At 37.9% G+C, this 60,948-nt stretch overlaps 1 protein-coding gene across 1 annotated transcript; it reads right to left on the bottom strand.

Annotated features, from left to right (window-relative positions):
• Positions 1 to 2,882: 2,882 nt before the first annotated feature.
• On the bottom strand, positions 2,883 to 49,154 carry C2H1orf141 (chromosome 2 C1orf141 homolog). Its single transcript, XM_087449235.1, is given in 10 exon segments — positions 2,883 to 3,525; positions 3,527 to 3,960; positions 5,948 to 6,137; positions 7,646 to 7,715; positions 13,996 to 14,140; positions 18,820 to 18,887; positions 25,648 to 25,760; positions 41,063 to 41,220; positions 44,783 to 44,874; positions 48,673 to 49,154. Coding segments are annotated over 9 exon segments (1,404 nt in total). The 5' UTR covers positions 44,858 to 44,874; positions 48,673 to 49,154; the 3' UTR covers positions 2,883 to 3,374.
• Positions 49,155 to 60,948: the final 11,794 nt, after the last annotated feature.

Raw genomic sequence — 60,948 nt, 5'->3', positions numbered from 1 at the left:
ACGATTTTTGAAGATGGTTTTATGAGACATTAGTCTGCCGTCTTCACAATCATGCTGGCTAATCGAATTAAAACTTCCTTTCTCCATCCCTAACTCATTGTGACTAATTGGCTTAGATCACGGTGAGCAGAGTGAGCCCATTGCTCGGTATCAAACATTTGGGGAAAGCACATTGGGAAAAATATGTTGGAGTTTGAAGGGGCTAAAAAATAATGCCCATCTCCCCCACCCAAATTTGGAAGCGATTGAGAGAGAGATGCAGCAGGAAGGCTGATTTCAATCCTAACACTGTTCACACTGGGGAGCACGGCTTAGGTTTGAGAGCTGACAGGACTTGTGTGGACTGTGTTCTGCCTCCCTGTCTCTGGGTATGAGATTGCCCACCCAACGGAACGTTTGAGTCTGCAGAATGCACACCTTTATCACATTTACTGCTGCTCCCTCTGATTTGAGGCAAAGAGGGAAGAAAATAATCAATTCCCTAGTGCTTACTGTCTTTTAATATATTAGTCCAAGCCAGTCAAGAAACTTGGGCTAATTGCTATCACCTATAATGAGGCTTCTCACTCCTTCTCAGGGGGGAAAATGGAGCAATGGATGGAGAGTGAGACCATGGGTGTTACCAAAGAGAAGTCCCTCTCTCCACAGGGAAACAAGAGGAGTGGGGAAATAAGTGTCCTTCCCTAACTTTCCCTTACCTTTTGAACTTAATCATTAAGTTATGGTCAATCAAGGGTGTGTCTAGCACTCTCTGGAGAGGAGATTAGCAGCTACCGGGGAAGTCCTGCTCCTACCTTTACAAGGTTGCGCCAACACTGTGGATTTTTGGATTATCCTAGGAATGTTGGTCAATAGTTTAATTCTGATCTGGAAGGCTCTAAAATATACATTCATCATTATGTTAATTAAATTAACTCCAAGACCATGATGTGTTAAGATAAAAATTTCATTTCTTATTTCCCATCTCAAATTATAGCCAGTCCATTGCCCAGTATAATTCATCAGAGGTACTGTTATGAGTTAACATACTCTAATAATAAAATGCTAACAACGTAGAGATGCGCACTTTTGAATATAAAACTTCTCCCTCTATAAAATTGCTTGTGAGAAATTAAATTCAAAGATTAAAGTCCCAAAGAGATTGAAGTAGTCAGACCTTGTTGTGGAAACAATTCCATTGTCTTAATGACTTACAACATCAAAAAGTTATTTCTTGATCATGTTACATGAGGGCTGTGTGTTGGCTGAGGCTCTTCGGGGCTTTGCAGGATTCACCCGGCCTTGGTTCCGAATGTCTTCTCATACTGGCACCCAGGTTCCAGGAGTGGCCACTACCTGAGGCCTGCTGTTCTCGTGGTGGAGGACAGGAGCAAGAGGGGCAAAGCTAAGCCATGCGAGTCACGTCTGCTCACATTCTACTGGTTACAGTCAGTCACATGACCAAGCCCAAGTCAGTGGGGCAGGGAAATACGCTCCAACTCTGCAGAAGCATGGCAAAGGCAGGGATGAAATGGGTAATTGGGAAGAAACCGGAAATATTGTAAACAAGTGCTCAAAAATTTTGCCCTTAGAATTAAAGTCTCCAACCTCCACTTCTACCCCATCCTTCTCACCTTCTCTTCTGCCAAGTCTCTCTGACTTCTGCATTCTTCTGCTTTTAATGGATCATGTGATTACATTGGGTCCGCCAATAATTCAGAATAATCTCCATAGTTTAAGGTCAGATGGTTAGTAACCTTAAATCCATCAGCAAAGTCTTTTCACAGCAGTATCCAGATTAGTGTTTGATTGAATAACAAGGGGCAGGAATCTTGGGGAGACATCTTTGGAATTCTGCTTACCACACTGGCTTTAATAATAAAGTGAGAAAAATTATTTATGAACTCATCTAGTCCTGGTGCATGTCACTGTCTTCTAGGAAATTGGTCTATTCAAAATATCCATTCCTAAGGGTCAATTTTGATCATTTCCTTTTGATAGTAAATCACCCACCTTTTTCTAGACTTTCAAATTTGTTGGCATAAATTTGCATGTAGTATTTCTTATGATTCTTTTATTCTCTCCTATTTCTATGGTTGTTTCTTTTCTCATTCATAATCTTATACTCCTTTTTTGCTCCTTTCCCTTAAATCAGGCTTGAGAAGGGTTTATCCATTTTAGTGTATTTTAAAAACAAACACACAAAACAATAACTTTTGCTTTTCTTTATCCTTTAATACTATATTTTCATTTCTACTTAAGTATTTTTAATTTCCTATTCATAATATCTTTTGGTTTATTTTATACTTTTTCTATTTTCCCAAGACAAAAACCTTGGGATCCTTTTCATTAAGAAGGAGAAGAAGAGGAGGAGGAGGAGGTGGAGTGAGAGAAGGGGAAGGAGGAGGAAGAGGAGGAGAAGGAGGAAGAGAAGAAGAAAAGGAAGAGGAAGAAGGAGAAGGAGGAAGAGTCTGGAGTGGAAATGGGAACCTAAACAAGTCCACCTCCTCACATTTGAAAGTTTCCAAAACACCCCCAAGGACTTCCCCTGACTGAAATGCTTCTAATTAAACCTACTTCCTTTCAAGTACTAACAGTTAGGATTTTAAAAAATCCTTAAACAAACAGATTACAAATGAACTTTTGAAATGCAACTTGTTTCTAAATTGACTTCTGCCTTTATGCCATTTGGGTCAATGAGAAGTTGATGAGAAACAGTAAAATAGCAATATAATAATATACCTAAAATGTTCTATACTTTATAGGACTTGATATCAAAATTATTTAGCTTATTAAGGATAAGTTATTTTAAATTATTTAACAATTCAGAAAAAAGTCAAAGTTGTACTTGGAAAAGGCATTATAATAGTAATAAAGTTCCAACATCTACTAACAAAAAGCTATTTCAAATTTTACAAAGAATTTTTAATTGCATGAGTTGCTAATGTAACACAATTTTCCAATGATTATCCAAAATACAGATATACAATGGTACATTCGTCTTATTTGATATTCAATTATAGAGCAAGGTATTGATGTTATTTGGCTTCCAATAGCGAATTTCCAGACTCAGTCTATGCCAGTCTTGGTCCCAAACCAGACTTTACTGTAGGAATGCTGATCATCAAGGAATCTAATTGAGATAATAAAAATTCATGAGCTAGTTCTTCTTGTTGATAATTATTTCCTGATTTTGTCCTCTTATTTACTAAAAATTTTGGCTTCTCTTGAACAGACCACTGTTGTTTTGTAACTCCAATTTCTATGCTTTGCTTTCTTATACCATCCATTAGAACATTACTATTTAGATAAGAATTTCTTCTATAATCTTGGAACTCCGTTATTTGCTTCTTGCTCCCCAAGTATTGCTGTATAAACAATATTTTGTGAGGTGTTTAATTTTCATTTGGCAAGTTTAACAGATCGTCCAATGGTGTTACATTATTTACTCTATGGACTTTGAGTTTATTTTTTAAAGGCTTTGAGCAATATTTGACAGGTAAGGCACTAAATTTGCTCACTGGTTTCACTGTAGAAAACACTTTCAAATTTGCCAGTTTTAGCATTCATTTCTTGAATAACAGTTCTATCAAGGAAACCCACAAATCTTTTTGTTAGACTGGAAAAAGTTTGTGAGAAATCATAGAGTTTATTCCAAGATATGTTTTCTAATGTCTGCTTACTAGTTTTCTTCCTTGATTTATCGTCTGCAACTCTATGGCCCACGTCAAAAGGTGCTGCTTGTATATCTTTCCTCCTTGCTGTAGGCATAGTTCTTTTAGGTTTAGAAGGAGTAACAGATTGATAACTAATTAAAGATTTGAGGAGTTCACGATTTCTTTCTGAAACAAAATTTGCTCTTTTATATGGGTACATGTTTCCATTTTCCATAGGGTGGGGAGGAAGCCTATTTTTTGTCAAAAGTAACATTTGTACATATCCAGTCTCATGGAAAATTATGGGATTTGTGTCATTTTGTTCCTGTGGATTAGAGAAAAGAGTATTTAGTTATCAGTCTATAGAGGCAAGAAGGCTACATGTATTTTAAAACATGAAAATAAAATGATAAAAGATTCTAAAAATGACTACATAGAAGTTTTTAATGTGAAAAATAATGGTATTCAAACAAACAAAAAAGATATACTCGTATGTGACACACTTCCTTCTCTTCTTAATATTCTATTGAGATGTTAGAGGCAAAATCTGAGCTTTTGGCCTCCTAAAATCCTTTTTGAAATAAAGTGGATATAAAGAAAGAAATATATTTGTTAAATATTTGAGGTGTTGTCATTGGGAAATAGGAGAGTTGGTAGAATGGAACATTGTTCCGGCATTTCTTAGGTTTCCACGTCCAGAAATAAGAAGCATACCAAAAAATGAATTGAGTCAAAGACCATAAGAGACATAACTGATTACAAACCAAAATTCAAAGTCTGGATATCCTAATAAATAATTCAGAAAATATAAAATTATCATTACAATGATTATATTTATTATTGTACCCCAACACTTAGCACATAAAAGGTGCTCAATATATATTTGTAGCCAAATATAGCCAAAGTAATAGATTGAGTTAAAAATAGACTACTCTTATCACAGTAGTAGAAAATCTGTATGTATGAGTTACTCACTAAACTCTTTCCCATGTTTCCATTATAGGGCAAAAGGATTAATTCCAAAGAAACTAGTCAAATATGCATATTACCAATTAGTTTGCAAACTTTAAGTCAATGATTGCTACTTTTCCTTTAGAAATATAAGTAATAAAATAAGAAACTAAGATCATCTAATTGTGTATTAGTGTACTTAGTGTGAAAGTTATATTAATGCCTATGATTACGGAAAAGATGACAAAAGATCTAGTTTTGCAGTCTGCTGGTGATGCCAATGTTATCTACTTAGCCAGAGTACTGGAGGTTTGTCACATTTTTGGTCTGTCCAACCCCTTCTGGAATTTTCCAACTTACTAGTCTATGTCCCCTCAGGGGGAGGTATCAGCCTCCCTTGCGGTTAGGGCATAGGCATGTGACCGAAGCTCTGCCAATCAGATACAGGCTCTGCCTGTGAAAGTCTTCAGTTCAGAAAAAGCAAGTGAAAAAGCAGGCATTGTGAAAACTATTCTAGTGAGGATGGTAGTAGATATACCTAGCTTTGAAGGGCAGCAGTGGCAAAGGTCTTAGAAATAGTGCCCCCAGCCCAGAATCAGAGTTGTAAACTGTTATCTGCTAGAACAGCATGGGCCCCAGGGGAGCAGTCTGGGGCTGTAATTGTGTAACTCTGACTGGATAGCTTACCAGCCAGATTGTCTCTCCAGCCTTCGTGGAGACTCTGTGAGCTACCAAATGGCCTTTACTAAACGTATTTTCTGGTTGAAATAGCTAAAATAGATTGATAGATAAGTGAAATATGATCTAGTCATTTAAAAAATTTTTTTATTTTATATTTCTTTTATAATCAAGAAAATTTGAAAAAGCCTTCTTCATAAAGAAAAACAAAATTTTCAGCTGGTGCAAAGGACTCCCCATTTTTGGGGTGGTGATTCTAAAAAGAAAATTAGGAATTTGTGTTGTTGGGGGCCGGCCTGGTGGAGTAGTGACTAAGTTTGCATGCTCCGCTTTGGTGGCCCGGGGTTCGCAGGTTCAGATCCCAGGCGCAGACCTACGCACCACTTAGCAAGCCATGCTGTGGCAAGTGTGCCACATATAAAAAAAAAGTAGAGGAAGATGGGCACAGATATTAGCCCAGGGCCACTATTCCTCAGCAAAAAGAGGAGGATTGGCAATAGATGTTAGCTCAGGGCTAATCTTCCTCACCAGAAAAAAAAAAAGAATTTGTGTTGTTGTCACTTGGGAATGTGAAACCAAGAGGTAGGAAGCACTTATCAAAGATTCTGGTCACTAGAGTATAAGACTTCCACAAGTAGTAATAATACACATATTTACTGAAGAGTAGTAGATATTCTTATTACCATGTGAGAAGTTACTGTCTTTGCTGGACTAATGTTGATTATCTTGGCATTTGGCTTTTGCAATTCATCCTCAAAGCACAAGGGGAGCAAGCTTTTCTTTCTTACTAAATAGTGCTCACTTAATTGATAATTTCTGACGGATTTATTTTCTTCTGTACTAGAATCGTTCATCTGCGGAGGAGATTTTCTTCTGAAAATGAACACGAATTCAGCGTAAATATTTATAGGGCTGATTTCAGCTTGTCAGTTCTTGTCTTCCTCCCCCATTCCTCACAGTCACTGCCAATATCTCCCCCAAACCCTCTGCCACAGACTTTCAACCTGGCAAGACCATCCCTTCCCGCCTGGTTTGTGGGGGAAACAGCAAAAGCAGAGAGGGAAGCAAGACTGTAATATGTGTGCCTGTGTGGTTTTTGAGTGGGGAGGAGGTGTATTATGTAGAAAGAGAACACCAAAAGCAGAGAGGAATTTAGCACAGCCTTCATTGAGATGCTGGGAGACAAATGCTTTGCAGGGCATCTTCTTGCCAACGTAGTGTGGCCCCAACTTTGTTAACAGGATGGAATGGTGTGGTTAGGCAGAGAGAGGATATAGTTCTCATTCCAGATCTCCCTTGGCTCACATGTGACATGGATACTGAGTTTAGGCTTGTTAAGGGGCTTGCCATTGCAAAGTATGAGGGAACCCACAGTAAAGGCTTGGCATGGGTGATGGACACTCGAAGGACAGATGAAAGACATGACAGAGACTCAGAGAGGTCTATCATACTAATGAGAGTTGAGAGTGGACCCTATCTAAGTTCAGAGAGAATAGACCATAAGTTCATGAACCACCAACGTCAGCAGCCACAGAACATCTAGGAATGAGAGCAGCAGTACAGGGCATTGACCAGGATCCTTGGTCAAGTACTTTTTCCTCAATCATGAAGTCCAGTGAGCCCCTCACTCATACACTCAGTTACCATCTTAGAAAGAAATAGAAAGACTGAGTTCAACCTAAAGAGGCTATACAGTATTGCTCCAGACAAGTCTTAAAACACACTGGACTAATATGATTTTTTTCATTACACAGAATTTGAGGGTCTCATGAGAAAGATCACATCCATGTTGTAGTGAAATTAAATTTGTGTCTCTACCACAAAAACACAATTGTGTTTTCTCCCTTCATTTTTCTACGTCTTTCTCTCCATTTGACTGTAAACTTGTAGCAGATAGAACATGTGCTTATGGTCTGAATGTGATGCTGTCTAGCTTCTTGGATGGGCCATTGGGTTTAGTACCTAAATGGTGATTTAGTAGCCTAAATGGTAATAAGAAGCCAGAATAAATTCATTCTGGTCTACTAGAAAATAAAAGCAGAACTCTTCCTATTAGAAACATCATTGATGGGCCGGCTCTGTGGCTTAGCGGTTAAGTGCGCGCGCTCTGATGCTGGCGGCCCGGGTTCGGATCCCGGGAGCGCCCGGAGGCACCACTTCTCCGTCCAACGCGAGGCCGAGTCCCGCGTACAGCAACTAGAAGGATGTGAACCTATGACATACAACTATCTACTGGGGCTTTGGGGGGAAAAGCTGAATAAATAAAATCTTAAAAAAAATAAAAAATAAAAATAAAGAAACAGTTGAATTGCTTTCTGGAAAAAAAAAAAAAGAAACATCATTGAACAGAATAAAATATAAAAAATTTAAAAATATATTACCTTTTATTTACATAATCTTCTAAGTGACCAACCAAATCAAATGATTCCCTAGGTGTTTTTTCAGTTTGAGCTGAAATTATAAAAGATTTTCATAAAAGACACACATATATTATGGCATTTAGAAAATCCCTTGCATAAAATATTTTACAATGTAAAATAACATATGGAAAGCACATGGTATAGTGCCTGATCTGTAGTAGCTACCTAGTAAAAACTTCTTAAGTGAACAAGATAGAACTGGAAAAGACTGAGATCAAGGATCTAAAGTTTGGCTGAGACAGATCAAACATAACACTGGTCTTGGAGATTTTTATAGAATAAAGGCATTCCCAAATTTTCATAAATCTCCAATATATAAAGCCATTATTGGCCAGTAGAAAGCCTCAGATGTTTAAACGCTGTTTGCACGGAGGGAGGTTAGTTAGCAGATGCCAAACAGATCTTGCCACCTGGCTTTAAGAAAGTGTCCAAAGTCAAACTCTTCCAAATACGCCTGGAGGCCACTCCAGCATTTCTCTACTTTCTTAATAGTGTTCCTGGACACACATGTCTCTAGTAATGAATTCAGCTTTCTCCTTGTCCTCAAGTAGTTAGTATCCTAGTGCAGAGCTTCCAAATCTTTTCCACATCATGGCAAACATTTTAATTAATATTCTTTGTACGGTACACTGGGATAAACACTTGTGTACACCTGTAGCCAGGCTACAGGTACAGTGTACACAGGGCCAACCCAGCAGTCTTGAAGGCTGAAGGATCAATATTTCAGCACACCTATAACCCCCTCCAAGCACAACAGGTGACCACAGTGTACTGGTTGGGAAGCTCTGTTCTAGACGGAGGAAATAGTCAATAAACAAGCAAATCAACCAACATGCAAATATTTAAAATAATTTCAACCACTTGTAAGTATTATGGAAAAATATAAACATGGTACTTCACCTAGGATGGCTATAGACAGTCTCTCTCAGGAGGGGATATTTGAGTTGAAATCTGAGAAAGAGAAGGAGGCAGCCAGGTGAAGAGCTGGGGGAACAGCCCACTAGGCAGAGGAAACAGCAAGTGTAAAGCCGTCGGCGTGAACCCAGCTTGGAATGCTGAAGGAACTGCTGGAGTGCAGGGAATGACAGGGAGAATGGGGTAAGAAGAGATGAACAGGCAGTAGGAGCCAAGTCATATAGGGTCACATAAGCCATAGTGAAGAGTTAGAACATTATTCTGGTTATAATAGAGATCAATTGGAGAGTTTTAAATGGAATAATAAAGTAGTTTGATTTATTCTTTAGAAAAGTCACTCTGCTTGTTCAGAGATGAACAGTCTGTGGAGGTAGTGTGGATGCCAAGAGTAGTAATGGAGTAATCAATTAAGATTGTTGCTGTGGTCTAGATAAGACATGTTGGTGGATTAGACAAGGATTGTAGCGGAGCAGGTAGTGGGCTTCAGGTCATATTTTGGAGGTAGTTCCAACTGTACTGACTGGTGGATTGGATATGGAATATAAGGGAAAAAAAGAAATCAAAGATGATTTCTAGATTTTTGGCCTCAGCAATTGGGTAGATGCCATTTACAGAAACAGGAAAGGCAAGTGGGAGAAAGACAGGCCCACTGCTTGAAACAGAGGCTGGGTTGAGATTCCCTGTCTTGTGAGAAAGACTGGAAATCCATCCTTCCCACTGCCAACTGGGACCCAGGAACTAAGTCAAACCACACCAAGCCGTGATGACTGGATCTGCCATATTCCCAATATTTCCCCGGCAGAGGAGCCCCATTAACAACTCTAAAATATGGTTTGGCCTGAAGGCCATGAGGTCTGAGTGGCAGCAACTGCAAAACTTCTAGAAAGGAAGGAGTAAAGTGAAGCGAATAAGTGTTGAGTGAGGAGAGAACCTTCTAAAATTCTAAACCACATTGAAAAATATAAATCTAAGAAAGACAGTCAACAAGGTCAAGAAATAGAATATAAATTCAGCAATAAAATTAAATAGAAGAGGGGCTGGCCCCATGGCCTAGTGGTTAAGTTTGGCGTGCTCCACTTTGGTGGCTTGGGTTCGGTTCCCAGGCACGGACATACACCACTTGTCTGTGGCCATCCTGTGGCAGCAACCCACATACAAAATAGAGGAAGATTGGCAACAGATGTTAGCTCAGGGCAAATCTTCCTCAGCAAAAAAAAAAAAAAAAAAAAAAAAATTAAATAAAAGAATCTAAAAACAGCTTTAAAAATCTTACCATATCTCAATTCTCTTGTGTATATTAGCATTCTGTCATAGTTTAATTGACAGTGTGATTGGTAACATCTTAGATTTGATAAGATATGGTATGTTTAGGAACTTCAAAGACATAAATGAAAAACTATTCATATGAAAAAAGCAAGATATTGTGAGATAAAAACAGGCTGAAGTGAAAAAAAAAAAAAGAACAAGTCAATATAAAAAAACCTGAAAATCTTGGAAATAAATAATATAATTCTAGTTTACACAACCAAAGGGAGAATTAATGAAGTGGAAGAAAACACCAAGGAACTCACTAAGAATGCATAGAGAGATAAATAAAAAATATGAAAGAACAGCTATAAGACATGAAAGATAGATTGAAAGACTTCAACATTTGTCTAATAGTTCTGGAAGAAGAAAATAGAGGAAATGGTGCAGAATCTATATTTGAAGAGATGATAGCCAATAATTCTAACTAACAGAAGTGTATTTCACAAATTGAGGATGAGAGATAAGAATAAATCTACACCAAGATGAATTGTACTAAAAATGCAGATCATAAAGAATGAAAATTCCTGAAACTAACAGAAAGTAAAGGAATGGCATTAATTGTCATTCCACAAAGAGATGACAATTAGACCAAAAGCAGAATTCTAATCTATAATTGATTCCAGAAGATAATGAAGCTATATCTTTAAAGTGCTGAGGGAAAATAATTTGCAACCTAAAAATCAATATCAACTAAACTGTCATTCAACAGTGACGCAAAATAAAGATGCTTTCAGATACACAAAGATCAAAAAGAGTTAAGAACCAACAGATTATCATTGAAAGAACTAATAAAGGATGTCACTCAGGAAAAATAAAAGCGAACACAGATGGCAGGATACAGGAAACAATGATGAGCACAGAATTTAAAAACTAATCTTAGTTTGTATTTTAAATGAAATATTATTAATATTTTCTGCATTTATACAAGCCATTTTCTCATTACTTTAGATTACTAATTAAATTATTTTCTGTAGATTATTTTATATACAATAGATTATTTTAATTTATTACATTTTTGTTGTTTTAGACTTTCGTATTGTTAGTCTTTTGTTTTCTTTTTAACTTACTTTACTAATGTACAATTTACATACAATAAATGCACTCATTTTAAATGTACAGTTGGATGAATTTTGACAATATATATATTCATGTAAGCATCACCATGATACTCACCAAGATGTTGAGTATTTCCATTATCCCAAGATAGTTTTCCCATGCCCCCTTTGAGTCAGTTCATTCAATTTGTTCTGTTCTCTCCTTCAAACACACTGGCTATCTTGGTGTTGGATATCTGTTTTCTTCCCTCAATATACTGTCTTGTCTAATCTAGTCATATTTTTGTGCCTTTACATTGCCTTCTACGTGACTTTCCTAAACCCGCTCTGCAGATCTTTGATTTGGTTTACTCCAATATTTATTCCACTCTTCACTACTTTTAACATAACTTTAAGTTCTGCATTAGCATTTCCTGTTTCCTTAAAAATGTTTTTAGCTCTGATAGCACCATTTCATCCTTGACAATTACCTTTTATATTTTCAAATCTTATTTCATAGAATCCTTATTTTCTTTAATTTCTTGAGCACATAAAATGATTATTGTCTAAATTTTCTCCTGTTTTATGGGGTACAAATTCTGTCAAAACATGACCATCAGCTATCTTTTAAATTATTTCCTTTTTTTTGCTACAGAATCTTTGATAGGTCTCATGTTTTGCTTTTGTTTTTCTACCTACTCACCTTTGAATCAGGACACTTAAATCTCGGCTTGATATTAGTCCAAAAATAACAGGGGTGAATTTTCTATGGATGCTCTCCTGTTTACGTGGGTACTGTTAAATTCTCCCCTTAGAAATTAACCTGTAATGCAGATGTTGTTACCTTACCTGCCTGAGCAGGCTGGTGAGGGAGCTGGAGCCCTGAACAATCATAGGGAAATGTGTTTCTGTGCACTGTATGTTTGTGAGACCTCTTCATGATTCTAACGTGGTAGTGGATGCTCTGTCCGTTTATGTGTGAGGTGCCGCTTGGGTTCCAGTTTTCTCCCTCTCTCTTGGGGTAAGCAATTCAGTTTGGGAATGTATTTAGTCAAAGAAAGGGCTTATGGCTCTTTGGGCTGTTTGATGGGTCATATGTTTTTTTCTTTACACGGTTATCTTTGTGGCTGTTATTCATACTTGCAAAGATGGTTCCTAGGAAATTGCACCTTGTCTCTTCTGTTGTCAACCTTCCCTGTAAGACCTTGCTCCTCTGAGTTAGGAGGTTTCCCCTGAGTCCATCTGAAGCAATACTAGGGAGCCAGGGAAAGAAATGACTAGGTATGGTCATTAGGTTTCTCTCAAAACACTGCTAACACACACTTGGAATGCTGTTGACTTGCAATCCAAGGGGGAGGATTTCCCATCTCTCTGTGACCCATCGTTGATAACTCCTTCTCTTTAAGTGTGTGTGTGTGTGTTGGGGGGGGGGTGATGGTTAACAGGAGTATTTTCAGAATATCTTCTACTGGCTCTTTCAATATTCTTCTGTTCTTCCAGGAAATGGAATTATACATCAACTTCTAGAATCATCTTTCAAACTACTTCATATTGTAATATGCAGCAGATTTTTTTGAGTTTGGGATAAACGTCCTAGTTTCAATTTAATGAATTTTTCTTCCTTTTGTTACTCATTTTGGCCAAGATAAACTTGTTTCTATGTTCTCACCTTTTCTAGAAGTCTAAATTTGGGACTTTGATAAAAGAACAATAATGCCTCTTCTGTAGAGAGAATCAAGAAATTTTATAAAAGGAAATTTGCTTCGCCAAAAGAGTAGAACAGCCTGCCACTGCTATAAGGGAACACTTCAGAGAAGATACAATATCTGAGTGGAATCTTAAAAGACAGTGTGGTAAACAGAGGGTTGCCTACTTAACAGTCCTTTTATCCCTTTTTTTGCTATCTTATTCATTTTCCTCCAAGCAACCATGTCCTTCAAGGGAATCTGGGCTTCTTCCTAACTCAAGGGAGTGAATCTTGAATGATCTAAGCTTGTGCGTTTCAAAACGTGAGTCACAACACATGAATTTAGACACTAAATCAATTTTAATCCTGACCAGCATTTTAAAAAATGAAATACTAGAATAGAATAGAATAGAATGGAGTGCATAACATGGATCCTTAGTAACAACTGTACAAAACACTAAAATACTGCAATCAAATTCAACTAACAGAGGGAAAGACAAATAATTAGGGTTTCATGAATCTGAATCTTCTACTCCATACATATATATTAGATCAAGATATAAAAAGTATTTCTTACTGTGGGTCATTTTAAAAGTTGGGAAAACTAATCTAAGCCAATAATGATTTACTGGTTTAGATATGGGCGCATGAAGCTATTCTAGCCAAGGAGACAGATGGGAGTTCTGCTGGAGGGCTTTGGGGAACATTGTCCTCATTCTTACAAAGGGACCAAAGAGATTTTCTCGTTTACAGCGGATGTTATTAACCCAAGTTATCTTGAATAGTAGACACGATATTGTACAGCAAGGCTAGGAGAACAAGCTACTTGCTAAGACAGTTAAGGAAAGTTGAGAAAACATGGAGGAACCTGATTTTGATGGCATCATTAAACCCCTGAATTAACCAACCCTGGAACTGCCTTACTAATGGACTTGTTATTTGAGATTATAAATATCTTTATTGTTTAAGACACATGTAGTCAGATTTTCTCTTAATTGCAGCTAAAAGTGCCCCAACTATCAACGATGAATAGGAATCTATGAGGCGGAGAAGTTTGTTCTGAGCATAGAGAACAGAATGGATCAAATCACACAGTACTTGGAACAGACTGTTCATTGTGACTAGAATCAGTACGGAAAAAGAGACAGAAAAAATAGAAGGTTGGAAAGATGTTATATACCATACTAAGGAATCTGAACTTTACCATTTTTGTGATAGAGTCTTCAGATGTTATTAAGTAGTGAAATAATATGGTAATATAATCAGATAGTGATGTTCCTTGGTTAAAGATTTTCTTAATGCTTATATCTTAAAGTTAGATGTGGGTAATTTTCAGTTATTTCAATATAAACAGACAATATGTATACCTGTAGATAAAGTAGAGTCTTTTTCCTTCTTATAAACATTAGATTGAATGCTGGGTACAGGAGAAAAGACTGTAGAACCCAATGTTCTTCCACATGTTTTTCTACGCTGTGAATATAGATCATGCAAGGGCTTAGCATTTTCCACCTAAACATCAGGAAAAATGGAAAACTATCTTAGAAATTATTTCTTTCCGTGTGTATATTGATAAAAAATTTATACTGAATTATTCACATTTGGAATGTGTAGTATGATAACTAACAGATGTCTAGTTCTTTAAATACTTTCAAATATAATGTTTATTTAATTCTCGAAAAACCCCTATGAGATGGGTGTTATTACCACCTTATGGATGAGGAAACAAATCAACAGAAATTTAAAAATTTGCCTATGCTCACACTGCTTACCAACTTTTATTTCCTTTGTCTTTAAAACTTAGACTTTATATTCATATAAGATTTATTTCTCCATGCAAGGAAAGTCTAAACTTCAAATACTGAGGAAAAAAGCCTTCTCAGTTTAAACAGAAACTTGACTGTCTCATACATAGAGGAGGTACAGCAGAATAGTTCTGAGTAAAGGGAGAGAAACTTGAAAAAAATGATTGAGCTTCTCCTAGGTTAGGGTCTCACATTGGCTCCGTATATTTTTGCTTAAATACAAATATCTAAATATCCAAAAAATATATATGCAGATGTAAGTATAAACTGCATAACTTATGATTCTCCATCAACAAACCAAACAAATATTTGTTTAACACCTGCAATGTTTTTTACACTAGGCATAGAATATATTTAGTTCTGATTAATCTGAGATAAAAGTAAAGCATATGACAAAAATCTAGGCCATAAAGAGCTCACATTCTTATTGGATAGATATGATTAGCATACACGAAACATTAGTAAATAATGTAGTGGAGTAATATCACTAAGAACCAAGCTAATCTATAAATCAGGAGGAGCTTAGAAGAGAGGGATATCAACGAGGGCTGGAAGAGACAGGAAAGATTTCATCAATGCGGAAGAACTTAATGCTAGGATTTGGAGATGAGGGCGTTTCAGGAAAGGCCAAGAACATAAACCTAGAGTATTCAGGAGATAGTCAAGAAAACAGCATATTTACAGCAGGGGGGCATTTATCATTTATTGAGTATAAAAGACCATCTTAAATAGCTAAGAAGAAGAACCGTGAGCAGCATAGACTATGGATGTCTTGAAAGTCAAACAGAGAAACTTTAACATAAAGAAGAATTACCAAAATTGACTTGAGAAGTAGTAGAAAATTTGAGCATACTGGTAATTCTTAGAAGAAATGTAAAGAAGTTTCAAATAACTACCTTTAAAAGAATAACCAGGCCCAAATAGACATATGGATAAGTTCTTTCAAACTTTTATGCAACAAATAATTCTCATACAATATAATATCAATTAAATTAAAAAGTAAACAACAACTTTTCAGTACTTTTTATAAGCTAGCTTAGTCTTGACAGCAAAGTCTGAAAAGATATGATAAAAATCAGCAACTTTAAAGATACATATCATGATAAACAAAAGGAACACTGATACCAGAGGAAACAGATAATTCAAGAAACAGAAAATAACGTAAGAAAATAAACTCTAATATCCTCAGAAAAATTTGAGAACAAATGTAACAGGATTCCATAGAAAGAGAAAAACAACTACCAAGAAGAAGAAAGAAATATTGGAAATTTAAAATATGATTACTGAATAAAAATGCAGTAAAAAGACCAGGAGAAAATGTTAAGGAAATTTCCCATCATAAAGAGCAAAATCTCAAAAAGACAAAAATAGAGAAAACAAATATAGAGAATCAATCTAAGAAGTCTGATATCTGGCCATTAGAGGACAGAGAAAATAGTGGAAAGGAAATTAGAAAAGAAATAACAGAACGACATTTTTAGACCTAAAGAAAGATATCTGGCTTTAGGGTAGAGTCCATTGAGCACTGAACAGAATAAATTGAAGTAAAATTACCACACTTAGGCATATCCTCAAGATACTTTAAAACAACATTGATAAAGAGAAGATCCTAAAAGTTTCCAGATAAAAAAGTAAGGTCATTTACAAAAGACTGAGAACTTCTCATTAGCAACATTCAATGGCATAGGACAGTGGAACAATCTTTTCAAAGTTTAGAGAAAATATGATTTTTAACCTATAATTCTACTCATCCAAATTATCAATCAAGTGTATGGGAAAAATAAATACATTCCCAGACATCCACATACAATTTCTAGGGAAGTTTCTTGAAGACATATTCTAGGAAAATAAAGATGAAATCCAAGAAGAAATAAGAAGACATAGGATACTAGAATCTGGCTACTAAACCAGGCGTGGAATGACACAGTAACAACTGCAGAGCAGGCTTAAAAGCAATGGATCAAATTTACAACAAGAAGTCTCTGGGCTCCATGAACAATTTCTCCAAGAAGACTGGAATGGATTACACTCCATAGAGAGAAAGAGTAAGGAAGCTTGACCATATTCACATACAGTAAGAAAGTTGTATGTTTCTTTTTGGGAGGCTGCATATCTTAGAGGTAAAGAGGGTGAATCAGACTGCTGGGTTCTTCCTGGTTCTGTCACTTATAATTTGATCTCAGCCAAGTTGCTTATCTTCTTTGTACCTGTTTTTTCTGACCTATAAAATATGAGTAATAATAGTACTTACTTCACTGGGTTGTTGAGGATGTAAATTATATATATGTATATATATATATTTGAACAGTGCTTGGCACATATAATTACTATATGGATGTTTGCTCTTATTCTCCACAAGAAAAAAGAAAGGCAACTAGAAACTCCAGAAAAAAAACACAAAAGTTTATAAGACAGTCAAGGTCTAAATGTGAGGGAAACTAAAATATGGCATTATTTTTGAGTAACTGAGGGAGAATAAGAAAAGAGAGCCTGTTGTTTTTACATTATACCCATTGAGAAGAAACGTAATCCTCACATATTACTTTGTTCTACAATGAATGATTATTTACAATGTCATAATAACACAAATGTTGTTTATAGCATTTGGAGTTTTAGAATTAACCTATAGACAAAACATAACAGCTTAATCAGAGTTTCAAAGCTGAATATAATCATTGACCTCAAAAATGTAAAAGTAAAGATATACTTGACCTAGGGAAGAAGGTGTAGAGGAGAGTTGGAGGAAAGGATAAGACTGCTAAGATCTTCATCTTATATAAAGGGGAATCAGGAGTTAGTGATGAAAGTTGATAGAAAAGAAAAACATATGTAGATATATTATTTCAAGATACAAAAGTTAACAATAGGAGCAAAAAGTAACTTTCAAAAGATTCAGAAGAAGGAAGAGGGGGATAGGTGAGATGTAGAGCAGTGTAAATAAGCTAATTCAAATCTTTTTTTATTAATAATTCAGTAGATAATGTTTAAAGTGGATAAATTAAAAAATAAAACAGCAGCAGAAGCTCATTCTTTAGAATTACGGAGTTAATTATAAGAAGAACTGAAACTCAAAAAGGTTAAACATGGTTGCCTCTGAAAAGAGGAAATTAGAACAGGAAATATGGGATGGAAGGACTTCCTGTTCTTATTAGCTTTTGTGTATTATTTGATTTCTAAAGTCATAGGCATATTTTAATTTGTTTTTAAAAATTTAAATGTTATATGTTTTATGTAAAATGCTAGTAAATTTATTATGATGAGTAAACTTATTGTGATGTTACAATATGTATTTCTTGGGAGATTTATTAAACATGAACCTAAATAAACCATGTGGATGAGGATAAACTAATAACCTGGACTGTGGATCCTGTCAATATTTTTTAAAATTATAAAAGGCAGGAATATGCAACAAAAATCAAAACATCTTATTAATTATGGTCCAAAGTATGTATTTCTTCACTTTTTATTCTCCATATTAGCAATAATCAGGGTTAATAATAAATTAATTAATAACTAAAAGACTCTCTTAAAATAACTTTCCTGGCCAACCGGGTGGCGGAAGCGGTTAGGTGTGCGCGCTCCGCTGCGGCGGCCCGGGGTTCGCTGGTTCGGATCCCAGGCGTGCACCGAAGCACTGCTTGGCAAACCATGCTGTGGCGGCCTCCCATATAAAGTGGAGGAAGAATGGCATGGATGTTAGCCCAGGGCCAGTCTTCCTCAGCAAAAAAAAGAGGAGGATTGGCAGGTGTTAGCACAGGGCTGATCTCCTCACACACACAAAACAAAAAACTTTCCTTTCCCGATTCTCTGGATTAATTTCTCCCTCCAGACTCCCAGATAAAATCAACTGAATGATATCCCAGGCATGCTCAATACTCAAGCCCACTCAGCTACTTTTCAGTATGCCCATGGACCTCTGCTCAAGTGGTTATCAAAAGTCAATAGTCTTAATCCCAAACCTGTTTTGGTGGTTATTGTAATTATATAATTTAAATAACTATAGCATGCTCAAAAACTGGTCTTGGCTACACATCAAAAGATTAACAAATGGACGTATATTTTCATATTTTTAATTAAAATAAAGTATTTAAGTTATGCATATATAATTTTTTATGATGCCCTGTCTTAACTGACTTTATGATAACTGCTAGTCCTTATCATATTCAACAAATAATTTTTACTATATAGACTGTCCAACAAATAATATATTATTTTTTATATTATTCCCATATATAAAGTCTTATATAACGTTAGAGATGAAATTACTTTAATGCTTTCTGAATCCTAAAATCCATTTGAATTTGGGATTTGTAGAAGCATATATAAAATTATTAGAGCTAATTTGAGTTTCTACTAAGTAATTATAAGCATACAAATTAAACTTACCTTAGCTGTATCCTTAAGATAATGAAAAGATGTAATAGATCTTGATTTTAGATTTTCTTCTACTGGCTCTAAAGAAACAAATCCAAACATAAATGATATTTCCGTACTATTAGGCTACTTCTAATTGAACTCAATAAACCGTTTTCTCATTTCGTAGTGAACTTTTTAGAAATATTGTTTGATGATCTTATTTGCTTTTTTTACATACACATTTCCTTTTACATTTTTAGAGATAAATATAGAATAACTCTAAATCTAGAATAATTTCCTTTAAAAGTGAATTTCGGGGCTGGCCTGGTGGCATGGTGGTTAAGTTCACATGCTCCGCTTTAGCGGCCCAGGGTTCACAGGTTGAGATCCCTGGCGTGGACCCATGCACTGCTTGTCAAGCCATGATGTGGTGGCATCCCATATAAAGTAGAGGAGGATGGGCACAAATGTTAGCCCAGGGCCAATCTTCCTCAGCAAAAAAGAGGAGGATTGGCCACAGATGTTAGCTCAAGGCTAATCTTCTTCACACACACACACAAAAGTGAATTTCTACCTTAATAAAAAAACTTTTTTTAAATGAATGTCTATTAATAGGTATAAATTTTGATTATTTACTATTATACAATAAAGGTGTATCTTCTCGGGAAAAATGGATTTCTAAATAAAATAGAATCGGGCCGGCCCCGTGGCTTGGCGGTTGGGTGAGTGCGCTCCGCTGCTGGCGGCCCGGGTTCGGATCCGAGCGTGCACTGGCGCACCGCTTCTCCGGCCATGCTGAGGCTGCGTCCCACATACAGCAACTGGAAGAATGTGCAACTATGACGTACAACTATCTACTGGGGGGCTTTGGGGAAAAAAAATAAATAAATAAATAAAATAGAATCATATTTGATAATCAAAGAAATCTTTTCATTTATTCCTTTGAAAAGAGAAATATTCTCCTAACCTGAATCCTTGCATCTCCAATTTTAAGCTTTATTAATCTGGATTATCATTTAATGGATTTTCTTAAGGTAAGTATAGGGTAGGGTCAAGCATACGGACTTTGGATTTAGATAGCTTGAGACCAAAACCTACTTTTTCCGTTTGACTTATGCAGCCTTAGGAAAGTTATTTACCCTCTCTGAGGCTAAATTTCCTCATCTGTTAAGTGAAAATAATAGTACTTATCTGATAGGGATGCTGTAAGGATTAAATGAGATTATAGATGTAACGAACTTAATAAGGTGTCTTGTGTTCATTCAATCAACCGTTATTTATTGATAACCTACTATATGCTAGGCACTGGTATTAGACTCTGGAATTGTGATTCCTGCCCAATAATGCATATGTTTTTGTGGGTAATGCATAAAATAAATAAAGAAACAAAGGAGTGAATAATTATAAATTGAGATACATGCTGTGACAGAAATAAATAGATTTTGGTGAGGGAGAACAATAGAAGGAGGTATAATTTAGATAGAGTAGTTGCTGTAAACTGGAGGTTTCTGTCCCACCCCCATCCCCAAAATTCATATCCTAATCCTCAATGTGATGGTATTTGGAGGTGGGGCCTTTGGGAGGTAATTAGGTTTAGATGAGGTCCTGGGGGTGGAGCCCCCATGATGACATTAATGGGGCAAAGAACTTGGCTGAATTGTGTTCTAGTCTTTTGTGGAAGTAGAACTTTCTAGAGATGAAATTGGATATTTCACTGAGATTTCTAAGCAGTATTGAAGGAGCAGCTTGGTTCCTTCTGACAGCCAGTAGTAAAATGTGAGAACTAAGAAATGAATTGGAGCCAGAATTGTTAAGCAAAAAGGAACCAGAACTTAAGATTTGAAAAATTCTCAGACTGTCTATATTACAGAATGTGAGAAAGCATGTTCAAATGAGAACGCTAAGAGTGTGGTGGATTGGCCATTTGATAAGAAGATTGGTACAGATGTGAACCAGGGATCTAATCAGACGCCCCAGCAGAGACTGGGGTTCAAACTGCCAGTTTGAACAGAAGAGGATGGAGATGGGAGAAAATGAAGGAAGGCTCTTGGACTTCTTGGAATTTACAGAATGGGATCATAGAGCTATTTGCTGCAAACATGTGCTATTTTTCAAGACAAGGGAAGAATGACTGTGAAGGCAATTCAGAGATCATCAGGGCTGCCTCAGTTTCAGAAGTGGAAGGCATTACCTCAGTTTCAACAGGCCAAACAACCTCCACCCAAAGCCTTATGGATGGGGCAGCCTGGAGCCTTGGGGGCACGACCTCTACCAGTCAGAGCCCTGGGGATAGGATCCCTGCCTAGCAGAGTCCTGAAGGGGAAAGTGAGACCCCCACCTGGAAGAACTGTGGGGGCATGACCACTGCCCAAGTGGATAGGAAGGCAGAGTGTCAAGGCAAAGAGGATTATTCTCAAGCATTAAGATCTCATGAAGTTTGCCTTACTAGGTTTTAGACTTGCTTGCAACCCATCACTCCTTCCTTCTTTCCTATTTTCCCCTTTTGGAATGGGAATGTCTATCCTGTGCCTGTCTCCTTTTTGTATTTTGGAGGCACATAATTGGTTTGGTTTCACAGGTTCACAGCTGGAGAGGAATTTTGCCTCAGGATAAACCATACCTTGAGTCTCACCCATATCTGATTTAGATGAAATTTAGATGAGACTTTGGACTTTAGTAACAATATAAAACTCAGTATGGCAGTAAAATAATAATTAAAGTGTTCTAAGATCCTTTTATTGTCCGGAAGGAGGGTAATATTAAATTTTGAAAGGATGCATATTGTAATTTCTAGGGTAATCTTTTAAAGAAACAAAGTACATAACATCCAAATTTGTAAAGGGGAAAAGTGAAATTTTAAAAACTTGGTCCTAAAGAAGACATGAGAAGACAGCAAAAGTAGCATAAAATCAACAGGACAAATAGAAAGAACAAAATAAAATGGCAGGTTTAAATCCAAAGATACCAGTAATTACATTAAATATAAATGGACTAAATGCTCCATTTCAAAGACAAAGATTATCAGAGTAGATTTAAAAATCTAACAATGTGATGATTATAAGATATAAATCTAGATCATAACGTTACAGAAAGGTGGTAATAAAATGGTGGAAAAAGATACACTATGAAAGTGTTAACTAAAATAAAGTGAGGATAACTATAGTAACATTGGCTACAAGACAATTACTTCATAACGAAAAAATGGTTCAATTTACTAGAAATATAGAATAATTCTAAATTTTTATGTAATTAATAACATGGCCTAAACTATATTAAAAATCCATAAAGCAATATTTGACAACACTACAAAGAAAAATAAATGTCCAAATTTTTTCAGGAATTGACAGAACAAGCAAGCAGAAAAATCGGTGAGGATAGAGAAGAGTTGAAAAACATAATGAACAAATTTGACTTAAAAGAAATATATAGAACACTGCACCCAACAACTGCATTAATATACATTATTTTCAAGCACATACAGGGCATTTACAACAATTGACCATATACCGGGTGATAATGCAAGTGTTAACTAATCACATAGGACTGAAATCATATAGAGTGTATCCCCAAACCAGAATTTAATTGAGCTAAAAAGCAATAACCAAAAGATAATTAGAAAAGCCTCATATACTTTGAATTAAGTCATATACTTCTAAATAGCCAATGAGTCAAAGAAGAAATCATAATGGAAAATAGAAAAGAGCCATGATACTCATGAAGAACAAGGTTGTATGACTTACTCTATCAGATATCAAGGGTTATTTTAAGCTGCAGAAATTAATGTTGTGTGGTATTGATGGAGAAATAGACAAAGAATATAATGAAACAGAATAAGAACCCCAGAACAACAAGTCCAGGGCATTACTATCATGCTGAGATAGCTGGATAGACACATGAAAAAAATTAGGTTGGACCATTATCTCACTCAAAATTTAATTCCAGGTAGATTTTAAACCTAAATGTAAAAAGAAGAACTAAAATATTCTGCAAAATAAATAGGAGAAGATCTTCATGACCACATAGTAGGGAAAGATTTCTTAGATATGGTACAAAAAGTACTAATCAAATGGGTGAAAGATTTGGTTTATTTGACTTTATTAAAGTGAAAGAATTTCTGTTCATCAAAAAGACACCATAAAGAGAGTGAAAAGAAAATCCACAGAAAAGGAGAAGATACAACACATAAAACCAACAAAGAACTAATAACCAGAATATATAAAGAAATCAAATGAGAAAAGGACAAAAATCTAATTTTAAAATGAGCTAAAACTTGGATGACCTCCCAAAGTGTAAATTCAATTGGTCAACAGTCTTATGAAAAAGTTCTCAAACTCACTAGTAATTACAGAAATGCAAAATTAAACCATAACAATATACTTTTACATACTCAGTAGATTGCTAAAATTAAAAATTGGCAATTCCAAGTGTTAGCAAGAAAGCAGAACTCTCACAAATCTGATGGGAGTGTAAATTGGTACAAACACTTTGGAAAGTTTGCCATTATCTATTCTAGTTAAAGATAAGTATACTTTTAGTAATATAAATCCTGGATATACACTCTCAAGAAACTTTTACACATATGCAGCAGGATGCATAAACAAGAAAGCTGACTCTGGCATTGTCATGGCTGAAAAATTGAAAACCCAAAATTTCCACAATAGAATGGATAAATTGTGATATATTCATGCAATGAAATACCTTACAGCAATGAAAATGAAAGAACTACACCTCCACATATTATGAGTGAACGTTACAAACAATGCTAAGAAAAAAGCAAAATACAAATGAACACACACAGGACGACTACACTTATATAAAGTCAAAAAATGGGCAAACTAAATTATATTCTTTAGAGATGCATACAACAGATGGTAAAAATTTAAGGAAAAGTAAGGAAGTGATTACCACAGAAGTCAGGATAGTAGTAACCTCTAGGGACAAGGGAGGGAGAAGTGATTTGGAAAAAGTCAAGGAGTTGTTGGCAATGTTTTACTTCTTGACCTGCATTGTGGTTATACAGGTATGTATTTTTTATAATTGGTTATTATACTGTACATTTTTATGCTATATTCACTTTTTGTTGTGTATGTTATTTTATAATTTAAAATGGTTTAACAAGAAGGAAATTGACTAGAAAGAGGGCAAGAATGAAACGAGAAATGCTTGTTGGCAAGCTCCCGTAGCTGTATAGACAACAGATGATGATTATTTGGATTAAAATGGTGGCAGCAGAAATGGTGAAAATAGATTAATTTAAGATGAGTTAGAAGGGAAAGGACTTGCTGATAGACTGGACTTCTGGAATGAGAGAAAGAGAAGATCAAGGATGGCTTCTAGGTTTCAGGCTTGAGCCACTTGGCAAAGTAGCCCAATGTACCGAGGCAGGGATATTGTGGATGGGGGAGTGGAAAGAAAGTTTGAGACAGATGGTTGGGATAGGGAATCATAAGTCCAGTTCTGGACATTCAGTTTAAGATGTCTGTGAGAAGTTTAAGTGGAGCTATCAAATAGGCAGCTTAGTATAGTCTTCTGATGTTCAGAGGATATTCTGGATTGAGATATAAATGAAGGATTTAATAGCATCTCTATGGTATTTTATTTTATTTTATTATTTTTTTGTGTGAGGAAGATCAGCCCTGTGCTAACATCTACCAATCCTCCTCTTTTTGCTGAGGAAGACTGGCCCTGGGCTAACATCCGTGCCCATCTTCCTCCACTTATACGGGATGCCGCCACAGCATGGCTTGCCAAGCGGTGCGTCGGTGTGCGCCAGGGATCTGAACCTGCAAACCCTGGGCTGCAGCAGCAGATCGCGTGCACTTAACCGCTTGCGCCACTGGGCTGGCCCCGCTATGGTATTTTAAACCATAGTTTGGATAAGATTACCCAAAGAAAGAGTGTAGAAATAGAGGCAGGCTCAGGATTGAGCTCTGAGCAAATATAGTATTTTAAGGGTGGAGAAGAGAAATTAAGAAGAGAGACTGAGAAGGAGGGAGATATCAGGAAAACAGGAGATATGGGTCCCAAAATCCCAAAGAGGAGAGTTTTAAGAAAGGGGGCTTGATCAACCAGTTTTGAGAGGTGGAAGAAAATGGAAACAAAAGTATCTTTTGGATTTAGCAACATGGAGCTCACTGGCGCTCTTGATCAGTGTAACTTCGGCAGAATGATGGAGAGACAGAAATCAGATTGGAGTAGCTTGAAGTTTAACCAAAAGTTGAGAAAGCAGAGACAGTGTATGTAAACAAATCTTTTGAGAAGTTAGATTATGAAGAATAACAGAGAGAAGAGGCGATATGGGGCAATGTGGAATCAAGGAGCCTCAGTTAAGCAGGTTGATGAGAATGATGTAATTGAACAGTTTTTTGATAATGCCAGAGAAAGAAACACAAAGGCAACACAAAACACTCAAATTCTCTGAGGACCTATAATGCTGGTTCCCAGCTAACAGATTCCTAAAGTTTCTAATCTTGTAAAGTAAGTTTCTACTAAGCAAGATGTCTATACTTGATTGATTTTTTTAAACAATAACAAGGAAACTCTTAGGGTTGAGCTGAAAGGAAACTCAGATATTTTCTTTCCAGAAAAATAAACATAAAAATACGTTCTTAATTTGTGAATTGTATAAATTGTCCATTCTGATATTTAACATCTCTTCCTCTTAGGAAATTCTTCTTTATAGTTCACTGAAATCTTTGACACCGCAGTTATAACACATCTACTTCATTCAAATGCTTTCAACAGAGACATCAAGTTATCAAAAACTTTTAAGATACACATTAATGAATAATAAAGTATATAATAAAAGAACTTATTAATAAACCAAAGGAAAAGTAAATATGTTACATAAAGCATTACCTATTGACTCGCTTTCTTGATTTTTTATATTTGTTGGTAAAAAATGTGGTCTTACATTTAACTTTTCAAAATCACTCTTTCTAGGTTCAGGCTCGTTTTTGAAGGAGACACACCTGCAAGAAATAAAATTAACCTAAATAAAAATAATTAGAAAATTTACAAAACTAATCTAAAAAATAAATTTGGAGAAATGTGGTGAAGTCCCAGTTACATAGATTTAGATGTTGTATTAATAGTATTACAGTAAAAAGTGTAAATGATTGGGACTGATTAAGCAGGAGCTGAAAATATTAGTGATAATCACTTGAAGTAGAGAGATACAGGAAACTGCTATTGTCATAGGATTGAGGGCACTCCAGGAAACCATCGTTCACAAGCTGGTTAACCCTTTTAGAAAAATATGCTGGAAAATCATTAAATGAGATATTGGGGATGTTGCCAGACCTGAGTCAAAGTGGTGGGATGGGCAGTTAGGGTCAGTTCAGATACAAGAATAGTATACCAGATAGGGTCACAGCATTTATTTATTGTAAACAGGAATTTTTCTCCACTAAATGCTTTAACTGACTATTGGTGGTATGTAAGAAAGTTAATGGTATTATATAATTCATGATATTTTTGAGCTCTAAATGCTGGAGTAACCCATGACTCAGTCCTCAGTCCTCAGACACTCAACCCTTAGTTGATATCACCCAGTCCCACATCTTTAAATATTATCTATAGCCTGATGTCCCCAGAGTTATAGTCTAGACCACTAACTCTTCCCTGAGCTCCACATTGATATATCCAACTGCTACCTGTCTTCTGGGGTTAGATGTATTATAGGCATCTCAAACCTATATTCGAAACCAAATTCTTGCTTCCACCTCCTTCCCCATCTGTTCCTCACCCAGGCTTCCCCACCTCCATTCAACCAGAGGCTTAGACCAAGAACTCTGCAGTCGTCTTTGATTTCTCTTCTTCCCACCACCCGTTCCCAATCTGTCGGCAAATCTCAATGGATCTTAGAAAGAGACTCTAAATCCAATCACCTCTTTCCTCATTACTTCCACGCTAGTCCAGGACCCCTTCATCTCTCGTTTGAGCTACCTGTATACATCTCTAGCCTCCTTCTGTCTGTCCTCTCTGCTATCACTCCTGTCCCCAACAGTCTATTCTCAACGCAACCATGGTGGCACCTGTAAAATACAATATGATCATCATTTCCCTCCAATTGTTTCCTATCAGACTCAAATAAAATTCAAAATTCTCACTGCAACACAGAAGCTTGCCCCCAGCTCTCACGTTTCTGAGCAGAGGAACTTACATCGAATACTCCCCCAGGCCTCTCCCTGCACCCCCTTCACCCCTCACCTCCACGTGGCAGCAGAGTGAGTCTTCTGGCTGTTTGGTTTGAGGAAAGGAATGTAGGCCCCACTTAGGGACCTTGGCACGTGCTCTTCCCTCTTCCTGTGATATTCCCCCCCAGGTATTGACAGGCATACTCCCTCACACTCCTCCCTCTTCAGAGAGGTCTTCTCTGCCCCCACCTCCCATCCTACAATAGTACTCCCTGTCAGTCTTAATTCCCTTAATTTACTATATTTTTCTTCATAGCATTCATCACTGGTGGATTTGTGTTATATATTCATTTGTTTATTTGGTTTATTATCTACCTCCCCACCTTATCCTACAATGTAAACTGAGAGCAGAGTCTTTGTTTTGCTCACTCTTGTATTCCCAGTACCTGGAACAGTGACTGGCACATAGTACATGTGTGATAAATATTTGTTGACTGTATGAATTGTTTTGGTAAATTTTTATTGAACTATCTTATAATCTTATAATTTCTAATGAATTTTCAGTTTATTCTCTTTGGGTTTCTCGGTAAACAATCATTTAATCTTCATAATTTATATGTTTTTTTCAAAACATGTAAATTTTTATCTTATGTTCTTATTTAATATCATTGGCAAGCACTTCTAGAAGAGTGTAGTATACTAGCGAGAATGGGCATCCTTCTGTTTCTAATTTAAATGGGAATGTGTCAAAGTTTCCACTCTAAGGACGATGTTGGCTACATAGTCTTGTTAAGGAGATAATTTTTTAACCTTGTCTTACTGAGGTATTTTTTCAAATACATTTGCAAAATATATAGAGCTGTTCGGATACGATTTCTTTATGGTGAACCAAAGAGCAGGGGCTTTGGAGTCAGACCTGACTTTGATTCTTGACTCTATGTGAACTTCTGCAGAATGTTGAATTTCTCTGAATCTCAGTCCCTCATATGCCAAATGAGGGTAATATCTATTTCATGGGGAATTCTGTAAAATAAAGTTTAGAAATTGCTTAGCAAAATATCTGGGACATAGTAAGAAGTCAATGAGTGGTACTTTCTATTATTCCTGAAATTTACTCCACTTAGTCATAGTGGAGTAACATTTATCTAATACAGTGTTGGATTCCATTTTCTTAATATAGTAAGTCACTGATTGGCGCTTATCCGCTATCTTAGAATTGGTGACCAGGTGACTTCTTACTCTACAGCTGAGTAAAAAGGAGCAATACCCTGTATCCTACAAAGATCCACTAATATTTGTGGTTATACATTCCCCCATGCTCCCAAATAGTAGAAAACTCTAGTGGGGGTTGGGGAGAAAAATATCAGAATTGTATCATTGACTGCAGAGGGTCTGCTGTGGCTTTTCTCTCTCCTCTCAGTGTGGGAGGGGGCAGGGATGCTTTCTCCACCAAGCTCAGGAATCGCTCGTAAAGACTGGTGCCTACAAAAGATGGGGTCTGCCATCGCATTCCTCAGTGGCACATCTGTTAGCACACTTGCTGATCTGCCCCTTGTCTAGCTATCTGAAAAGAGATTTGGAGAGGGTGAGGTGAGCGGGTGAAAGTAAAGCACGCTGTATCCTGCTGTTTGGCATGGCAAGGATGCTTGAGTTTCTGGGGAGGCCAAATGGACACAGGTGATAACTAGGCTTGGGCCATTTTGCTGGTACTCCACCCAGATTGCTAACTGCCAGGCTAGGGATCCTTAGCAGAAGTAGTTGTGGAATATCCTGGAGAGCATAGGAGCTGAGGGGGAATTTGAAGAGGCGTAGCTGAAGGAGGTTCTCCTTGGTTGGGGAATAGTCCCCCTGAGGAAATCTCACATGTGCCCTGTTAAAGAGCTAGGTTCTTTTTTTTTTTAACTTCTTGCAATTGTAAGGATTGTAATTTCTTGAGGGCAAGCACTATGTCTAATATAGAACTTCTGAGGGTCCTCCTCCCTTGGGGCAAACACTGTCTCCTACCCTACCCTCCCTCCAAATGTCTAATATGGTGTTTACTACATAGTGGGCACGCAGGAAAAGCTTTTTTTTTTTTTAATTGAGATATACTTGACATATAACATTGTATTAGTTTTAGGTGTACAACCAATGATTTGATATATGTATATATTGTAAAATTATTACCACAATACGTTTAGTTAATATCCATCACCACACTGGCTTTAGCACATCACTATTCCCATACCAGAGGAAAAAGAGATTAGAAGAGGGAAGAGGAGGAGGTGTGCTGGAGGAAGACCACGTGCACCTCCCACTCATAGGTAGGGGATGGAAGAATCAAATTGCTGGCCATACCTCTTTTCCATTTCAGCTCCTCCAGTGTCCTAGACTGGCTTGTAAGGGGGAAAGGCAAACCTCAACTGGTACCTGGGGCCAAAATACTAAATTAGGCGGACTTTTAATAACCAAAAATGATCAGAGTGAAAGTGGAGAAAAATAAATCTCTTTTATGTTATATGCTCTTGAGTTGACAATAGGCAATGAAACAGTGAAGCTCATATTTTTAGTTAAAAAAAATTTTTTTTATAAGTGAGATTCAGCAATGGTTTTATATTCTTGTGATCGGACTTGAGGATCAAGGCTATGTTTATAAAAAGAATTGGAACTATTCCATCTTTGTCTATGCTCAGAAACCATTTAATAGTTTTTTGAATATTGAAGAAACTCACCTCTGACACAGCTTTAAGCTGGTGTTTTGTAAAAGACAGTTCTTTTACAAAACAGGTGTTAGACATGCTAACTTTGAAAAATGCTCTTAAAGATTCAGAGCACTTATGAGAAGAAGGCCCAAGTTTGGTGGAAGTACTGGGAGATAGCTTTTCTTTTGATCCTTCAATAAATGCATACTTAACGTGATTTATAAGAAATAAATGGAACTAAGTGCTAGATATTCAGTTTACAAGATTCATTATACACAAACTCTGATCAACTGATCATGATTTTCTTTTCTAGTTTACATAGTCCGTTGTCATGTTTTCTTTCTTTTTTTAACTTTTATTATATGGATTAATTTTGTGGACTTAGTTGAGGTATAACTAAATTACAAACCCTGCTACCTAGAAGCAGATAGGCTCATAGGATAGATAAAATGGGTACATAAATACATGCCTTTTAGGCTCTCAGGTACCTGGATAAGGGTGTTCTATCACTCACTGAGGAATGAGCCACAGTTACTTTTACCACTTAGTTTTCAAGGAGAGCGAAAGTTTCTGCCATTCTATTCCCAAGCTTCTTCCCTAGAAATAGATGTGAAGAACTGTGAAAGGTCTGAGATTTGACCTTACTTACAAGCTAACAAGTTAGCCTGCTACAGTTTCATCTATGCTGGCAGAAGACACGAGACTCCTGGGTCAGAGACAAAGGACAATTTATTGCTCACAGCAGTGGGACTAGCACCCTCTGTCAGTTCTCTGAGCCCCAGTTCCACAGGGCAACAAGCAGAGGACCAGATGACACCTGCACACACAGAGGGTTATATTCCAGGGATGGAATCCTGAGCTTAGGGAACTCAGTGGACAATAACATACCTGCTCTTGCTCAGAGGAAGGCACTGTTTTCCAAAGCTGTTTGCTATACAAACATCATTGAAAAGATAGTAACAAAGGCAGCCAGTGCCTCTGATCACAAGATGTACAGAAATACAAGAGACCCTTGGAGAATTTTCTCCCAACAGGATTAAGAAGGAATGAGAGGGCTAAGAGCCTAGGAATAAAAACTGTGTTCTTAGCACTGAGTTCTTATAGAACATGAGGAATGGAACTTGGAATTATAAATTTGGTGGGTTAATTCACTGACATAAAATCATAAATCTGTTTTTTGTAAGTTGTATGGGTTTTGGGCTGCTTATATATATATATATATATATATATATATATATATGTTTTTATTCATCCCCCTCCCCTCCCCTCTTTTATGGCCTTGTATTTAGAAAACTTGCCTGTGAAATTATATCTGTTGTAGTTAAAAGGAATATAGGTGAAGGCCTTGATTTTGCAGTGCATGGGCTGAAATTGCAGGAAGGCTGCTGCACGTCCTGGGGTGGGTCACTGAAGTGGCACTGGATGCTAAAGGAAGAAACCCAAGAGAAGGGTACAGCCCAGATGGAGGCAGGGGGGTTGCTCTAAAAGCTGCCTCCTCCCAACTGGAAATCTCGTATGGGCTACTTCCCCTATAATTCTTGGGAATGTTTTATGTTTTTATAGGACAGCCACTGTGAGATCAAAGTCCGGAGCTTTCATTCCGGCACCAGGGGATAATGTCAAACATGTTTTTGTGTAATAAAAATACCCAGTTTGGATCTTTATTTTATTCACATTTAATTTTAATTTGGATGAAATATTTCTCCAGGGAAGTTCCTTGAAAGAATATGTAGGCAGATTACATTCTAAAGTCTTTCGTGTCCAAAAATTTGTCTCTCTTTTCCTCTCATATATAAACGATTCATCCAAAGGGAGGATTCCTGGACTGCCGATCTGTTCAAAAGTTGAAATTGGCTGACTGGTTTCTAGCCTCAGAGATGCAGATGAAACTCGTTTGATTTCCTTTCCTTTGTAATTAACCGATTTTTTCTGCCTTTGGAATTAAGTAATTTTACCATAAATTTAGCACCTGGTAATCCTTTCGATCTGAAAATTCAAGTCTGTCTTCAAAATAAGGGGGTTTGTTTTCATATTTCTTTGATTATTTGCTCATCATCTGTTTCTCTCTCTTCTGATTTATGTATTAAGTGTATATTTACATACTGAGTATCCTGAAACTGTACTACATATCTCTTTTCAATCTGATTTCCACTTTTTTTGTATTTTTGTAAGATTGTACCTCTATTTGATCTTCTAGATTATCGATCCAGTTTCATCTGTATTCTGTTTTCAATTTCCCTACTCAGTTTTTGATTCAGAAATTTTTTTTTTAAATCTTTTTCCCCTGATTATTTCTGTCCTTAGAAGACATATTTTATGGGGCTGGCTCCATGGTGTAGCCGTTAGGCGCATGCGCTCTGCTACTGGTGGCCTAGGTTTGGATCCTGGGCATGCACCTATGCACCACTTGTCAGGCCATGCTATGGCGGAGTCCCATGTAAAGTAGAAGAAGATGGGCATGGATGTTAGCCCAGGGCCAGTCTTCCTCAGCAAAAAGAGGAGGATTGGCATGGATGTTAGCTCTGGGCTGATCCTCCTCACCAAAAAAAAAAAGAAGACATTTTCTAAAGTTTTCTTCTGTTTTCTTCCACTAAATCTGACTCTTTAGAAGTCACCTGTTCTGACTGTTTGGCTTCATCTCCCTGCTTCATATGAGAGTCCCCTTAAATGACCTGTGGGTTCTCTCTGACCACTCATTTCCATGGGTGTGGGTTCCTGCAGCACCTAGGAAAGTCGGGCTATTTGAGATCCAGGTGATATCGGGTGGTGAGGGAGATTTTTTGCAGTGAGTGGGTGGCAAACAAGCTGTCATACAAGGGTCTCTTGACTGAGGGAGTGAGAAATGAAGAGGCTAGAAATGGTTCTCAAACTTCTAGCTGCATATTAGAATCATCTGGGGTGTTTTGGAGAAAACACGCATGCCCAGACTCTTGCCCACTAGTTAAACCATGATCTCTAGGGTGGGGCTCAGCATATTTTTCAAAAGCTCTCAAGTGAGCAGCCACCATTGAGAAGGCCTGCTCTAGAGTCTCAGGTTTCTCTAGGTCTGAGCAGTAAGTGGGAGTCCTCTTCCAACTGCAGAGAAGACGAAGCATTCCACCCAATAGTGAAGCTCTCCCCACAGAGAGCTGGAGATGAGACTGTCACCTTCCCAGAATCTTCGTGGGATCTTAAAGGAGCCTATGCCCATGTAACTGAGAAATTGTGTGGGCAGTAGCAAGCAAGCATGAATCTATTTCTACTCACATAAATGTCTCCCTCTTCTCCACTGTTCCTGCTCCTGCCCAACCCCACCCCACCCCACCCCACTTACCTATTGAAAGTCACACTTTACCTAAGTCACAGAGAATATATGACATGCATATTAAAATTAAAGAAGAAAGAATTTGGCCAATTAAATTTCACTATTGGCTGCAACTGTATCCTCTATTCATATTTACTTACCTTTTCTGTGTGAAGTTTATCCTGTCATAAGAATATTTCTTTTAGAAATATTCTTATGACAGGTCTCAGTGTGGATTAATTTTTTTTATTGATGTTTTAATAGTTTATAACTGTGAAATTTTGGGTTGTACATTGTTGTTTGTCCATCACCATACATATGTCTCCCTTCACCCCTTGTGGCCTCCCCCTACCCCCATTGCCTCTGGTAACCACAATACAGTTTTCTCTGTCCATGTGTTGGTTTATATTCCACATATGAGTGAGATCATACAGTGTTTGTCTTTCTCTTTCTGGCTTATTTCACTTAACATAATACCCTCCAGCCCCATCCATGTTGTTGCAAATGGGACGATTTTGTCTTTTTTTTATGGCTGAGTAGTATTCCATTGTATATGTATACCGCATCTTCTTGATCCAATTATCAGTCGAGGGACACTTGGTTTGCTTCCACTTCTTGGCTATAGTGAATAATGCTGCAATGAACATAGGGGTGCATAAGCCTCTTTGGATTGTTGATTTCAGGTTCATTGGATAGATTCCCAGTAGTGGGATAGCTGGTATTTCTATTTTTAATTCTTTGAGGACTCTCCATACCATTTCCCATAGAGGCTGCACCAGTTTGCATTCCCACCAGCTGTGTATGAGGGTTCCTGTTTCTCCACATCCTCTCCAACATTTGCTGTTTTTTGTTTTGGTGATTATAGCCATTCTAACGGGCGTGAGGTGATATCTCAGTGTTGTTTTGATTTGCATTTCCCTGACGATTAGTGATGTTGAACATCTTTTCATGTGCCTATTGGCCATCTGTATATTTTCTTTGTAGAAGTGTCCATTTCCTGTGCCCATTTTTTGATCGGGTTGTTTGTTTTTTTGTTGTTCAGTTGTGTGAGTTCTTTATATATTATGGAGATTAACCCCTTGTCAGATATATGTTTTGCAAATATTTTCTCCCAGCTGGTGGGTTGTCTGTTCATTTTGATTCTGGTTTCATTTGTCTTGTAAAAGCTATTTAATCTGATAAAGTCCCACTTGCTTAATTTTTCTTTAGTTTCCCTAGTCTGCGTAGGCATGGCATGCGAAAAGAAGACTCCTTTATGACCAATGTCAAATAGCGTGTTGCCTATATTTTCTTCTATGAGTTTTATAGTTTCAGGTCTCACCTTCATGTCATTGATCCATTTTGAGTTAATCTTTGTGAGTGGCAATGGCAGATGGTCCACTTTCATTCTTTTGCATGTGGCTGTCCAGTTTTCCCAACACCATTTATTGAAGAGACTTTCCTTTCTCCATTGTATGTTCTTAGCTCCTTTCTCGAAAATTAGCTGTCCATATATGTGTGGTTTTATTTCTGGGCTTTCAATTGTGCTCCATTGATCTGTGTGTCTGTTTTTATACCAGTACCATGCTGTTTTGATTACTATTGCTTTGTAGTATGTTTTGAAGTCAGGGATTGTGATGCCTCCAGCTTTGTTCTTTTTTCTTATGATTGCTTTAGCTATTCGGGGTCTTTTGTTGTCCCATATGAATTTTAGTACTCTTTTTTCTATTTCCGTGAAGAATATCATTGGGATTCTGATTGGGATTGCATTGAATCTGTAGATTGCTTTAGGTAATATAGACATTTTAACTATGTTTATTCTTCCAATCCATGTGCATGGGATGTCTTTCCATTTCTTTATGTCATCATCGATTTCTTTCAATAATGTCTTGTAGTTTTCCTTGTATAGGTCTTTTACCTCCTTGGTAAGATTTATTCCTAGAGATTTTATTCTTTTTGATGCAATTGTAAATGGTATTATCTTTTTGAGCTCTCTTTCTGTTAGTTCATCATTAGCATACAGAAATGCAACTGATTTTTGTAGATTGATTTTGTACCCTGCGACTTTGCTGTAGTTGTTGATTATTTCTAATAGTTTTCCAACAGATTCTTTAGGGTTTTCTATATATAAAATCATGTAATCTGCAAATAATGAGAGTTTCAGTTCTTCGTTACCTATTTGGATTCCTTTTATTCCTTTTTCTTGCCTAATTGCTCTGGCCAAAACCTCCAGTACTGTGTCGAATAGGAGTGGTGAGAGTGGGTAGCCCTGTCTCGTTCCTGTTCTCAGAGGAATGGCTTTCAGTCTTTACTCGTTGAGCATGATGTTGGCTGTGGGTTTGTCATAAATAGCCTTTATTATGTTGAGGTTGTGGATTAATTTTTAAGAAAATTTTTCTAGGCTGACCTGGTGGCATAGTGGTTAAGTTCACGCACTCTGCTTCAGCACCCAGGGTTCGCGGGTTTGGATCCCAGGAGCACGCCTATGCACCCCTCATCAAGCCATGCTGTGGCAGTGACCCACATACAAAATAGAGGAAGACTGGCACAGACGTTAGCTCAGCGACACTCTTTCTCAAGCAAAAATAGGAAGATTGGCAACAGATGTTAGCTCAGGGACAATCTTCCTCACCAGAAAAAAAAAAATAATTTTTCTCATGAGGAGCCCTTATTTATCTAAAGGAAAAATATTCTTAATCTGACTACCTGCCCCAACTTGTTTCCTATTTCGTATCACTTTGTAAGTGGTACAATTGCCACTTTCATCTGAATGCTTAAGGGAAAAATCACTTTGTTTCTCTTTTAAAAATTCTTTATGTTTCAGGTAATTTTTTAAAGGGAGTTTCGTTAAAATGAGTGTGGCTCTTTTATAAAAGGTCCAATTATGAAAAGCTGCAGAGAAGAGTAAGTTTGGTGTTTATCAAGAAATCTTAAAGACTATATATACAAATTAAAGGCAAAAGACTGAGACATTTTCGAATAATTACAAAATTCTCTGCTTATCAGGAAAGCAATCCTAGGAAGACTTTTCCAGCAAATTTTTGGTATTTGAGGAACACCTTTATCAGTTCTCATTTATCCAAAAAAAAAAAAAAAAAAAAAAAAATGCAGAAGTCCTGAGCTAATAGTGTCATGAAAAAGATGTCTCAGGGAGTAACTAAGAAAACTTAAGAATTCTGATGGTTCTCAATCCCAGGTTTATGTAAGAATCATCTGGGAAATCTTAAACATAGTAATGCCTGGGCCCCACTCCAAACTAATTAAAGTAGAATCCAATTATTTTAAAGGTCCCCAGGTAATACTAATGTGCAGGTGGGTTGAAAATTACTACTCTGAAAGCAAAGCTAGCTACAAATAAACCTGAGCAGGTTTCCCCAATTAGGTGACCACAGCAGCAGGTTCAGAGTTGCTATGATATTCAGCAAACCAAGGAAAAAACTGGGACAGATGTTTCATGTTGGTCATGAAAACACTGGGACATGAGCTAGAGCAGTGACCCACAGGGTGGTCCCCAGACCAGCATCATCAGAATTACCTGGAAACCATTAGGCATGCAAATTATCAGGCCCCAGCCCAGACCTACCGAATCAAAAACTCTGCAAGTGGGGCCCAGCAATCTGTGTTTGAACAAGCCTTCCACGTCTGAGAACCAGGCTAGAGCTGTGCTTCTCAAATGTTAGTGTCCATAGGAATCACCTGAGGGATCCTGTTAAATGCAGCTTCTGCCTGGGATGGGGTCAGAGATGCTGCATTTCAAACAAGCTCCCAGGTGAATGCGATGCTGCTGGATGGAAGACCACACTTTGAATAGCAAGAGGCTAGAGGTCAAAAATGAAAGAAGCATGTAGCTACCAGAAAATTCTCTGGTCCGAGTGGTGGTGGTTATGACACAGAGTTTAGGCTAAGCTGACAGCTGAATGAATTCGATCTGACATCTTGGCGCAGTGTAGGAGTGAGGTTTGTGAGCACTGGTGTGGGCTGGTATCCTAAGTTACAATAATATAAGTTATAAGCCCGGGAGCTGCATCTCAAGATGAGGAGGCATTGAATCTGTCCAATATAACCAATGTGACCAGCATATCACTGTTGATACCAGGAGAGAAACTTTCTACTATATGTCCTGTTATTTAAGCCATCACTCTGTTATGTTAGAAAAGGACTTACTGCATGCAAGATGGAAGAGACAGTTTCTGGAGATACTACAAATTCTAGTAAAAGGTCAGGTTCTCTGAGGAGCCCATATAACTTTTAATTACTTCTTTTGCTACTTAATGATATTTCTACAATCCAAATCTGAGGATGCCTTGCCCTGTTTAAACCCTTCAGTGGCTCCTCACTGCTTTCGAAGTTTGTCCAAAGTTCATTACCGGCCCTCGGGAGCTGGTCTTGACTCACCTCTTCAGCCTCGTTTCTCAGCAATCACCCTCCAGTCTCTCCCCCGTGTCCCGTCCGAGTCCAGCAACACTGAACTGCTCTTGGTTCCTCAGATGGGCTTTCTTTTGCTTCTGGCTGACACTGTTCACATTATTGCCTTGCCCTGGAAGATATTTCTCTCAAATCTTGTTGCCTCTTCACTAACTCTCTGGGTCTCACCTGGGTGCCATCTCGTCTAGGAAACTTGCTGATCCTCACGTTAGGAATCTCTCTGTAGCAACTGGTGTTTGCCTGCTCATTTATCTGAATCCCCCACTGAACTTTAACACATAAGTATATTTCACCATTGCTGTTGCATCCACCGAGTATAGCAGTCACTCGACAAATACAGAATAAAATCAATGTGAAAATTATAGTAGTATGTGATATCAGAACTTTGTTAACAAAGATAAACTCATTATTTGCAAGAATTTTTTATTTGAACTTGGTTTAGGGCCCTAGAAACAACAATAAGTTGTGTCAGAATGAGAATCATTCAAGTATTAGTTGCGTGAAATCTAGTCTTACATTAAATAGCAATTTAGTTTCCATTTCTGAAAACAAAAGACTAAGGGGTTTGGACCAGCTATGCCCCTGAGAACAACTAGAAATCTGGACAAAATATTGAAAATATTTGTTTAAAGACATCTGAGAGCTCCCAAAGCAGGAAGAAATTGAGGGGCTGAGAGTTCGGAGAAGAGGGAAGCTCAGAGAGGAAAGCGAGGCATTTGGGGCTGCATTTTTGTCAATTCCATAATCGGCAGCAGAAAAGCAAAAGAGCTGTGTGGCGCTTCTGACAAACTCATAGGGTTGTGCAGACAAAACTGGAGTTCAGGGCCCACGGAAGAGGAAAGGTCCTACTATATCCTCCATGTGTAGGTTGGAACCCCAAAGATTTGTAACCTAGAAGTAAGGTTGAACCATAAGTAGATCAGCCCTCAAATAAGCAGAAGTCCAGTTCTGAATCATTTCTACCCTGATCTAGGATTGCTGACGCCCCTAGCCTAGCCACCTGACAAAAGCCAGCACAAATCCTCTCTGGAGAGGAGAACATGGCCTAGACTTTCAAATATCGTCTCCACTTTTTCAGATGCAATGTCCAGTTCTCAATAAAAAATAACCACGCATGTGGGAAGATAAAACAATATGCCCCCAATACCCAGAAAAACAAGAGACAATAGAAATAGACCCACAAGGGACCCATAAACAGCTATGCTTAATTTGTTCAGAGAATTAAACAGTAATTTACAACATGTTTTATTTCTTCATTTTTGCATAAATTAATTGGGTTGTTATCTCTTTAAGTATAGCAGGGAATTAACATGTCTTGCTGTTTTAAATAGTTCTATTTTACAGAAAAATTATACAAAGTGTGTTAAAACTATGAGTGTTACTAGCAGCTCTATCTTTTGGCCAAAATCACCAACATCTGAAGAATTTGGTTTCACTCTGAAAAACAGTACAAAACTGCTGCCTGAGGAAAGTTCCTTGAAGACAGGCAAATGGTGGACAGAAGTGGTCTTGGAAGCAAAAATCACAGCCTACATACGGAAACTGCTGCTTGGACTTTTCTACATGTGCTATACCCTCTTAATTTCTTCAGCCAAATTTTATTTCCTTTGGCCTGGGTTACACCCTGATTCTTGTGCAAATTCTTGAACTTTCCCTGTACTTTGTTTTTGCTAGTTTTGTCTTCTGGCCACTGATCAAACCAAATTTACTTGGTCTTTGAAGCTTGAAAATACGTGCCTCTTTGTCTTTATAATTTAGACTCTGATTTCAAACTTCAAGTCAGCCAGGTTTACACTTAACTCAAAAGGAACATTACTCAGCTATTACTGAGTTACTATTGATATTACACTAACACGGGATCAATGATGCCTTTTTGAACTACTTAGGAAATGGTCTTATCAGACAGGAAAGGGGCAGCAACAGTACCATCTTGGAAAATACTGCCATAAAATATCCTGCACATTGTCTTCAAATACGTCTAATGGGTCCTTAGCCATATATGATACTGTTACATAATGGCATATATATACAAATTAAAAAACATATACAAATATAAAATATAAATAAAATAACGTATACACTATTTTCCCTTCTCTGTATTCCCAACTTTCACTTCATGCAGTTTTTTCTGTGTATTATTAAAATGTTGCATTTTAATATGGATAGTTTTATAAATGATTTTGAAGTAAAGTTATTGGCTGTATCTACGTAAAAACATAGTAGTAATGTAAGAAGTTTGTGATAAAGCTAAATTATATATTTATTTGTGCTAGAAACAAATTCCTTATTTAAACTTATGGCTCCACAATGGAAACATGTTCTAATATCCTGGTAAGTTATAAAAAACGAAAATCTGAGTGAGCTGTATTTTTTGTCCAAATGATCTTGTTTTACTTTAGATTTGGCCATGTTTGTCTAACTGTCTTCCAGACACCACCTGAGTGCCCCACAGGTATCTAAAACTTAACATATCCAGAATAAAGCTCATCTCTTCTCACTCTAATCCTCTTCTCACCCCCATCTGCTCTTCATCACATGTTCTCTACCCAAGTACAAAGTGCCATAATGCACCCAGTCACCAAGCCAGGAAGCTGGAAGTCATTCTATTGAATGGGGTCATGATAAAGAGCACAGGCTCTGAAATCAGACTGCTAGTGTTCAAACCCAGCCTCTGCCACTTGTTAGCTGTATGGCCTTAGGCAAGTTATTTAACCTCACTGAGATTTGGATTCTTCATCTGTAAAACTGCATTTAATACATTGATTGTTACACAAAATATATGAGATAAGAACAGTATCCACCCTACCACCAACATACAATTGATTTGAAGTTCAATTGATTCCACATCTTAGTGTTTCATTTGTCTGGGCTCTCCTCTACATTTCTGATGCCTAAAGAATTATGTCGCATTACACACATACACAATAACAGTGAAAGACCAAGTATGACATATTCAGCCCAGCCCTTGTAAGTACACAGTACACTGTAAGTACACAATACCCTGTAAATACACAGTACCCTGTAAGTATACAGTACCCTGTAAGCACACATTACACTGTAAGTACACAGTACCCTGTAAATATACAGTACCCTGTAAGCACACATTACACTGTAAGTATACAGTACACTGTCAGTACGCGATACCCTGTAAACATACAGTACCCTGTAAGTACACAGTACCCTGTAAGCATACAGTACCCTGTAAGTACACAGTACCCTGTAAGAATACAGTACCCTGTAAGTACACAGTACCCTGTAAGCATACAGTACCCTGTAAGCACACAGTATCCTGTAAGCACAAGTGCACTGTAAGCACACAGTACCCTCCAAGCACACAGTACACTGCAAGTACACACAGTACTCTGTAAGTACACAGTACCCTGTCAGCACAGTACACTGTAAGCACACAGTACACTGCCTTACTTAGTTTTCTGGGCAGACTCTCTTTTTGAAGTATATTGGCAAAAGTTTGAAATAGATCCTGACATTAATTTGGGGCGGTATAATAGAGATCAAGAAAAGACTCTTTAAAAATTCAGAATTGTCATTACTATCTGTAATTATCTGCAATAGTGAAATTATAACAAATATTTTATAAACCAGGAATATTCAGAATGCTAATCTAGTATATCGGAACTCACAACCATTATGAAATATACCTATGTTTGACAAAGCTTGCATTTAATATGGATTGCATAATCTAAGACAAATATAAAGTAATGCTTTAAAACACCAAACTGAAAGTCTGAGGTAGTTATGATGATTACCTTTTTGTTTTTTTAAAGCCACATGATTTGTCCTCTGTGATCTTTGGTACTGTCTTAGATGTGGATGTAGCAATAGCCTTTTCAAATTCAAACTGAAAATCAAATGTCAGGGGTGTCACCAAAGTCTTTTTCTTTACTTGACTCTGAAGCCTGTTTTTCTGCAGCAAAGCCAAAGTATAATATTGAAAAAATGAGTACTTTTCATATAGGAAAAATTCTGTGTGAAAAGGGCAAAATTAATCTCACTTTACAGACACACACACACACACACACACACACACACACAGAATTTATGTGGCAGGCAATAATGGAAAAATAACAGAGATTGACAATTGGGGGCCTCGTTAACAATAACCGCTGTGTGACCTGAGCCACCCTCTTCCCATCTATGAAATGAGGGTGTTGGACTAGATGATCATGGAGGCTCCCTCCAAATTCTAAAATTCAGAATTTAAGAATGACTTATATATTTAGCAAAGACAATACTGACATGTAGAGTCACTGGAACCACAGCAGGCAGGTCTCTGCAACCTGCTCCTCTTCATGTACACACACATGTGGTGAAACAACCATCAGTCCTCTGGTCGCATGAGCCAGAAATAGAGTTAAGAAAGCAATCAGAAGAGGACTTTGTTCCAATATGATACAGATGAACTGAAAAGGAAAAAGGATGGAGCTCAAGAGTGCATTAAGGGGCCAAAAATCTTCTCTAAAAAATTGTCTCTGAGCACAGAGGAATAAAGAGATGAGAAGTTTGAAAGCCAGTCAAAGGATGTGGGAACTTCTGCTTCTGCCCCTAAGTGCTACGAGGATTGCCCTCCTGCTGTAAACAACTAGAAAATCTGACAAACATATGCAAACACCTGTAATCAGGTATTAGGAAACAGACAGAGCAGGACTGCGATCCCTGAGGGAAGGGAAACAAATGAAGCAAACCCACAACAGCCTGGCTTGCTTCCTGGAGGCAGTCTCCCAGTGAGGTGCAGCGAGAGTGAACTCTAACCAAAGCAGTGGCCTTGACCTTGCTGAGTGTAAGAGACACAGATTGCACCAGCAATCACACTCTTGGGCATCTACCCCAGAGAAATGAAAACTTATGTTCAGGCAAAAACCTGTACACAAATATTCATAGCAGCTTTATTTTATCTCATTTTTTTAAGCAGCTTTATTTTTAAAAGCAAAATACAGAAAACAACCCAGATGTCCTTCAATGGGTGAGTGGTTGAAACTCTGCACATCCAAATAATGGAATACCACTCAGCAATAAAATTTATATATTATTTACCACAAAAAAGCTATTGATTCATGCAAAAACCTAGATGGACCTCAAGGGCATTATGCTTAGCAAAAAAGTCAATGTCAAAATTTGACATATGGAACGATTCCGTTTATATAACATTGTCAAAATTACAAAATGATAAAGATGGAGAACAGAATAGCCATTGCCAGGGATAGAGACAGGGAATTGGGGTAGGGGCGTGGATACAAGTACAAAGAAGCAACATGAGGGAGTTCTTTGATGGTGATGGAAACATGCTATATCTCGATTGTGGTGGTGGTTACAGAAATCTATAATGGGATAAAATGGCACAAAACTACACACGCAAATGAATAAAGGTTAAAAAATGGTGACAACTGAATAAAGTCTGTAGTCTGGTTAACAGTAATATGCCAGTGTCAATATTGGTTGTGACGCACACTGGGTTTGAGATTGTACTATAACTATGTAAGATGTCATCACTGGGGGCAACAGGGTGAAAGGTACGTGAGACTATTTGTACTATTTCTGCAACTTCCTGTGAGTCTATAATTATTTCAAAATGAAAAGCTTAAAAAAATAAAAAAGCAATTACCAAAGTGATTTATATATTGTGGTCTCATTTGGGGTCAATAAAAAATGAAATAGAGACAATCCACCTTCATAAATGTGTGTGTATGTATATACGTAGATGTATATTTATATTATGAATACTTACATGTAAAGATAAATGTATGTGTGCATACGTATATACGTGTTTGTATACCTTTGTAAGAGCACAAAAGAAGATGAGGATGGATAAACACCAGCTGCTAAAATTGGTTTGCTTCAGAGGAAATGCTTGGAGAGAAGAGGCCAGAGACAATTTTTCTTTATGTAATTTTCCTTATGTATAATTTTTTATACATATCTATATGTTGCTTAACTTATTTCCAAAAGTATGTTTTTATTTTATAATTTAAAAAATAAGAAAAGGTTTAAATAATGATTATATACTCTTAAAAGAATTTCCAGAGAATCCTCTGTCAGTAACACATGAACTATGCATAGTAACACAAAATGAGAAAGTGCATGGACGTGCTTTGTACAAAGGAAGCTCTTAGTGAAAGGTAAGAATTATTATTACTAATCATAACTTAAAATTTATATAAAAAGGAATTTCATGACAAATTACATAGATTTATCTCTGATTATATTTTCTAAAGTATACTATTTTCATTTTAAACAGAAAATAAAAAAGGAATGAACTTTGGGGTATCTAAGTCTAATATGGTTGCTTTAGTAAGTTGCTCTTGGTGTGTTATATCAAAATTTTGATAGCCATAATAGAATGAATTTATTTCATTTTCCAATATTACTCTATTTTCTGAATGAAAGGGGATAATTACGAAAAAAAAAGAAAATCAAATTATTATTCAAACATCAACATTTTCATTTTCAGGTTCACAGATATATTCATTTACTTAAGAGTTCCTCTCTGCAGTGTCTTCCTTGATTTATCAGACTTCATGCTTTTTATCTATGCCTCATTTATTCACATTGTTATATCATATTGCAAGTCTGTGTAACCAAATTAAATTGGTCACATGTGCTAAAAATTTGTTTTTTTTGAGAACTATATTCTTTATTAATATTTTATATTGAATTGTATGAGTCTCAACTTTTTAACTTTAATTTCTGTGAACTTCTTTTCTTTCTTTCTTTCTTTCTTTCCTTCCTCCCTCCCTCCCTCCCTTCCTTCCTTCCTTCCTTCCTCCCTCCCTCCCTCCCTCCCTCCCTTCCTTCCTTCCTTCCTTTCTTTCTTTTTTGTGAGGAAGAGTAGCCCTGAGCTAACATCTGTTGCCAATCCTCCTCTTTTTGCTGAGGAAGACTGGCCCTGGGCTAACATCCATGTCCATCTTCCTCCACTTTATATGGGACGCCGCCATGCCCATCTTCCTCTACTTTATATGGGATGCCACCACAGCATGGCTTGACAAGGGGTGTGTCAGTGCTCCCCAGGGATCCGACCCCGGGCCACCCAAGCAGAGCATGCACACTTAACTCCTACGCCACCCGGCTGGCCCCTGAACTTCATTTCTAATTTGGTAACTATACAAAATATTTTCTTCCTTTTAATAAACCAACTAAATAACTTTTTATATGTTTAACATACTAGTAAGAACTATAGGAGTAGTCACAGGTACTATTTGACTGCCTAGGATTGTTTAATCTTAAGCAGCTTGGATACACCATAACTTAATATAGCAGCTATCTAGAAGTTACCTTGTATTTTTAATTCTTTATAGTATCCACTATTAAGTGGATACTATAGATGGCTCTTTAAACTAATATAATTATTTGCTTTTTACAAATTAGTTTGTATCTTCATATCAATGCATCATTAACTAAAAATAATCATTCACATTTGAAATGATAACCTTTTAATAATTAGATTGAATTTTAGCTTTTATTTTACAAACCTTTGCTCTTCTGGCCAAGAGTATCTTTGCTTGCTCATCTAGAACATCTAATTTCTTTAAGATTTTTTCTGCCATTGTCAGTCAGTAAATTCCTATTTAAAAAGGAGTAAAAAGAAGAAATCTCCAAAGCAATTAAAATTTAAACACATGATCGATTATTTAGGCATAAGTTAAAAGACCTATCTTTATGTTACTGTTTTAGGTAAAAAATAGAACTCTATATATAGATCATGGAATAAATCACAGAATTGTAGAGGTACCCAAGTTTTAGATAGAAGGTCACATGATCAGAATTCCCAGATGTGTGTGGGCTGCAGGTGAGTTGGAGAAAGTTCAAGATTACCATACGAAAACCAGATGTGACTCATACTTGAAACAAGGGCATGAGGCTTGATTTATATGTATTTTCTTTTTGTCATGGTATAATTTTAATGAACATAAACGCAAAGAGCTCACATTTACATAATTAATTGCATTCAAATTAAATTGGTCAATGATCCAAGACTGTTAATACAGCACTTAGAAGGCAATTAGTCACACAGAGGAGTGGCAGCCAGGCTGGTTAGGTGCTATTGCCATCACAGCTCATATTTGCTAGTTAATTCATAGAAAATTGCTGCAAATTTCATCTGGGGTCAAGTGGTCCATATTAGGCTTGGGAACCTGAATATTAGACATCAGGACCTGGTCTAATTTATCTCCATTTTCAGATGAGGAAATTAAAAGCCACAAAGTACCTTACAATGCCAACAAATAGCTAGGGACAGATTGGAGGCAAGATCAGGAATATTAACCCAAAACTCCCTCTATTATCTTTATTTTAAAAATTTGAGTAGATGATTACGCATTCAGCATATTTTGCTCAGTGAATTGAATGGGCTCCAGTGGCATTTAAGTGTAAAAGTTAAGATGGTTCACAGAAAGTACTGAACTCATCAATGTTTCTAATGAACATCAATGTCAACACTAAGGTTCTTTCAGAAAAACCTATGTTATTTCTCCCATATTGTATATTATTCAATCAATATCACACAAAGACAATAATACATGAAAAGACAAGGATCAAGGATCCTATACCAAAAGCTCACAATATTTTGTACTTGGTTTCTTTTTTTTTTTTTTTGTGAGGAAGATCAGCCCTGAGCTAACATCCATGCTAATCCTCCTCTTTTTGCTGAGGAAGGCCAGCTCTGAGCTAACATCTATTGCCAATCCTCCTCCTTTTTTTTTTTTAACCCCCAAAGCCCCAGTAGATAGTTGTATGTCTTAGCTGCACATCCTTATAGTTGCTGTATGTGGGACTCGGCCTTAGCACGGCCAGAGAAGCGGTGTGTCGATGCGCCTGGATCCTAACCTGGGCCACCAGTAGCGGAGCGCACGCACTTAACCACTAAGCCATGGGGCTGGCCCTGTACTTGGTTTTTTTTAGCTCTCTTTTCTACTCTCTCTCCTTCACCATATGTTGCCCTGGGTGTGAATTCCTAGTGTCCTGATAGCATTTTTCCAACCCAGCATGCCTTCTGCCATTCTGCTACATCCAGATACTCCCCTCCCATCCCATGAAGTAGTCCAACGCGACAAAGGGCTCTTCTGGGCCACGGGGCTGCAGGCAGATAGACTGCCGTGTTACGAACCACCTAACCTCGGGTTGCAGGCCGGAAAGGCGAGGTGCAGGGCAAGGGCGTTAGCACAGTGAATGCCGCAGACTCTCTGGGCCTACAGGAGAGGCCGGGACAGAGTTGGAAGAGAATGTAGATTATCTAAACACTATATTTTGTCTTTTCAGACCCAGGAACCAGCCCTCTCATATATCCTAAAAACAACTAAAGGAATTTTAGCTTCCATGTTTCCCTTAAACATAATATGAGTTCAAGGGGGTGGAGATGGCTCCCATATTTCTCACCGGTTTCTTTTATTGGGGACAAAGATTTCTACTTCTCTATAAGAGAAAGAAAGGTAAATAACAGGAAGATACAGCATATGGAAGTGAATGTGTTTCCCAGTTTGGGGAAGGTATAAAGGACACGAGGGACGACTGAGAGGTGCTGCTTTCTTGGGAGAGGAACAGCAGGCAGGTCTTTTCAGAGTAAGATGCCCTACACCTCTACCTTTTAGAGTCCTTCATCTCCAACATCACATCAGACCTTTTAAGATGCACTACATCATCCCATTTTTTACATACACTTAGCTGTAATTTAAGACAATTTTTATGTTTTTGATTTAAAATTATTTTGCTATGAGTAAATTATTTAGCTACGATATGATTTCCGGTAGATCACTGTGTGTATGGTGAGTTTTTTTTGAAGCGAGAAAAACTAACTGACCAATTATTTTCAAGGGTCAACAGCAATTTCATGACTACTAAATTTGACAGTTAATGAAATTGACAGCATGTTATTAGTTTTAGTTTTGCAGTTTCATTTTCACATTTTGGAGCCAATATCGTTTTTTTTTTTCCAGTTTGCAAATGTTTTCATAGGTCCTTGGCAATGTGCAGTGGTTCCTAATAGATGAATGGCCTTGGGAGTAAGTGGAGGTGACCGTAGACTAACTTGCTTGCTTTCCTCATTATACCAAGGGTATCAAGGGCCTAGCTTCTGTCTCTTCAAATAAAAACTGAGAGCAAAGGAACACGAGGTCTAATATGATGGTGTATCCCAACTGCTTGGCATGAACTAAAATCCAATCTTTTGATGCAAAATGCATCAAGACTGCATTAAATTTTCCTCAGTAAGACCTTCTGTGTTTCAGTCTTTTCTTGATTCAATCTTTAATTTTAATGTCTACTTTAAACCAGCATATTGGTGTCATACTTCTACTTCAGGTTTCCATTTCTATGGCATATATTCTACTTCATTATTCTGTTTCAGTGAGCATATACTGTCATTTGATGATCAGTATTTATTTGTTCATTTGGGCACTGGCTACCTAAATGTATTGCATGAAAGATGTTTTGCTGGATATCCTATCAAATTCCCTGAAGAAGTTGGCACTTGGTGGACATTTATCTTTGTGACCCCCATCTTCCTAGGCAAGGCAGATGGCCTCTCCTATTTCACTAAAAAAATAGAGACCATCAAGTAAGAACTTCTCCAACTTCTACCTCTCATATCAAAGTCTTATCTGCATCCATTCCCATCTCCCCTGTATTTTAATTTTAATGGAGGTGTTGCCTCTCGCATCCAAAGCCCATCCCTCCCAGTGCACTCTAGACTCTATTACCTCTGACCTCCTTAGAGTTACGTCCACTGGTTATCCTCTCTCCCGTATCTTTCAATTCTTTTCTCACCAACTTCTTTTCCTTAGCGTTCTCAAGTCTCTTCCATTTTTAAAAAGGAAAAATTCTTCCCCTAACCCTAGTCGCCATTATTCTCTCTCATCTTCTCTTTTTTTTTTTTTTTTTTAATTTTATTTATTTATTTTCCCCCCAAAGCCCCGGTAGATAGTTGTATGTCATAGTAGCACATCCTTCTAGTTGCTGTATGTGGGACGCGGCCTCAGCATGGCCGGAGAAGCCGTGCGTCGGTGCGCGCCCGGGATCCGAACCCGGGCCGCCAGCAGCGGAGCGCCGCACTTAACCGCTAAGCCACGGGGCCGGCCCTCTCATCTTCTCTTTATTGTCAAATTTCTTAAAATTGTAGTCTATACCAAGGGGTTCTAATTTCTTACATCCCTTTTCCTTCTCTATCTACCATCATTTGGCTTCTTTCTAAACTTTTCCACTAGCGCTGCTCTCATAGGTCACCAGGGTCACCATCTTATAAATTAGTAGACACTTTTCCTCTCTCATTTACCCTATTGGAATCTTTACAACTTTTGCTAATGTTGACCACTCCTTTCTATGGATCACACCCCTCTTGGTTTCTATGACAACAGTCACATCTTCTTACCTTCTCTGAAGATTCCTTGTCAGTGTCTTCAACTTGCTCTTCTTCCTCAGCTCACCTCCTAAATATTAGTGTTTCTAAATGCTCGGCCATCTTTTTCATCATTCCATATATTCTTCCAGGACGACGTCTGAAACCCATGGCTTCATCTACCACCATCTATTTCCAAACAAAATCTCTCTTCTAGGTTCCAAACCTATATACCAGACTCAATCCAGATTTCCCAAGGGGAGCCCAAATGTAGGTCTAAATGTAAACCCACCCTTCCTCTTACTCAGCCAAAAATCTCTTCCAACCTTTATTACCACGTTAATTATCTCTTAGGCATCTAGCCCATAAACTTAGGAATCCTAATGGTTCTCAATCCTAGTTACACGACAGAACAAACTCAAAAACTTCCAAGAAATACAGATTCCCACTTGCCATCCCAGACCCGCTAAGTGAGGATTTGTGGAGGTGAAGACCAGGATCTATTTTTTAAAGCCATTCTGATGCAGCTGTTCCCCAACTAGGATATGGTCACCACTCTGCCAGAAAACTCCCTCCTACCCCCTCCCTAAATCTACACAGCCACTTTCTCTTGCATATGGTACAGCCTACATAGCTTTTCAGTTTTTCTCCTCTTGTCCATTCACATTGCTATTTCCTCAGTTTAGGATTCCACAAGGTGCTGCCTGGATTATTGCAATAGTTTCAAAATACGTCTATACATTCGATCCATCTATCCTTCACATTTGTCTGAACCGTGGTTTCAAGAAAAATACAATCACATGCCTCCCTGATTAAAGCTTCAACCCCTCCCTACAGCTTTCAGGACAAAGGTCAAGCTACTCGGTTTATCACACAAGGCTCTCGGTTTGGCCTCTGACCAAGTCTTTTACCTCATCTGCCTCTTCCTCGTGTATACTTGATATCCTGGTCCTGACAAGCAACTTGCAGTGCCTCAAATGCGTTGTATTTTCCTTTACTTATGGCTTTGCCTTTGCTGTTCCCTCTGCACACAATGCTGTTCTTCCATTCCCTGTATTTCTAAGTCCTATTGATCCATCAAGACCCAACACAAATACCACCTCTGCTGGGAAGCTCTCCCTGATACACTATGATTTAACTGTCCCGTGTCTGTGCTCGCATGACAGCCTCCGTGTGCTGCTATCCTAGTACCTACCATGCTCTATCAAAGCATTTGATATACTTGTTTTATTCCCCCCTATACTGTGTGTTTCTTGAATGCAAGAACTGTGTCTAATTCATCTTTGCATCCCTAATACATAACAACCTGAATGAATTAATTAACCATCAGCCAAAGAGGAAATGGACAACTGTAAACGCTATGACTGCTTTTAGCCTGCATTTACATTTATGAGTATGCACAAATCTTTGACAGAGTCCTTCTAGATCAAGCCATTGCATTAAAAACATTGTTTTCTCTCCCCCCTTCAAACTTAGAAAGGCAGCAGAATGCACAGGTTAAGAACACGGATTCTGAAGTCAGACTGCCTGGGTTTGAATCCTTGGCTCTGCTACTTACCACCTGTGTGACTGTGGGCTAATTGCTTAACCTCTCTGTTTTGCCCCATCTCTAAAATGAGAATAATAAAAATACCTACTTCATGGAGACGTTATGAGGTTTAATTGAGTGGATGTAAGTGACATGTAAGTGTTTGGTAAACAAAAGAAGTAAATATAAGTAATGATACACTTACCAGTTAGAGATAAGATGTGTAGGATTACCTACATATGCTGCAACATGCATGTTCTCCATCTGTATATCATTTCATTTTTTTCTGCCGTACCTGCCACCATACAATCTCCAATGGTCTTCATTCACAGTATATTTCTTCAAGTATACCTACACTAGATCTTGGGAGCTTGGGAAACAATGAGAATTTATTCAGCAATTCAGTATTTTCTATTTAATCCAGCAATTCAGTATCTTCTGTACCATGTCATCTGATTATCTGTTTCCTTTCCTTCTCTAATTTTCTCATGGTTTTACTTCTCAATCTTCTATTAAATTCTTATTCTGAGTTCAGTAAACAGAAACTAAAACTCAATGCCCTATAAAGCACAAGTCTAGGCCTTGATATATGGTGACTATTTAGGGAGACTACCCTGGTAAGCATCACCATGTCTTCATACTGGAGACTCATCAAAGAAACAAAATTAGTTTGTGCTCAAGTAAATAGATTTAATCATCCCCCTTTCAACTGATATATTAATGGAGGGCAGGAGAGATGATCTCACTTATTAAATATAGATGGATATGTCTGAAGTATTCTTATATGTACTTACAGTTGGAGAGAAATGCTCTCCTTTGGAATGGAGGGTTCTTATGTGGTCACAGAGCCTAACCCATAGAATCTTGGGGTTAGAATGGGTCGATAGCCTTTCACATAATTCCATCAACAGTGAGGCAGCCTATACACCAACTGGTTGAGAACTTTGGATCCCTAATCTTATTTCCATTGCCATTGTCTTCCTCTAGACCTTCAGGTTTTCACTTTCCCTCCCCTGGGTTACCCCACCATACTGCTCTGAATTTGCCGGCCCTTTTCCTTCCTCCTCATCCTTCACATACTGATCCTTCAAATGCCATCAGAGCTGTCTTCCTTAAACAGGACACGGATCAGCTCCAGCTCCAGCCCACAGCCCACAGCCCTCAGCTTGCTCCCGATTACCTCCAGAATAACACGCAAACTCTTCAGATGACATACAAGACCATTCAAGAAAAGTCCGTCCAGGATCTGGCTCTGTCCACCTCTCAGTTAATTTCCCTCTGTCGGGGGAAGAGGGAGAATCTCCCTCTGCCCTTTTTCTTAAGGTTCTTATGGCTGGACAAATAATTAACAAGACAGGTTATCAGGAGAAAATAATACTAAGTTTAATAACATGTATACATGGGAGAAAGCAGGGACACTGCGTTTCTCAACACAATAGCAGAAATTCTCGTCTTAAATACCATGTTCAACCAAAGACAAGGAGGATGTTGGGGGTGGGGGTGTCAGTTACAGGAGATTATCACTAAAGCACTGTAAACAAGAGTAAGGTTTATTATGCAGTTTTAAGGCCTCACCTTCCACATTGATAAGTTTCTAGAAATGAGGTCATCCGCCCTCTTCCCAATACAGAGAGGGAGATCCCTTTACAAATGGAGACTTCCCTTGTAAATGATTGTCTGGCAACTCCTCGCAGGGCCATCCAGAGAAGGTGGCCAGAGAGACAGAACTTCCGATAAGATGGGCTTGTTGGTGCCTTTTCTATTGTAACCTCTATCCTACATTATCTTTATAGCAGTCATGATAATAACTCCTTCCTGAAACAGATCTTTTGTTTTAAATTCTTTAGGCAGTTTGGGAGGGGAAATTCAAATATTCTTCCTGAGTTCTCTGAGTCCTTATTGTCTTCAACTCTCAGCTCGAAATAATCCGCATACCAGAGTGGTGCCTCCTGGGGTAGCTTGCCCTGAGCACCATCACCTCCATATCCCGTCTTCTCCTGCTATACTCTACTTCTCCTGCCCCCGGACGTGTTCTGCCCTTTCCCAAGCGTGTCCTCCGCTCGTGCTATTCCTTCCACTTAGAATGTCCTGTCCTCATGTCTTCCGATCAAAAGCCTACTCTTTACCAAGTCCTGGAGTGAAGGCTACCTCTTTTGTGGAACCTCCCTGGACATCCTCCTGTGCCTCGTCCCAGGGACAACCTCTTCTTCTCGTGTGCTCCTACTGGACTTGGTCCTTCGTCATAAAAGTTGGCACATTGTGCTGCAGAGATTCACTCTGTGACAGATCTCTTCCTCACTGTGTTGAAAGCTCATTTAAAGCAAGAATTGACTTATCCACCTCTGAATCTCAGCACCAGACAAAGGATTTGACCCTTCACTGGGATCTGAAAATTAGTTTAATTTGAAGATGTCTCTGATTATAACATTTTAGGAGGAGTAATTCCAGTTTATCTGTAATGGATGACGTTAATTCATGATGATTTACTGGGGGATGAAATATGAAGCTGAATGAAGTATTATAAAATGTGGTTCTTGCCAAATCTAATCTCAGTAAAATTATTTTCAAAGGAAACTTGGATCTGTGTTCTTAATTACTGGGTCAGTAATGACAGTTTTTTGAAGAAGAACACAATGAAGCAGAGAACTTGCCAACTAGGGCAGAATGAAATTCCTGGTCACCCTCACGGTCAGTCATCCACAGGCCTCACTGCACGGACTCAACCACATGCAAGAACAATTTCAAGGTTGCAGGGCCAACATGATAAGCACATCAGAGGCTGCCTCACTACTAAGATAAAAATATCGAACTAAAAAGTTACTCCTAAGAGCACTACTTCATTTGAACTGTTAGCACCTTTGGGACTGAAAAAAATCCCAGAAGCCCCCAACGTTGCCAATATAATAGGCTCTGCTAAGGAGGCATTTTCAGCAAGTTCCAAATGTCTCTCATTAAAGGAAGAACTCAGGAAAACTAAGATAGAGGTTCTAAACTCACAAACTAAAGAGCAGACTAATCAATTATCTAGAAAATGGAGGCTTAAATTAAAATTTACCTCTGTTATCTGGCTTTATCAGTTCAAACGCTTACTTCCTGAAGGCGAGGTCTCCGCCTTACACTTTTACCTGACACCGTCCCCTAAACACTCAGCACCTCGTAAACACTCACTGTTAGATGATTACTTTTTACTCAGTAATGTGATAACTGGCTCAATCTCTCCACCTCACATTCCAAGTACAGACACAAAGGAATCTTTATTTAAAACCTAAAATGTTTATAAATGGCCCATGTTGGAGGCTGAACTATGTCCCGCCAGCACCTCAGAATGTGGCTGTATTTGGAGATAGGGCCTTTATTTTAACGAGGTCATTAGAGTGGACCTTAATCCAGTATGACCAGCGTCATGTAAGTAGAGGAGATTAGCACAGACAGCACACACGGAGGCAACGTGTGAGGACACAGCAAGAAGGCGGCCATCTGAAGCTAAGCAGAGAGGCCTAAGAACCCAATCCTGCAGGCACCTTGATCTTGAACTTCTATCCTCCAGAACTGTGCAAAATAAGTTTCTGTTGTTTAAGCCACCCAGTCTGTGGTATTTTGTTATGGCAGCCCTTGCAAACTAACACAGCCCGCAAATCATGAGAACTAATTTAAAAACTCATTGTGTGAAGATTTAACTATGAAACCTGGCCTATGTGCTTAGATCCACAGCATATATTTTCTTGCCTCCTTTTGATTATGAGCAAGGGAGATAAAATTTACTTTTCGTTTTGAGGGTTTACTAAAATTTGCCTCTCACCAACCTGAGGTTGGATGGTAAGCTGCTAAGGAAAAATATTAAAGATGTTTTAAAAGTGTGACGCATATGCTCTGGGGAGTATTATCGTGAGCAGCCAATCAAATAACGATTGGAAGAATCCATTGGCAAACTGGAAATTGCACCACAATTACTGCAGGGGCCATCAACTCCCACCCCGCCATTCCGGGTCCCTTCTGTCTCCGGCAAATTTGAAACGTACCAGTTATGCAGCCCGGAGCCGGCTGGCACCTGGTGCCCCGCCCCCCAGGTCACCTTCCCTAGGGGCGCCGCCACCCGGGACCTGCTGGGTGTGGGGGCACGTGGAAACGAGGGAGCCCAACTCACTCTATGCCTACGGTCCTTGAATGGGAAGCCAAAATTGGGGGCAAAATTGAGGAAGCTCGTTAACATTAAGCACAGAAGAGATATGGTTTTTTTACGGACCTGGAAGAGCCCCTGAGCTCCGCCTCCCACCTGCGCCCCACACTCACCTGAGACACCCCGGCGGTGGCCGCCCAGCAGCCCAGCTTCACACTGACGCCTGTCATCTCCGTGCAAATGTTAATTTCCAGCCTTCCAAAGCCGCTGCCTCCCCAAACCGCATCCACCTCCTCCTTTTTTCTTCTGGCTCTGGTGGTGATTTGTTCCCCTCGTTAGCCCCGTTACAACACGTCCTGTGTCCATAGAAACAGTTTCTCGAGTTTCCCCACCTTGAAAAAGTCTTGAGAGCAGAGTTCTCTCTCTTTGCAGGGGTTTCGCCCGTATAATTTGTAACTAAAAGCCAAAGAGACTCACCAAATACGTATATTGATATAAAAACGGTTGCGCTGAAAGAGCGGAGGAGCGAGGGCTTAGGAAAGAAGATGGAGTGAAAAGAACTAGGGAGTAGCGGCTCTGCTTCTGCTTCCTTCTTCCTTTTGTACTTTCCTCAAAACACAGAATTTCAAAAAGAAGCTAAAACTTCCTCCATGCAGCTTGCAGCCCTGAATGGAAGTTGGCAGCCTATATTTGAATATTTGACGAAAGATTGCTTTCATGACTTTGACAGAAAAAAAACAAACCCATTCTTATTTCTAAGGCCAAGAAACTGCCCGGGTAGTTATTAAGATCACCTTGTATTTATAAGTCATACAGCAGGGGGCTGGCTCTGTGGCTTAGCGGTTAAGTGCGCGCGCTCTGATGCTGGCGACCTGGGTTCGGATCCCGGGAGCGCCCCGAGGCACCACTTCTCCCTCCAACGCGAGGCCGAGTCCCACGTACAGCAACTAGAAGGATGTGAATCTATGACATACAACTATCTACTGGGGCTTTGGGGGGAAAAAACTGAATAAATAAAAAAAATCTAAGTCATACAGCAGGTGTGAACACACACTCCCCACACCATTCATACACACACCACAGAATCATAATCTAAAAATGACTGACTTGAAAACATACTTGATTTGATCAAGAATGGTGGAGCATTTCCACAACATTGATTAATTTTTTAGTCAAGCGTTATGTTGGTAAGCGTTTCAGGAATGTACCTCATCTGATGCAAATCAAAATAGAAATAAAAGATTTAAAAAACAGCATTAATATCACAACACAAGTCCACTCTAGTGGGAAACTTTGCAAAAAAAGTGATTGTAGCTATGTAGTAACCAAAATTCAGCTAGAAATTGTTATTCATCGTCAATGCATGAAAACACTGGAATCAATTTATTTCACATATTTAAAATATAAGAAATACAATAATAAAAGTACAAGGTAGTTTAATTATATCATATTTTTCAAATCGTATCTATTCAAGTACAATGATTTGTATGGAATTGGTAACTAGAATCTGGTTGATAGTGGTGATTTGCCTAAGATTATTATAATGCCTTCACCTCATAAGTTTGCACAATGGTGAAATTAGCTTCTTAAAGGAGAATTGAGTTCAGAAATGTTAGCCAATCACCAATTTTTAGCCAATAAAATTTATAAAGCATGAATCTTATATATAATTCTTATAACATTATCATTTTCTCAGTTAATATTTATTAAACACATACTATGTGCCAGATATTAGACTAGAAATTTTTAATAACATGTCTAATTTCATCCTTCATCTTTCATTAATCGTTAATCTTTAATTAGTATCTATGGGAAAGGCATTATCTTCCATTTTAGAAATGATCAAACTCAGAGAAATTATGTGATTGCCCAGCATGACATAATTAATAAGTATTAATATAATATAATGTATTTTACCTTTAATAATAAATGTATGGTAAAATGTACACCAAAAACAATTTAAATGGATTCTTCCCTAACTACTTTAATTGCACTCAGTTAAATTCAACAGGCATTTACTGAATGAATTTATGAACATATTGTAGATAAGTATTGCGTAAAGGAGCCTAATGAATGTTTTATTTGAAAAGTACACAATTTCTTAAAATATAAACTGCATTCTATAAGAAACCAAAGAAAGTAATATCTGCAGACTTTTTCCTACTGCAAGGAGTTTAGGTCAACCTCCAAGTTAGAGGGCACATTCCCCAAGACCACCCTCACTTCTGACGTGAAATTCTAACCCCCAGGTTCAATAACTAGCTAGAAGGACGCACAGAACTCTCTGAAAGCATTTATACTCAGGATTACGGTTTATTACAGGGAAAGGACAGATTAAAATCAGCCAAGGGAGAAAGCACATACAGCAGAGTCTAGAAGTACCAACTGCAGAGCTTCTCCTGTCCTTCTCCTGTGCAGTCAGGACAGGTTACTCTCCCAGTGCTAATGTACGGCAATACATAAGGAGTACTGCCAACCAGGGGAGCTCACCTGAGCTTCGTGTCCAGAGTTTTTATCTGGGCTTCATCATACAGGCACGATGACTGATTGATTGCCCACATGGTTAACCTCATTCTCCAGCTGACAGACCCAAAGCCCCCACTTTAAGTCACCTTGTTGATCTTTCTGGAGTGGCCAGCCCCAACTCTAAATCACATTGTTAGACTATCCAGTATGACCCAAGGCCCCCAAGCAAACAAAAGACAGTCTGTCAGGCTCAACATTCCTAGGGCCCAGAGATCACCTCCTAGAAGCCAAGGGCAAAATTCAGACCTTCTCTTTGGGCAAGAAATTCTTTACTATAAATTCTTTACTACACACCTACTACATTTGGTGTAGAAAGTATCCAAATTTTTCTTTAGCCATTCAGAAATGGTGAAAGTCCTGTTTCTCCATCCCCACCTTCTGTCCTCTCTAGAGAAGGGAGCATTTTTTTCTTGCCCCACACGAACCATGAGGCCTGGGAGAAGTGTCAATACTCTTCAACCTTCCTACTGTCTCTTTCATGCCTTTATTTTCCCTCTTCTTTAGGAAAAGCCTCCCCTTATAAGGTTCATGTCAACCATCTCTCCACACCTACTTACTAACAAATTCCCAGCCATTTCCCACTTTTACGGATTTGGGATCTTTTGTAGTTTTCCTTTTCATACTTAATTCATGAAATCAATAGCTTGGCCTCAAAACTCATTAACCTCTCAGATTAAAGCTACCTTTAGTTCTTCATCCTTTAAAACTACAACTCTGAAGTCTTGAGCCCTCTGATCACAACCTCTTATCCCTTTAGCCCATTACCTCTCTTACTTCTAGAAAATAGGCTCTTCGGCCCCTTATTGACTCCTTAATTCCATCCCTCTCATTTGCACATCCAGTGGACATCTTTCAGACCCTATGTTATCTGACCTCTGTTCTGAATTTGACACTTTTTGCCTCTGGCTCTTTCAAACGTTCCCTTCCCTTGGCTTCAAGGATATCACTTTCTCCTACTTTTCTGCCTTACCGACAATTTCCTTATCACCCTCCTTTATGGACTCCTATCCCTCTGCTCACTCCTCAAATGTTATGGTACCCTGGGATTCTTTCCTGTTTTTTCCTCCCTTCGTTCCTTCCTGGGCTTGACATTGCCCTTACAACACAGTCAAAATTACGCAGCATAGAATATGGAACCTTCTACCATCTGAGTCCATCTATGTTGAACTGAATTCTGATTTCCTTTCCAGCTTTATCTCAGCCAACCCTTGGCACACTAAGTGACAACCTTATCAGTTAATGTAAATTTTTCAAGTGTTCCAGGTTTTCGCATCTCTGTATCTTTGTTCATGCTGCTCCCTCAGGGCAGGCACTTTAGAAGAACTTATTCAACCCCGTTTTGCTTGCTCTACATGCAAAAACACAATATTTAAAGTAAAAGATGGGGCCGGCTCCGTGGCTTAGCGGTTAAGTGCGCGCTCTGATGCTGGCGCCCCGGGTTCGGATCCCGGGCGCGCCCCAAGGCACCACTTCTCCGTCCAGCGCGAGGCCGAGTCCCACGTACAGCAACTAGAAGGATGTGAACCTATGACATACAACTATCCGCTGGGGCTTTGGGGGAAAAAAATGAATAAATAAAATCTTTAAAAAAAAATAAAGTAAAAGATGGTTATATCTAACTTCATAAATATTTAAAATTTATGCATGTCAAAAAGCATCATAACAAAATTTTAAAACACGTTAATCTTGGAAAACTGCCCAATGTGTGTAAACAAAGAGTATCTTAAAAATCTTACAAGTCATTAAGAAAAGGGCAAATACCATAATAAAAAAAATGTGCGTTGAATGTAAACAGTCCATTTGCAAAGAATACCTACAAATGACCATTAATTATATTTTTAATATCAACAAAATATTCAAAGGCATATGCATTAAACCAAAAAAATATAACTTTTCCCTTACCCTATTTGCAAGCTGGGGAAAGAAACAGTGAAACATGCACACCTATGCTCTACTGATAGACACATAAATTGTTAGGATGGTGATTTACAATTTACATAGAACATTTAAAAATATATGGAACCTTTGACCCAGCAATTCCACTTACAAGAATTTATATTTAGAAATTAATCATAGAAATGCACAAAGAATTAGGAACAATGATGTTAATGTAAAATTCTTTATAATAGGGGTGTGAAAAATTAAAAATAGGATAATGGCATCTATCTATTATTTATTTATTGATTTCCCACTTATTAAGTTTATTATGTGTCAAGTACTATACTGAATTTCACATATATTATCTCACTTGTTTCCAAAGGCTATGATCTTTACTACTATTTTTAGATTTTCTTGTCAAAATTTTTGTCTAGCCATAGGATGTTACAGATGATGCAGCTATTAAACGTGATATACAGGAATACTTAATGATATAGGAAAATGTTTATGATGTGTTAATTGAAAAAATCAGATTATAAAACTTTACATATAGTTTTTTTTTAATAAAATAAAGTATGGCTCTCCATTCACAGAAAAAGATCTGCAATAGAACACCCTTAAAAGATGGTTATCTTAGGGTGGTAAAAGTATACCTTAGAAATTTTTTACTACTTTGTACTCTTTCGTATTTTCTAAATTCTCAAAGACCAATGCATAGTAGAGACTATATATGAATACGTATAATTTTTGCAGCTAATAAGTTATTAAAATACTTCAATATGGCCCAAAGTTTTTTTCTTCGTGTAAGATTTGAAAAGTCAAAAGCCTCTTTTCAAAAAAAAAGGTTTGAAATGTCTTCATTTGGCCCTCAAAAAAGTTTTTATAAAAGTACATAAAGCTAAAGATTAAAAAAATAGTTTAATGATTTCAAAAGTAAAGGATAAACCAATGAAAAATAGCAAAGCTGAGAGCAGACCAAAGGAACATTGTTGATGATTTGATGGCAATCTTCTTCAAAATGTGTCTCTGCTCTGCCTCAGGCTGTGCACTTGTACCTGAGGGCGGGGCCAAGGCACCTTTGTGTGAGTCAGAGCTGGAGCCTCCCCGACTGGTCTGCTCGCAAAGATATTTGACAAATACAATACAGCAATCTGCTCTGATCCCGAGGCACGAAAACCCTGAAATGGGCAAGACATGTTAACTTTGACTTCAAGACTCCTAAATATGGCTTGTATTCTGGAGTGGAAATAATAGATTAGTTGCTCCTATGACTCATAAAATCAGACTCAAATATTTTTACCGCTCAAAACTGGTGAGGATACATCCAACTGAATTAAAGCAGCATCTCTAATGCTGAGTCAAACACAGAATTCTTGCTCAGATTAACTTAGTGTTGTGAATCTTATAATTCCAAAATCAGTTTTTCAACTTTTCTAGAACTGTGATAGAAAACCAGCTTAATGTGATTTAAAAATATTGATACGTTGCATCTGAAATGTTTTCCAAGGGATTCTGTTACTTTTAAGAAAAGTTCTAAGAAATCTGTCTTATTACTTTAAACTGTTCAGAAATATTCTAAAACTAAATTAGAAAATATTATTATTATGGTCCTAGCAGACCAGTGACAAACCAGGCAAAGGTGGGTGGAGGAGTGTCCACAGGGAAGGTCAGAGGAAGAGACGGACAGAGAGAGATAAGAGAGAACTGAATAGGAGGGAGAGAGCATCAAAGAGCAAATAAAAGATTTATTTATAAACAAGGAAAAATAATCATGGAGAGTTTTATGGTGAAAATAACAATATGTCCTAGATAGCTCCTCTGTTATTTTATTCTTTTGGGGACTATTTAGAGAAAGAAAGTAAAACTTTAAGAGAAAGAGGGTGGGGAGAAAGGAACTAGAACTAGATTTTTGCTAAATGTTTTATCTACATTATTTCATTGAAGAATGAACCACTGTTAGCTGGACCCTGTGATCAGGGCATACCCTCATTCAATCTTCCTCACGGGCGTCAGAGGTAGGGATTATTACCCCCATTTTATAGATGAGAAGACTAGTGCTCAGCTAGGTTGAGTAATTTGATGAAGTTACTTAGGTAGTGAGAAGTTCATTTTTTTTTTCTTTTCAAAGCCAGGATCTTTCTATTTCTCTTCGCAGCAGAGCAAAGTCAAAGGTTACGCGTGCTTCACAGGCAAAACGTAGGCAGGGTGAAAACCACTTCTGTGACTCAGGACAGATTTTACATTCTGCTAAGAGGTAAAC

The sequence above is a fragment of the Ceratotherium simum genome, chromosome 2, assembly GCF_057802395.1.
Source record: "Ceratotherium simum simum isolate JZ-2026a chromosome 2, ASM5780239v1, whole genome shotgun sequence".
NCBI classification, from domain to species: domain Eukaryota; kingdom Metazoa; phylum Chordata; class Mammalia; order Perissodactyla; family Rhinocerotidae; genus Ceratotherium; species Ceratotherium simum.
This window is presented reverse-complemented; position numbering and strand designations above follow the sequence as displayed.